Source organism: Armigeres subalbatus, chromosome 2, assembly GCF_024139115.2.
Source record: "Armigeres subalbatus isolate Guangzhou_Male chromosome 2, GZ_Asu_2, whole genome shotgun sequence".
Taxonomy (NCBI): Eukaryota; Metazoa; Arthropoda; class Insecta; order Diptera; family Culicidae; genus Armigeres; species Armigeres subalbatus.
The window spans coordinates 154578339-154650427 of NC_085140.1; the positions used below are offsets into that span (position 1 = coordinate 154578339).

Sequence of the window (72089 nt, forward strand, 5' to 3'; positions counted from 1 at the left end):
AAAAGGCTTGGAGGGCCGCATGCGGCCCGCGGGCCGCACTTTGGGGATCACTGCTCTAAACGAAAGTTTTTGGTGATCTCTAGAAGTCTTGTGAGCATTTCAATTCTTCTCGATGAGGTTCGGATCTTGTTGTAATGATTTTCATGCTTTCTAAAAATACTATTTCAAAGTCGTTGTTCTACAAAATTCTTTATTTTCTTATATGATCGTAAATTTATTGCATTAGTACTCCCTGTTCTTCCCTGGCCGATTTAGTGATATAATTGCTTAAGGCGAAACTGTCCAGAATCCAAATGATGTTCACCTCGCATTTTCAGAGGCACCAGCTTCAACGAAAAAGCAACGCGTTGTGGCGTTATGGGCCAAACACAATTGATACGTTTGCGTGCGTTTTGACAGTTTTCCCATGAGAAAACTGTCAAAACGCACGCAAACGTATCAATTGTGTTTGGCCCATTACTCTCATACCTTCATTTTAGTTTTGCTGCGTCGCAGCAAGCGTAGAATAAAAATATTATAACTGCTCATTGCTTCAATATTGAAAGTGGTCACCTCGAAAACGCGAGGTCGACCAACATTGGATTCCGAAAAGTTCGTCCTTAAGGCCACTCCTGACGGAATCCAAGATTAAAAGTGCTCGCGTTTTCGGGGGCACACCACTCGATTCAGAGGCGGCGCACAACTGTCATTTTTGTTGATTTGGCTTTGCTGCGTCGCAGCATGCGTGGAATAATAAAAATGACGGTTGTGCGTTGCTTCCGTATTGAGTGGTGTGCCCCCAAAACGCGAGCACTTTTAATCTGGGATTCCAGGAAATGTTTCTCATCTGAATCACAGTTAAATCACAGACAAACAGATGTCACAGCTTGGACATTTTTCTGAGAAATCCATCGCTCAACTCCTCTACCACCATCTTGCGAGCATGTTACACGAAACAATGTTTCGTATGACATTGTCATCAGAAGGCGCTAAAGTGAAATGTCAAACTTAAAGTTGATCGTTGAAGTTATGATCGATGGTAATTTCTCTAGTTTTACACCTGTTTGTCTGTGATTAAATATATATAAAAAAAGAAAAGCTGAATGATTGTTGCAAATATGCACGTCATGTTCGAACAAAGTAGCTTTTGTTGTTGGACAACGGTGAAGGTACTGGGTATCAAATCAAAATCTAAAATTGGAGACCGTCACGAAATCATGTTGAATTTTGAATGTTTACACCACCTTCACCTTTCGGCGGATTTTGGAGGTTTATATATCAATCGACTCGAAAATTTTCGAGCAATTGTTCAATTTCATTGAAACTCAAAATTATTTACGATAAACTATTGACTACTAAATATTTCAGAACCAACCAATTCCGTTTATGCATTCCCAACACGGACTTCGGATCGATGTAAGTTATGTGCCTTTTGGTTCACCGCAAGGTTTGTGTATAAAAAATGCTGTGCCTGCCGCGCCAGAGTCATTCACTACACGCGCGATGAACCGAACGGACTGCACCGGTCCGAACCTAAACGAAACGAGGCATGCACTCTAACTTTCACCTACTCAGTGACTGAGTAAAATTGTATTACCCTCTCTTTTCTTCCCACGGGAATTTTATTCAATTTCCGTCAAAAGCAGGACTACTCATAGTTTTGAGTTGTCCCGCTTTAAACGTAAATTGAGTAAAATTTTCGTGAGAAGAAAAGAAAGGGCAATACAATTTTACTCAGTCACTGAGTAGTGAAGGTTAGCGTGTGGCACCAAAGCAAGCAACGAAAAAAAACAAGAACGTGGAGGCAAGGCCAGAAGAACATTGTTAAGTTCGACAATGGCCGAAGCGGAAAGCTTCCCGGCTGACGCTCTACTACAACAGAATCTTAACGACCACTAGCCGTAGCAGGCTTGTAAAATGTCATCTGCATGTCATTCGACTAATTTGTTCATAACTTTCTTCAGAAGCTAAATTTACTTCAAAATTTTAGATGTACGCACTACGCTTGAGTAATGCTATATTTTGTCCAAGGGTACATTGCTCTAAATATAGCATCTGAGGCTAGAGAATGAAATCTCTCCAAAATGTCACGTGTCATTTGACATAATGTCATTTGAATGACATTTTGCCTCCCACACCCCAAATGACATTTTACAACACTGGCCGTAAGATTCAGACCGGCGTTTGCCTTCTGTTGCAGAGCTGGTCAAGCACGCCGTCCGAATGAATCGAAGTCGTCACCAAGTACACCTGCTCCAACTGAACGCGAACGACGACGAAAGTTACACCAAAAACGGCTCTTCTCAGCACTCTAACTTTCACCTACTTATAGTTTTGATTAGTCCCGCTTTTGACGAAAAAGGAGTAAAATTGCCTTGGGAAAAAAGATACGGCAACACAATTTTACTCAGTTACAGATGAAACTTAACGTGAGGATCACAGATCCGCAGAAGAGAGGGTTTTCGTGCACGTATTACAAGCCAGAGATGATAGACAGACATTTTACTAATTTGGGTGATAATGATTTGTCACAACAAGTTCGGCGGAGGGGTGAAGTGAAGTGTCGTTCAAATTAAATTCCTACATATATTATTTATTGAGACTAAGGCCGAAGTGGCCTGTGCGGTATATAAGAGTCTTCTCTATTCGACTCGGTCCATGGCTACACTTCGCCAACCACGCAGTCTACGGAGGGTCCGCTAGTCATCTTCCACCTGATCGATCCACCTTGCCCGCTGCGCACCTCGCCTTCTTGTGCCCGTCGGATCGTTGTCGAGAACCATTTTCACCGGGTTACTGTCCGACATTCTGGCTACGTGCCCGGCCCATCGCAGTCGTCCGATTTTCGCGGTGTGAACGATGGATGGTTCTCGCAACAGCTGATGCAATTCGTGGTTCATTCGCCTCCTCCACGTACCGTCCGCCATCTGCACCCCACCATAGATGGTACGCAGCACTTTCCTTTCGAAAACTCCAAGTGCGCGTTGGTCCTCCACGAGCATCGTCCAGGTCTCGTGTCCGTAGAGGACCACCGGTCTAATTAGCGTTTTGTAGATTGTCAGTTTGGTACGGCGGCGAACTCTATTCGATCGGAGCGTCTTGCGGAGTCCAAAGTACGTACGATTTCCAGCCACTATGCGTCTCCGAATTTCTCTGCTGGTGTCATTTTCGGCATTTTCACCAGTGAGCCCAAGTACACAAATTCTTCTACCACCTCGATTTCGTCACCACCGATGCAAACTCGTGGTGGGTGGCTCACATTGTCTTCTCTTGAACCTCTTCCTATCATGTACTTTGTCTTCGACGTATTGATGACTAGTCCGATCCGCTTAGCTTCCCTCTTCAGTCTGATGTAGGCTTCCTCCATCTTCTCAAAGTTACGTGCCATAATATCTATGTCGTCGGCGAAACCAAATAGCTGGACGGACTTATTGAAAATTGTACCACTCGTGTTAATCCCTGCCCTTCGTATTACCCCTTCCAAAGCGATGTTGAATAGCAAACACGAAAGACCATCACCTTGCCGTAACCCTCTGCGGGTTTCGAAGGGACTCGAGAATGCCCCTGAAACTCGAACTACGAACATCACCCGATCCATCGTCGCTTTGATCAACCGTGTCAGTTTATCCGGAAAACCTTGTTCGTGCATTAGCTGCCATAGCTGGTCCCGATCGATTGTATCATATGCGGCTTTGAAGTCGATGAATAGATGATGTGTGGGCATGTTGTATTGGCGGCATTTCTGTAATATTTACCTGGCGTACGGCGAACACCTGGTCCGTGATAGAGCGTACGCCCATAATACCCGCCTGGTACTGCCCCACGAACTCCCTTGCAGTTGGTGCTAGTCGACGGCATAAAATTTAGGAGAGTACCTTTGTAGGCGGCGTTCAGCAATGTGATTGCGCTGTAGTTGTTACTTTGCTACAATCCAGCTTATTGCCCTTTTTGTAGATGGGACACACGACACCTTCCATCCAATCCTGCGGCAAAACTTCCTCTTCAAATCTTGGCAATAACCCAGTGCAGTGCTCTTACCAGTGCCTCACCACCGTGTTTAAATAGCTCTCCTGGTAGTTGGTCAACCCCAGGGGCTTTGTTGTTCTTCAGCCGGCCAATCTCCTCCTAGATTTCCTGGAGATCCGGAGCCGGTAGAATTATGTCCTGCGCGCGTTCTCTCAGGTCCAACACCATACCGCCATCTTCGTCTGCCACATCGCCATTCAGGTGTTCTTCGTAGTGCTGCCGCCACCTTTGGATCACCTCACGCTCGTTCGTAAGAAGGTTCCCGTTTATGTCCTTACACATATCAGGCTGTGGCACGTGGCCCTTACGTGAACGGTTTAACTTCTCATAGAACTTTCGTGTGTTATTAGCGCGGTACAGTTGCTCCGTTTCTTCACGGTCTCGATCTTCCTGCTGGCGCTTTTTCCTCCGGAAATCGAGTTTTGTCTGTTCCGCGCCTGTTTATATCGTGCCTCGTTCGCCCTCGTGCGGTGTTGCAGCAATCTCGCCCATGCTGCATTCTTCTCTTCCACTGACTGATCACATTCGCCGTCATACCAGTCGTATATACCAGCTACATATATAACAACCGCTATTGATTCTGCTTTTGGTTTTGTTATTATTAGTGCTTAGGAAGAAACATCATTGAATAAAAATCGGTTCATTTCAGAACCACCATTTTATATAGGGAGTGAGTGCTATTAATGGACCCCTTAACGACTAAAATTTTACTTCAGTCGGTCCGCTACAGAGAGCCTCTTGTCAAATTCAAATTGTAGTTCTGCTGCACCAGCTGACAAGCATCACAGCAGCATCGCAGCAGCATCGTGTTTCGCAGCATCGTGTTTCGTACAAAAGCATCGTGTTTCGTACAAAAAACTAGCCAAAACATTCATTGTTTCTACTAAACCAAGCATTTTAAAATGATGCCACCCCCGGGTCCATCATACACAACGTCGAGTTTGTTTATAAATGTAATATGGTCCCCCATTTGATTTACATGTTCCATTCCCCCATGTTCCTTAGACCTATTATGGACCCCATCTTGTGTGCTAGTAATGGACCCTTTAGCATACTTAAATATACAAATTAGTTAATATAACTAAATTTAATGCTTTCCTGTCCATAACAAATGTATCGAACTGCTGTACTGTTACATGAAGCAAGTTCACCCGAAGGAAGCTCGCAGAAAATAGTCGATTCCAGCGTTTAATTTGCCTTTTGTTCAAGGGGTCCATTATACGCACTGGATCCACTACTAGCACTCCCTAAGAGACGTTGAGCAAAAAAAAAATTGTTCAAAATGCAAATCACAATCGCTTGACGACGGCTGAAATTTATCGGCGTGAGGCCCCATCTCAGCATCGACATCGGTTTTAATGCTGTTTGTGATTGAAGAGGTGCATTATTGAAAATAAATCGGTTCTTCTCAAGACCATCTTTCGAAAGAAAGCAGAAAGATCAATCGCAACGGTTGCCTTACGTTGTCCAACAACTGTCTTTGCGGTCATGTCTTGTACACAACCTTTCTGAATTTTTGCTTCGGATAAGGTACCCCGGGGCAAGTGGGACCTAAAAAAACGCTAGTTAAGCAAAATCGTTAACACATACTTAGAGAACAGGGTATTTCAGGACATTAACCATAGATACATCATTATATGCTTCCATTGTTGAAGTGTAGTCGTGTTGTAAGCCGTTTATTCAGTTACAAAAACATTGGTAGTGACTTAAATAAATTTACCTGTGGGACCCACTTACCCCTTCAAATGGGGCAAGTGGGACCTATTCTGCTCTATACTATCGAACGAAACTAATTTGAAGAATGTAGATATAATGTTCATGTAATTTCTGAGTCGTAGTATTTCAGATCATGGATGGAGGTTTATTGCTTGTCAGACTCTTGTTTTTTGCAAAAAAAGGGATTACAATGTTGGCAGATATAAAAACAAGACAACAGCCGGTTTACCATTTAATTGTCTGTTGTCTGGCTTTACATTAGCTTACTTTCTTACCAAATGTGTTAGATGGAAGAGATAAGCAAAGCTTTGTTCACTTTTCGAATGAATGTTTCTCTGTTTAACACAAATTATTATATAAATTAAAACTTCAAAAGGAACGTTTTTATTTAGGCGGTGTTGTAAATTTGTAATAGAACGAAATGGCCAATTTATGTCTAAAGCACTTTATTTATCTGAAAATCTGTTAATCTGATGCGAAGTTTAAAAATAACAAAACACAAGACAAAACCTGTTGATCTATTGTAGAATAGGTAGATTGTTAGCACTGTAAACGAAAATTTTTGCATAGTTATAACAATTGCTCTTTTACATGGGGGAGATAATTTTTAGAAAGTAAAATACACAATCTGTACACTACTGATTCAGATCCATATGATATATGAGTGTCGAAGTTATTTTTCACTAGACAATAATCTAAAAACAGGTAAAATGGGTACACTCAAAGTTAATTGCCTATATGTCGGGTATTAAGCCACCCGGAGTGGAAATTAATTACTATGTCTGAAACTTGATTATGCATATGTACAACATGTGATAGATTTAGTTCGGAAAAGGTATTAGAGGGTAACCGCCCCTTTGGTGGGGTTTGATCCCACAACCCCAGTTCGCATGACAGGTGCTTTCCCTACTAAGCTACGAAGGACCTCCGTCGTCCACCGCAGCTTAGCGGGTACTGATGAAACCAAATTTCCCAGCACCAGGTACCAGCCGATCTCTCGCTGGTAAATGTTGTAAAATGGCTCTATCCAAAATGTTGTTCAAATATCTAGACTAACATTTGAAAAGGGCGTAATAGCCTTTATTCTGATTCTTCGTCTACATATATAGCTATATGTAGACGAAGAATCAGAAGGAATAAATTTTGGCTGTTACGCCCTTTTCAAATGTTGGTCTAGATATGTCCCACTTGCCCCATGTATGTTAAAAATCAAGGGAAAGTGAAAATTACACATTTTGGCTTTAATCAAAACTTTTAAATCGTTTTTGAAGTCACACAATTATTTAATTGCTCAAAATATTCACTTTCCACATCAATGATGAATTTAGAAACGACTATTTTGTTGGAAATCCATTGAATTAAAATAAAAGTAATAGATTTTGCCCATAGTTTAAAGTCATGATTAAACAATACCATTAGTATGGTGCCACAAATGGTTTTGATTCCAATTTTTTTGTGTCAGGCGAATTCGTTGATAATTCTGCTTCATCTTTCTAGAACATTGTTACCATTAAAAACGTTCAACGATTAATCGGCAGCCATAGTACCCACTTACCCCGTATTATCATTTGCCCCGGGGTACCTTAATCGAGATTTGAATGTTTGACGTCTATTTCTATCACGCTTCGTTCGCCCTCGTGCGGTGTTGTAGCAATACCGCCCTTGCTGCAATCTCTTTCACTAACTGCGCATATTCTCCGTCATACCATTTGTTATTATTCATCCGGATGGTGGATCGAATATCTCTCCAGTCATCTTCGAGAAATACTGGACCAAGCTGCTCTTTGGTGAGAAGCTCCACTTATAGCTGCCGCGTTTTGGGCTTGTCTACAGTATTATTGCCGCCCAATGTTCAGATACGGAGTCCGATTTCGACGTGTGTTGTACACCATACTGCAACGAGGGAGTGGTCATATTCTATTATTCTAACTGCGAAAAATGCGGATGTTCGTGATGTCGAAAAAATTACCGTTGATTACAACGTGATCGATATGATTTTTTGTTTCTTCTCTAAACGAGGCTGTAATTCGTAGGTATCATAGGCCGTTATTATTATATTGGGTATGCAGACTATACGGTCCGATCACTGGTCTTTACATTTCCACCCATCATACCTAAGCGTTCATGTCTCCGATAACGATTTTGACGTCCTACAGACCTTATGTCTGCTCTAGCTATTGATTCCGTTGATTGGTTGCCACCCAATCACGCGTTGGTGCATCTTGCCTAGTACTATGAAGCCGATTCCAACCTCGTCTATGCCTCAGCTTGGGTAGAAGGTAGCCGCTCGATGTCCGCTTTTACACACTTTCTATCCTGTCCAGCAAAAATCCTGCACATTACGTTTTAATAACTGTTTTTCCACAAAAAAACTAACACTATTTCAGAGATGACGAATAACGATTGCAGTCAATATTTCTAAAGACATTATTGGCTCTCCAAACCAATCTGGAGTTCAGAACCTTGGTCTACCAGGTCAATTACGCTTGGTATAGCAACCCATGGTGTCCATTTATGCCCTTTGAGACCATGCGCACGATTGAGGATTTAGTTTTGTTCAATCCGGATGTTCTAAGTTCTCCAAATCGTTCCAATTGGTCTACCAAGTCACCCAAGCAGCACGCGCAAAATCTTTCAATAGCTGTTTGTTCCTAATAAATTGCATTGAGGACACTGGCAATAACTACATCGAGTCACTTCCACTTTCCAGTTTCAGAAACACACAATGTTTCATTTCCGTTTAAGTGGCGTCACAATATGCCACGCATCTGACTTCTTCAGAGTTCCAAATACAATGCGTTGTGCATAACTCAGACCTTTAGTAAGTCACACCACCCCACACCACAACTGCAGTAGTTGTTGTTTACTTGTTGCTTGGGCATAGTTCTAACTCCAGAATGGTTTGGAGAGCCTAGAATATTTGTAGAAATATTGACTGCATTTGTTATTCGTCATCCATAAAATTGCATTGGGCACATTTTTGAGGAAATCAATAACAATCACGTTAAGTGCAATTTTCGACCATACAAAAATCAGACGATTACAGAATGTAGGTGTGGCTGGTCAACAGTCTGAGGGCAGTTTTGGAATTGTATGAGCTAATGATTGTTTTGGGAATATAAACATATAAATTTGAGTCAATGTTACCCGAACCCCTTTAATTCGCTTTTTTAAAGAACTTCGTACAAAGCACCTGAACAAGTTGGGAAGGTTAAGCACGCTCTTTAGATTAGAAGCGTTTTGGAATAGTCCTCAAAAAATTATAGAACGTAAAAAGATTGTCTGTCTATATTAGAACTATAACATTAATATCCTACTGGTTTACGCTCGCATGGGCTTTGGAACATATGAAGTGGAATAAATTTGAAACATATCATCCCCCGTGTAAAACCATGGCGTGAGGGCTTGGAAACTATTAGATTCATAAGGTTAGTTGAATCTTGTAAAGCAAAACTTTTTCTCTTTGTTCTTATGCCATTTCATGCAAAACAATATATACATCCAATGAAGTCACGTGATCCTATGGTGTTGTTATTTTGTTTTATATATTTAGTGTTTGGAGACAATCGCACTTTGTGATATTCAAGTACTTATCATAGGTAATGGCCATAATAAGTAGGTTTAAATGAATTTACCTAACAAAGCACGTCGAACTTCATCTGCTTTCAAGCTAGTCAGTCAGTAACATCTTCTTCATTTTATTTAATGGCACTACATTCCAACTGGTCTGTTTATCAACTTAGTGCTTTTTTTTAGCATTTCCACAGTTATTAATTGCAAACTTTTCTATGTCTGCCAATTATATGAATATGCATCGTGTTTGCCAAGTATGTACAACGGAATACGAGAATGTTTCCCACTCGGAAACATCATTGATCGGACCGAGAATCGAACTAGCCAACTCAGACAGTAAAATTGGCTTGGAAAATTTGTTTGCACTTCGTTAGTAGGTCATCGAAAAGTAGTGTATGAAAGTATAAAGTGTAAGAAAGTATAAAGTTGAAATTCAGTTTTGTATTTTCGAAGAAGCGGAATATGTGCTAACCATTTATTTTCGTGTTCTGAATTTCTTCCTTCCTGTTACTTCCGATTTACTTCCAGCACTTGGGAACCTCTGCACGCACAAAAACCCAATATTCATTATAGTTTGTGCAACCTTGAATCAATTCAATGCAATCCGCCGTAGAACAACCCATCTATATACATGCTTCTAATCCGTTTCACATTTTTTTTTAGTTCGCGATCGTGATCACGTTCTTCTACCTCGTTCAGCTGGTGCGCTTTTTGACGGTTCCGCTGCGTACACGGTTGGAAGAAACTGAGGAAGTGCGACGCGCCAAACGGCTCTTCATGATGGTGGTTAAGGCGTTCATGGCCGCTGGTTAGCACATGTTGCGACGCGACGACTCACCCGCAGGCGTTGTGACGCTTTCGTGAGCGGTCGAAAAATATCGGCCCCAGCATAATACTGACGAGCGTTCTGCGGTTAGTGCCGCACCGAAACTGACCCACTGCATGGCGAGCCATTACTCAGCAGTTTCACTCAACTATTTGAAAAGAGAGAGAAGGAGATAGTTTTTTAAAAATTGGAAGCAAAAACCTGTAAACCGATAAACCGCGGCAACTATTTTGCCTTGATTTAGCGCCACAACTAAAGGCTGTTGCAAGCTGTGATGAAACCACGAACGTATCAGTAAGCGCATGAGTATGGAACCGAAGGTGGTAATTGCGATGGAACATTCCGATCAACATTTCATTGCTCGTGTTGGCGAGTAGTTGAAAAATAGTTACTGTTAGCATTAGTCAATTCTAAGGATAAGATCGTTTAGATTCCCATTAAAACCATTGCAATGGCCAGTTAAATCCCATCACATTACGCTTAGAAAATTCATCTGCATCTCGCATGCTTAGATTGAGCGAATCTGAGCAAATACAGTAATGAAAATACAGTAGAAAATCGGTTCACATTATACTTATTTTTAGTCGTCTTTTATGCCGTAATTAAAATAACTTTTAATAATGTCAAGATAGTTCTAATGCTAATTCTACCATACCATAGGCCGTTATTTTATTCTGTAAATATTATCCCACGTTAACCGTGCGCACAAATCTGATGATTGTAACGTTTAACAGCGCATCGCAATGTTATCCGCTGATTCCAATTCAGATTATTTATCACGTCTGTTCCATTTATTCTGTATGGTAGTTTTTTATTCGGATTAAAAAAGAGAAAGAGCGAGCTTAGCTCACACCAAAGTATGTGCGTTAAACGTGTAGGTAATCGATGCAGGTGTGTAAACGTTTAGCTGAATTAATGCTGCAATATGTTCGACAATGCGAGTATGAAGGTTGCGAGCGACTGAGCGAATAAAATCGTTAATAAATCCGAATTGTGATATAGTGTAATAAATTCAGTAGGACAACCGACCCAGCACAGTTACGTGCTGATTTTACGAAATTAATACAAAATGCAATTAAAATACGCATTACCAAACATTTACCAGTGCTATTATTACATATCCTAGTGATGAATATCTTTATATGACCATTCAAATCGACTTCAATAATGTATTCAAAATGGAAGCAACGTACAATTCAAGCTCTATCTGGAATAAGGGCGAATGTCGCAAGAGGGGATTCTCTTCGTCGACATCTTCTCTTTTATATAAAAGTGACAAGCAGCAGATTTTCTTGTGGTTTATCACAATCAGAACGATAAAAAACAATGCGAACTTGCATTCTGAAGTGATAAACTGCAAAGAAATCCCCTGCTTTCCACTTTTATTTAAAAGAGGGGAAGTCTACGAAGAGAATTCTCTCTTGTGACATTTGCCCTTTTACCAGATAGAGCTTGAATTGCCATTTTTATTATTTCACGCCATTTCACGACGCAGCAAAGCTGGAAAAATAAAAATGACAGTTGTGCTTCGCTTTCGTATTGAATAGTGTGCCCTTGAAAACACGAGTGAGTCCTTGAATATCAGACCAACATTCGTTGATGAGTCGGGCATATACAGCAGTTAGGTAAGATTAGACATAAGGGAGGTTTTTAATTTTGCTTCCTTATGCTATGTTACATTTTTATTTATTATCAATACATTCCAATTGCCTCTGGCAGTTAGGATTTTTCCTCTGGTTTTCAATTCAACATGTAGGTATTACAATGTTTTCAACTTAAACTAAATTTAACCTCATTTATACTAAGGGTACAAGGAGCTAATAGTAGATTGCAACGATTTTTGTCTAAAATTGGAAATTATTTTATTAGACATTTGTTTCAATGTCTCAATATTAGAAATTCTATGAAGTTCATTGGTACTATAATAAAAATAAAATAAAATAAAAATATAAAACTGGATTCGATTTATGGATCTTGTGATTGATAGTCCTTCACTCTACCACAGCATCATTCAACACTTCGAAGGGACTGCATGTTGACTCACCATAAAAACCCTACGATTATGAAGTTTTGTATTCGGGTTTTCTGTTACTTGGTTGCACCATCACAGGAAAAAATTGTGAGTTGTCAAAACGTTGAACGATGCTAAATTAAACATGAAGACACACTCAACTTATCTGCAACTTAATTTAAACAAACAATTAAATTTTGAAAGACGCATTGAAGTTATATGGTAAAAAATATGCAACTTAATGATTTTGTTTCGTGTTTGCAACATGCAGTGCAGTATTCTTTGGTTGTTTCTTTCCAAGTGTTAAACGCGTACTGCATTGCAATGTTAATGAAACATTGAACACAATTCGAACGCTTTTGACATCTTGATGCAACTTTTGAAGCTGAATAGAAACAAGGTGCTTTTAGGAAGATGTTGCGTGTGCTACTTGGGATGGCTGGTCTAAAAATTTGTTTGTTTTCAAAAATTTGTTGTTAAGATAAAGTTTTGATTTTCTGTTTGTAAGTGGGTATAAAGACACTTAGCATATTTGTTACATTTAGCTTGAATGCCTTTAATGTGATTTTTAAAAGTTAATTTTTGATCTAACAGAAGTCCCAAATATTTAGCTTCGCTAGACCAATTAATTGGAACCCCATTCATAGTGACAATATGCCTACAAGAAGATTTCAAATAAGAAGCTTTCGACTTATGTGGGAAAATTTTAAGCTGAGTTCCGGAAGTATTCGGGGAAATTTTCCATTTTGCAAGTAAGTGGAAAAAATATCCAAAAATATTCTGCATTCAAATCAAATAATCAAATCTTCATGCCAAACACTGTCAAATGCTTTCTCTATATCAAGAAGAGATACTCCAGTCGAATATCCTTCAGATTTGTTGAGTTGAATTAAATTTGTAACTCATAATAAAATGATGAGCGAAAACATATTTTAAGCTCTTTTTAGTGGAATGCATTCAACCGTCTAAGACGAGTTTAGTACTTAGTAGTGGCGTTTTTCCATTTATCATTGAAGTATGCCAATTGAAAACATTGACATTGAAGTCACCAATTATGAAACATTTTGATTTGTTGCAAGTTAGAATTTGAAGATCAGCTCTCAACAAAATTTCTTTGCTGACCATTGCACTGGATAGGCAAGTAGGCAGCAATAAAAGAAAATTGTCCAAAATTTGTTTCTACATAAACTCCCAAGGTTTCAAAAACTTTTATGAAATAAAGAACATAATTTGTGTTTCATACGTCTAATAATGACAATGGCGGGCGACCCCACCACAGGCACTGTCAAGGCAATCCTTTCTGTAAATAAAATAATTTGGATCTCGCTTGTCCAGGTTTTAAATAAGTTTCAGTTATAATGGCAATGTGCCTATTATGAACTGTTAGGAGGTTAAATAATTCATCTTCCTTACCCTTTGATAAGCGGAAATTCCAATTTAAAATTAAAAAAAAAATAGGGGCGATTCAAATATGACGTGCACTATTTTTCGAGATTTCTAGACCCCCCCTTCCCCTTCTGTCACGCTTTTTTGTTTATTGTTTATTATTTTTTTTGTCTTTAGTATCGAGACTTTCAGCCCAAGGCTGGCTCGTTTCGTAAGTTATTGTTTATTGTTTATTGTTTATTGTTTATTGTTTATTGTTTATTGTTTATTGTTTATTGTTTATTGTTTATTGTTTATTGTTTATTGTTTATTGTTTATTGTTTATTGTTTATTGTTTATTGTTTATTGTTTATTGTTTATTGTTTATTGTTTATTGTTTATTGTTTATTGTTTATTGTTTATTGTTTATTGTTTATTCTTTATTGTTTATTGTTTATTGTTTATTGTTTATTGTTTATTGTTTATTGTTTATCATGTTTATTGTTTATCAGCTCCATCACCATTGTTTATTGTTCCCATTGTTTCATCGTTTATCGTTTATTCACCGTTCCATCATCTCATTGTCATGTCCATCATTCATCCCATTATGCTATCGTCCATCAGCTCATCGGTCTCCATTCGCCCATCGTCACTGCTTCATCATTCATCCCATCAGTCTATCGCTGCCCCATCATTCATCGTCCATCGTTCCATCGCCCATCGTCCATCATTCACCCATCACGTCCATCGTCCACCGTCCATCTCATTCCGCCCATCACCCACCATCGCCCATCAGCTCCATCATTCCATCGTCCACCGGCCCATCACCCATCGTCTACCGTCTCCATCCACCCCACCGTCCATCGTCCATCAGCCGTCCACCCATCGTCCATCCGTCTCATCGTCCATCAGCTCCATCGCCCATCATTCGCCCGTTCATCATTCATCGTCCATCCGTCTACATTCCATCGGGGCTCCATCGCCCATCGTCCATCTGCCCATCATTCATCGCCCATCATTCCATCAGCCCATCGCCCATCACTGGTTCATCGCCCATCATTCTTCCGTCTATCACCGCCCATCGCCCACGCCCATCGCTCCATCCGTCCAATCGGCCCATCGTCCATCGTCCATCGGCCCGTTCATCGCTTTTCCATCAGTCTCCATCACCTGTCTCCACCATCAGTCCATCCATCCATCGCCCACCGGCTCATCGTCTATCAGCCATCCATCGTTCATCACTCCATCGCTCCATCGCCCATCCATTGCCGTCTATCATTCATCGTCTACCGCCCATCATTCATCGCTCCATCGTCTACCGTCCCATCGCCCATCAGCTCATCAGCCCATTGCCTATTGTTTATTGTTTATTGTTTATTGTTTATTGTTTATTGTTTATTGTTTATTGTTTATTGTTTATTGTTTATTGTTTATTGTTTATTGTTTATTGTTTATTGTTTATTGTTTATTGTTTATTGTTTATTGTTTATTGTTTATTGTTTATTGTTTATTGTTTATTGTTTATTGTTTATTGTTTATTGTTTATTGTTTTATTGTTTTATTGCTTATTGTTTATTGTTTATTGTTTATTGTTTATTGTTTATTGTTTATTGTTTATTATTTATTGTTTATTGTTTATTGTTTATTTTTTATTATTTATTGTTTTATTGTTTATTGTTTATTTATTGTTTATTGTTTATTGTTTATTGTTTATTGTTTATTGTTTATTGTTTATTGTTTATTGCTTATTGTTTATTGTTTATTGTTTATTGTTTATTGTTTATTGTTTATTGTTTATTGTTTATTGTTTATTGTTTATTGTTTATTGTTTATTGTTTATTGTTTATTGTATGAATATTAACTCTAAAAACCTAAATTCTAAGCTCACTTTGTCAGTCGAAGTCAAAATTCGAATACGTCTCGTTGAATACGATCATCATTGATCGAAATGGTTCATTCAGGTTGTTGTCATGGTGTCGTCGAGGCAAACGGAAGAAGGCACTAGAGCGGAACGTATACGCAGGCACATTGATATCCATAAGCGCCAAAATATTAGGGGCATCCGCTTCTCCAACCAGAACTTTGGTAACAAAATTCGCTTTCGCGTTTCTGCTACGCTGTCTCACAGTTTCGATGCCAATCAGTTGACATCTGGCTGCATACGGTGGGCGAATCTTATGAATTTTCGTTGCACCGATTCAAATCTTTCGACCTTTTGTCCCTAACCCCCAACCCCATACCAACGAAGCTGTTTCCAGGATAGGACGGACCAACGCAACGCATAATGAGTTGAACGTATATGGGTCACGAAATTCTTCAGTGATTTTAGACACAAACCCAAGTTGACGACGAGCTCACTTGATTACTTCTTCTTGGTGCTCTTTGAACGTCAGCTCGGCATCCAGAACAACTCCAAGATCTCAAACATAAAAAGCACGGTTTAGCGGTTCGCTACCGATTACGTAGTTGTGTATGATCGGGCACGTCTTGCGATGGAAACTTATGATGGAACACTTTGGCACGCTCAAAGTCATGTGATTGGCTCGACACCAGACGAGATTCCTAGTATACCTAGAACATGTACTGTCACAAAATCTTAGACCCCCTCCCCCTCCCCTAAAAGATGTGACATCATTTTTGAATGACCCCATATTCGAACGTTATTTTCCATTGAAGACCTACCTGATGCCTGGATACCTGGTTGGCTACAGCGTCAATACACTTATGCCTGGCGTATTGTAGAGGTCCATAATCATCGGTCTTGGGCGATGTTCCTCCAGTCAGTCTCCCCGAACGTTTAGGGTCCCCAGGTCCGATTCTACCGCGTGCAGCCAGTTTGGTCGCCGGCCTCTATCTGGTTCTCTGTTGAATATTGTTTTCCCTATTCTTTCTTCCGACATTCCCACTAAGTGACCAGCTCACTGAAGTCTGCCGTATTTTATACGATTCACAAAATTTTCTTCTTTGTATACTTGATACAGCTCATGATTCATGCGTCTGCGCCACACATTATTTTCTAGTTTCCCTCCGAGTATTGTACGTAGCACTTTTCGCTCGAAATCCCGAAAGCTCTTTGCTCCGCCTTTTTTAACGTCCATGCTTCATGTCCATAAAGGGCCATTGGTGCAATCAGAGTTTTGTAAATAGCAAATTTCGATTCCGTCTGCATGTTGCGGGTTACGTAATACGTGAAAGGCCCTATTCGCAGCAGCAATACGTCTTTTCAGTTCATGGGAAACGTCATTTTCACATGTCACAAGCGTTCCAAGGTAAACAAATTCTTCAACAACTTCAAACACATCCCCATCAAGCACTACCTCTGCAGTCTGCACCAACACTTCTAGGTCTTCCCCTATCTCTACCTGCCACCATGTACTTTGTCTGGAAAGAGTTAATGGTTAAGCCTATCCTCGCCGTCTCCCTCTTCAGTGGGACAAAAGCCTCCACTACTACTCTGCTATCGATTCCAATAAGGCCGTTCCTCTGCACGCCAGATCTCCTAATAGCGCCTTCGAGTGCAATGTTGAACAATAAATTCGAAAGTGTATCATCCTGGTTCAATCCGTCTAATGTCACAAACGAGGTTGACACTTCGTCTGCAATCCGAATTCTTGTTTTCGAGCCATCCAGCGTTGCACGTATCAGTCTAATCAGTTTCGCCGAAAAAACACGTTCGGGCATTATCTGCCACAGTTCATTTCTCTTCACTGAATCGTACGCTACTTTGAAATTAATGAACAGATGGTGAGTCTGCAAGTTTTATTCCCGAAATTTATCAAGCATCATCCGTAGGCTATAAATCTGATCCGTCGTTGATCGGCCCTCACGAAAACCTGTCTGATTATCACCGATGAAGGACTCCTCAAACGGTCTCAGCCCGTTAAACATGATACGCGACAGGATTTTGTACGCCGAGTTCAGAAGGGTGATCCATCTGCAATTGGCACACTCTAGTCAGTGCCCTTTCTTATAGATTGGGCATATGAGGCCATCCATCCAGCCGGCAGGCAGTTCTTCATCCTACCATATTTTCTGGATAATGTGGTGAATTGATTGATGCAGCTGCTCACTTCCGTGTTTGAGAAGGTCGACCGGGATCTCGTCCTTCCCAGCAGCTTTACTGTTTTCAGCTCGTTTAGAACCTTCTTTACCTCGTTCAGCGTTAGTGGTTCCACACCTTGACCGTCGCAGACTATGTCCATCCTGCTCCTTAATACACCTTCATTTTCACCGTTCAACAAATCTTCGAAGTGCTCCTTCCACCTGGCTGCCACCATAGTCTTGTCTGTCAGCATATTCCCTTCTCGGTCATTGCACATGGCGGGCACTGGCGCAGTCTTATTTCGCGCGCCATTAACAGTTGCGTAAAACCTGCACATATCATTTATATCCATGTTCTCCTGCGCTTTAGCTATCACACTATCTTCGCGTTGGCGTTTTTCTGCGGTGGATTTGTTTCTCTTCTGCCCCTGCTACAATGTACCGCTCTCTGTTGGAACGGGTACGAGCCACTAGCATTCGACTCCCAGCAACATTTTTCTCGTTCGTCACTCGCTGGCACTCCTCATCAAACCAACCATTTCGTTGGCGTCGCTGTGCAGTGCCTAACACTTCCTGCGCTGTTGTAGTCAAAGCTTCGTTACTATTTTCCGGTGGACCCTCATATCCGCTCATCCATCTTCTGGTGGTACTGTTCAGCAACTCCGTCAACTGACAAGCGTTGGATGTTGAAACGCATCTGTTGTTTCATAAATTCGTGACGCTGTTAAGTCGGGCCCGAATTTTTGCAACTACAAGGTAGTGATGCGAGTCAATGTTCGGACCTCTGAAGGGCCTTACTCCTTGTATAACATCCGAGAAATGTCGTCCGTCGATCCTCACGTGGTCTATTTGTGAGCAAGTGTCTCCACTCGGATGTTGTCAGATATGTTTGCGGATATTCTTACGTGCGATGTAGGTACTGCATATTGTCATCCCTCTAGCAGCAGCAAAGGTTACAAGTCGCAGACCATTATCGTTTGTAGTGGAATGAAGGCGAAAAAATGACAGGGCGAAAAAAACTTTCTCTTCCGATCTGCGCATTTGCATCCCCGATGACATGATCTTTACATCGTGTGTTGGGCACTCTCCGTAGGCCTTATCAAGGCTCTCATAGAACTCATCCTTCTTGTCATCAGGCTGATCGTTCATTGGAGTATAGATGCTGATCAGGCTATAGTTGAAGAATTTGCCCTTCATTCTCAACACGCATATGCGGTCGCTTATCGGCTTCCACCGGTTAACAAGCTCCATATGCTTCCCGATCACCATGAAGCCAACTCCTCGTTTTGTTCTGTCACCGCCGCTATAGAAGATGTCGTACTTGAATGAAGTGTTCCAAGATCCGACTTCTCAATCGTTGTTCTTTATTCGTTGCCGTTCCGTTTGCTCTACTTTTGCCTTTTATGGTAACTGTAGAATTTTCGGTAGGCTACCTTACCATGGTTGCGCAACCTACATCGCGTTGAAGGGGCTGGCTTCTCGATGCTGACACGATGCAGCATGATGTGCACAGTTTGGCTTAGAGTCCCTCACTGGCACTCGGACGAAGATCAGCCGCCTCTAATATGGGAAATATGCGCTGTTGTGAGGCGCTCCTAATATGGAGAACGGAAGCTCGATCAGATTTGCACCTCCGGAGAGGAGCAAATCCCCCTTCCCTGTCAACATACGACCATAGTTCCCACCGGGGTTGGTTACCCGATCTTCCCTAAGGTTGCTCGTATCCCTATCAACGCCACGAGGAGGTAGGGATAGGAGTAGCTGGGTAAGATGCTAAGGGCCGCGAAATGGAGTCTATTTTATTCCTTCAGGTACGCATTACACCCAGCATGTGTCATGTCCTGATAATAATCAATCACAGTCCACGTGCTGATTATGATCACTACTTGGTCACTTCTAATAAAATTTGATGGTCACTTTTGTTACGACCGGTGCGGTGGTTGTCCCTAAAAACCTTCCGGAAGACAAACAAAGGATCACTGACGGATTAATATCTCGTGCTGTGGTTGGTTCTTTTGTCAATCTGTCAGACAAACGGATATTAATCCAAACTGACATAGCCACCAAAGAAGTAGGGTTGTATGAGGTTGTGCCAGTTGATCGTCAGATACCGACCCGACCACACAAGCGAAGAGAGATCGCAACTCGAGTTCAGTACATTCAAAGTTAATTGCGCCGTTGCTGATCAAGCAAGTGTGTAGGAGCCGGACAATACTAAATACTCATCCTACTTGGTTGGCATGTGTACAAAAATACATATGAGAAAGTTAGTTCTGGAAATGTATTGCGAGAGTTCGGCTGGTACCTGGTACTGGGAATTTTTTTTCATCAGTACCCGCTAAGCTGCGGAGGGCGACGGAGGTCCTTCGTAGCTTAGTAGGGAAAGCACCTGTCTAGCGTACTGGGGTCGTGGGATCAAAGCCCACCGAAGGGACGGCTACCCTCCTATACCTTTTTCGAACTAAATCTATCACAAGTTGTACATCTGCATAATCGAGTTTCAGACAAAGTAATTAATTTGCACTCCGTGTGCCATATAGGCAATTAACTTTGAATGGCATATGGTGCTTGTGTGAAGTTATTAGCTCCATATCACTATCTATAGTAATGGAAGGAAGCGATGCTAATCTAATATAATCCAAATTTGCACCACCTACGAATTTGTGTGAATAATACCCAAACTCTTTCAGGTCTTACACTGCATCCAGTTGCATGATAATGAGTTGTCAAAGGAATTAGTCTTATCATAACGCAAGCTGATTCTTCATGAGCTCTGTGTGACCTTTGAAAGTTTTCCCCAGATTGATTATACACGAATGAAGAATTATCATCATCGAAAAGGCCTACCAAACCATTTTTAACAAATCTCACAATCTCGCCAGATTAGGTGCGCTCACGATTCCAAGATAACGAAAAATCATATTCACTCGCTTACAAGCTATGCCTTCCGGCTTTTGACGGCTTCGATCTCGTCACTTTGGCTTAGCGGGCCAATTGTTCAAATGGCCGATGCCGCACACTACGGTTCACACGCCAGTGGAATGACGAATTACGTTCTTACTCATTATCTTAATTACTGCCTGATGATGATAAGAGATATATGTTTCAAGAAAAAGTTGAAGCTCATGGTTGTTTGGAACAAAAGTACCTAAAACAAAATCACGGCGGACAGGAACGCTATCATCTATCTTTGCTGATAACAGAATCACCTGTTTGAGTGAATGGCAATCGATTCGGTTCGAAGCCGTTCGGTTGTTTAGTTAGCCGCGACGAGTTGAGAAGACATGTATCTTCCAAGTTCTTTCGGATGGAAGTTCAAACGCCATTGACAGGGCTCTGTCTAGTGTTGATACTTATCGGAAGTGCGACGACGCAAAACGTGTGCGACGATGAAGCCGGAGATTCGGTTGTCGGCGTGTGTGATGATACTGTTCAGATGATAGGCAATGGATACATCAATTTCCTGCCGAAAGAACCGGGTGACAATTACAACATCCGGTTGAACAATTTCCGATACACAACGGCAGCGCCCGAGCAATGTATGCTGGGCGTCGCCTACAACTATATGCCGTGGATGTTCCCGAACGGAACGCTCACGATCAGGAACCAATCAACGGCCCTTGATTTGTCCAACCTCAACCTGTCCTACGATGGCATGTGGTCCCTTGTGAGCGGTTTGAGTTCGGTGTCAATATTGAGTGTTAGTATTCAGGTGACGAATCTACAGTTATTTTAAGTGGTGTATGTTTGGGCCAATGACAGGAGTTGATAAGAAATCAGTTGTAGATAAGATGATTGAATTTAGCAGCAACAATATACCTTAGTAAACAATGCGAATACAGTTGGTGGAGGGCCTGGTGGGCAGTGGTGTGGGCTCAGTATCCGGAGATCGAGTGTTCAATGAGAACAATTTTGTCAACCTTTTAAATATACATTTTGATGTTTGCATCACAATTAGCATATGTATTCAATGATAGGCATTTGACTAGAAGTTGTGTGTAATAACCACAAAATATTATAATCAATTACACCAAAGGCATGTTATGTTCCAGTGGGAGCGTAATGTTACAAAAGGGAAATATGAATTTGAGTGAAATGGTGATCAACATTCGAAGCTCATACAAATTTCGTGAGTCAAGAATATAGGTATTTGATATTAATCTACAAATATTGACGAAGATAATTCCACAGTCAGCCAAGTAATACAACTGGGTAGATTGTATTGTTGCTTAATTTATTTATAGGAAACATTGCATTTGCTACGGAACCATATCTTGGTCAGAAGCTATTTGTCATTGTGATGTCGATTGATTGTGCTTTCGATTTGATGACATAAGAATGATTAATAAGACTGCCAAATTCCATTTTCCGCGTGATACACAATTGATACGTGTTCGTAAACAGTTACTGTGTATGACAAAATCTGAATGAGGACAATCAATTTGTTCAGTATGGGGTTCCCGAGTTTCTTTCATTGAGTATTTACTGATTACTGTTTACGAATATGTTTTCCAATATTTGAATTTAGAAATTAGTTATCCTTGAACTAAAAGTCTTAATGAGATAAAAAAAATGAATTTAGTAATGGTAATAAATTAGTTTTTAGCATTAATTATTTCAAATTATATAGAACTACTGCTCCTGGACTTCATCTCATGGATAGTATGTAAAATTGTCCATCGTATTAAAAACAAAACAATGAAAAGGTTACTTATTTTTGTGATTTTTCAGCATTGGCATTCATGTTAGCAAAAAACGAGATTAGTGCTGTATTTATTATATCCGCAGTGAGATGGAAACAGAAACAGTTCCCCAATATGGGTGCATTTAAAAACATAATCAACGAAATTTTTCGTTCGCTTTCAATTATACTGCCCATGATCGCATAAATGTAACATTTGCATTTTGATTGATTTTGTAAATCGTTTGTCAATTCTCCCCACAAACTCAATCATTTCCAGCTTACCACAGATAAGCAAGCCAGTAAAGCCTATTTTTTTGTTGTTGGATTAGATGCAGTAAATTGAGCTTCCTGAACGATTCACAGGCTCTATACAAAATGGACAAAAATGGGAGTGTTGCAAATATGCGATCATGGGCAGTATAGAAGCTGATGCTTTTATCAATAATATGATGCAGGATTAATTGATGAATCCCTTACCTTGTCTTGAACAATAAATTAATCAATCAATCGAAAACGTGTGTTTCTTATCGAGCGTTTTTTGACTTTTATAGGGGCAACATAAAACGTTCGCTGGTATAACAGAGTGGGGCCTGGTGTGACAAATATAAAGCTTGATCCACTTAGAATTAAGCTGCACGAAATTAGACATTTCTTTGCCGAAAAAGTTCATAAAAAAGTGGGTCAGGTTTAATTATACAGGGAATTTAATAAACTTTGAAGAAAAAATATCGAAAAATGTTTCATTGACATTTCGGATGAGCTCTCGGCCTTTTCTCTCAACACCACTCGTTATTTTTTGCACAGTAGAACGGTCAACTTAATCTGTATTTTTTTCACACCACTTCTCCATATAAGATGGTTTTTTGATTGTTTTGCACCATTTCTCAAGTTACCCTATGATAATTGCCTAATATTTTTCGTTGGGACGAAAATTTGGGCATTTTGGTGGTTGATAGTTTTTTCAATAACGTCATTATCATTCGGTTCATACCATTCCATTACATCCCGTCTGTAATGGCAGCTTGTTAAGTCAGGCCAAAGCAACACCGGACAGTCGTGTAATTGAATGGATGGCAAAAATTGCTTCTGAAGACACTCCTCCTTGTATATTTGCACATTTATGGTCGCTCCAGTGATGAAAACTTTAGTTTTCTTTCCACAACTGCAGATGCTTGACATACCTGGGGCATTTCCCTTCCGTTTGGCAAGGTAAAACTTGTGTCCCGGGAATTGAAAGTCAATTTTAATATTAATTTCATTGCTCATCAAAATACATCAATTGTATTTCGTCAGAACTTGCTCGCCCAGCATTCTTGCGCGATGTTTGGCAACCAGGTTCTGTTTCAGGGTCCTGTTGGGACGCTTACTGACATCATACGACTTGAAACCTTCACGCTGACAGATTATTTGAGCTGTGCTGTACGGCGCAGTGAACCTGTTCGCTAAATCACGCAAGGAAATCCCAAAATGGTTCCGAACTGCTCTGCAGACTTTCACTTGTTGTTTCTGGTCGTATGTTCCACTTCTACGATTGTTTTGTTCTACGCGATCCAGCAATAGTGTTTCCCGATAACGTTTGACAGTTTTTACAGTCAATTTCGCTAATTTTAGATACTTTGAAATCATTCCTCCTGACCATGTTGGATTTCCAACGTGAGTGTGCAACATTCGTTCCCATCTCTCGCGTTCCCATCTCTCGCGTTCCGTTTTCGATAACTTTTGAACGTGAGCATCAATACTGATGAAACTTTCACCATAAATTAAACAAACCTTCCGCAACGATGTGATGTATTTTACTTCTCGGTACGGCCACCAGAGGCGCCGCAGTAATTGAAAAGAAACGGCCAAATACTAAGTGGATCGAGCTTTAGTGAATAATTTAAGAATCATTTGTATGATGTATTTGTTATCTTTTATAGTATTAGATTCATAGAAAGAATATTCAAAAATGACACAACTCATAAACAAGGTTTGAATTCTTGTTCAAAGTAACATTGAATTCTTTGTGTAAGACAAGCAATCGGGGAAGGTCCTTTTGGCTGGACAAACCATTAAACCGAAATCCAATTTGGCAGAAAGGGTTATTTGGTCAAACTAAGCATATGCGGTATTTCGAAAAATTTCGTTTTAGGGTATTCGAAACGAAATTCCGCGGAATTCCGCGGAATTTGAGTATGGCGAAATCTGATATTCTGATTTCGGTTCGTATCGTAAAATTTGGAAAATTTCGACAGAAAAATCATACTTTAAATGAAATTAAACGAAATTTCGCGGAATTTCGAAATGAATTTTTAATAATTCACTTAATAATTTTTAAACATAAAAAAATTCGGCTGCGCCGCTGAATAAATCATTCAAACTCTATTCAAAATTTTATACATAGAAATTTCTGCACTAAATCTCATTACGTAATACAATTCTGTATCTTCAATAGAAACGCATTCAGGTTTCCACTTGAAAATTTCTTCAATGTTTTGTTGAAAGTGCTCAAGTATAAATCGTTATGCATATCTGTAAATAATATTGTTCAGTGATGTAAAAATAATTTGTACAACTCATCGTTTTGCTATGCTCTATTTTTAATTAAGTTGACTGAGTTGTGTAAATAAAATGTAATTTTTTTCGTTTATTTTGGAGGCTCAAATACCGAGCGTTACGTCATGGAGCCGAGATCAAGTTAAATATTACATTTCTTGATTCTTATACATAGTGCTAGTTTTGGGGAAATGTAATATATTATGAGGCGATTGTTCGATCTGTGCTTTAGTTGTGGAAACTTTTCGGTAAGCGAAATATTACTCACTGATCTACTGAGTATTGTTTGTTTTCCGTTGTCTTTTGAACGTATTCAGTTTGAACAACTATTGTTTGAAAACAGTGAGATGGAGATGGTGATAGTTCCGAAGTTTTCCTGATTTAGATTTTTTTAGATCTTTGCAGATTTAAGAATGGTCCAGATTTGGGGCATTCTCTGATATCTTATTTATTTTAGATTCTGGAACCGATTCAGATCCTTCCGATTGAGATCATTAGCATGACTTAAACTTTTACCTCCAGATATTTTTGATTCCGTATATCATGCACGCAAAAAAAGCGATCATGTACTCGTGAACTAACGAGTTCACGGTGTATTTTAAGTCACGGATTCTGGAAAATCAGTCACTTTTTCTGGAACGTTCTGGAAAACGTGACTGAAGCCCCTGAATACATGACTTATCGTTATCACTTATCGCGATGCATTTTTGCTGGTTCACGAATTCGGGAACCTTTTTTTTGCGTGTGGAAATCTAGAATTTTCTCACATTTTCCAGATCCTGCAGATCCAGATTATTCAAATGCTTCAAAGTTGCATCGATTTTCTGTTACAATCGTGCCGGTGCGGCGCGTTTTCCGTAGGGCAGTTTGTTGTTAGTTTGGACGTGCTGCTGGTTTTAAAAGTTAATATTTAGCAATAAACGTAAATGTCTGCGTTTGAGTTTGTTGGCATAAAAGGCCTTTACATTATTCTCAAGGTCTGCAAAGATTTAATTTTAAGTATTATATTCATTTTTTGTCTTTTTTTTGTCTATTTTTTTAAGTGAAATCTTTAAGTGAATCTTTCGCTTCTCTACTAAATAATGGATAGAAAGGAAGATAAACATAGAGTTTTGAAACACATTTTTTGGAAGATTATGTGCCAAATTAATTTGGTTACACTGGCCACCACCTCGTCAGAGCTACCGATTGAATAGTAGCATTGCCGTCTCGATTCAATTGTCACATCATGTACTATCTTTCAGCAAACACGTACAGTTTTGACTCAAATTCCGAAAACTCTTGAATTCTTTTGCAATCTTGATCCGCAGTACAAAAAAAACGATGAAAACTTAAGTTTTAGGGCGCTGAAACGCCAGGGTTCGGGATTTGAGTTGTTTAGATACTCAAAATTACCTTAATCCTATAACTTCAGTAGACCCTCAAGACCCTCAACTTCAGTAGGCTCAAGTTTTCTATTTTCTCTTAATTATTCAAATCTGTTACAGATTTATTTACATTCCATCTCAAATGGCAATGCAACGCAAGCAGGCTGAACCCGGGACTGTCCCGCATGATCCGGGACTGGCCACTGTAACCTAATGCCTACATGCAGATAACATGATGGTGTTGCTAGAGTAAGCGGCTATTATTTTTAAGGCTCGACTCCCACCACAGCGTATCATAGAATTTTTCTAATTGTTCTCAGTTCTCACACGAAGTGAGTGAGAGGTGAAGTGATGAAAAAAGGTTTTCATCTAGCAGTAACGATTTTCGTTTATCTTCCAAGGCATAAAGAAAAGTGATGGATGAAAATGTCCTCGCCATAACCAAAAAAATGCTCGACATATATTCCCAACGGAGCTCAGTAAACATTTAGAAAAGTCGAGTTTTCACTGCAACCAACAGCTTTCATACTGCTTAGATCTGTTAAAAGGCCATTTTGGAAAGTTTTACAGATTCAATAATTCTTCATGAACTTGATTGAAAATTTTCCTGGAGACTGTATTCAAGATGTTAATTGAAATTGAGAAGTGGCACTTTGAATCTGTAATATTTTTCAAAATGGTAAACAGATCCAATCAATATGAAATCTGTTGTTTGCAGTTACAAAATTAATTAAATTTCGTTTCGTTTCGTAAAACTTCGAATCAAATGGACCTCGATTTCGTTTCTTTTCGAAGTCTCGGAAGTATATATGAATTTCGTTTCGTTTCGAATCAATAGTTGCATTTCTTATTTCTTTTCGTTTCGTTTCGTCAGGAAAAATTGTGTTATCGCATACCCTTAGATCAAACCACGCGGTCGGACAAGTTATAAGAGCGAATATATCGTTTGGTCAAAAAAACTTTTGACCGAATGCGTCATTTGGCCGAAAGGGCCAAAAATATCATTTTGTCGTTTTCTCACTTTACTTGAGTAGTGAGAAGTGCGAAGTAAGAAATAAGAAATTAGAAGCCAGGAAAAAGAATTTAAAATGAAACGACTTACGTCTAACCCTATCACTTCTCATTTCTCACTTCTTACTTCTCACTGTGAAAAGTGGCCAAATGACCCTTTCTGCCAAACGACAATTCGACCAAAATTAATTTTCGGCCAAATGATCTGCTTAGTCATCATATATATATATATATATATATATATATATATATATATATATATATATATATATATATATATATAAACTGTTCAGCCAAATGACATTCTTGACGTTTTCGACCAAATAACCTATTCGGCCAAATGACCAGTACGTCTATATGACTCTTTCAGCCTTAAGTCGCTTTCGGCCAAACAGTCTTCGTCCTTATAACCGTTTCAGTCAAACGTTATTGTAACCGTTTCGGCCAGGTCGTTGTGTCTTGCAAGCGTGTATCGACGGCGATAGCGGATAGATGATCGAGAATGATGGTGAACAGCTCTAGGGTGTGATCCAGCTAGCGCAAGCTGCTGGCAAGTGTGGTGGTTTTAATACTTCGGTAGTCCAGGAAGTCCAGTCTCGGTTTCGTCGTTTAACACTAACTGTAACCCCCGAAAGCTGGAGAGTACTCATAGGCTGCGCATTAGACTGGCCCAGGAAACAAAAAGTTGTCTAATTCCACGGGGCACCCCCCAGGATTGTGTCTTTGGGTGAGAAAATCAATCTCTGAAAATTTCAGCTCAATCGCTTGTTGCGTAAGCTGGCGCATTTGATTTGAAGTTTGTATGGGGATTTCAGCCAAAATGTATAGGAAAAACACCTCCGTTACTCATTCGATCTGGAAATTGGTTCTGATTGCTCGATTGTCCTCAGAATTACAAAAACGGTAGTTGGTATGCTACAGAACAATTTCACAGAACATTGTATGATGATTAAATGAACTTTTATATAGGTTTCGGCTGATGCGATTCGATCAAAAAACCCAAAAATACACAAATCAGCTCCTAATAAATCAGCCGAAAATTATATGAAAGTTCATTTAATCATCATGCAATGTTCTGTGAAATTGTTCTGTAGCATACCAACTGCCGTTTTTGCAATTCTGAGGTCAATCGAGCAATCATAGCCAATTTCCAGATCGAATGAGTGACGGAGGTGTATTTCCCTATACATTTTGGCTGAAATCCCCATACAAACTTCAAATCAAACGCGCCAGCTTACGCAACAAGCGATTGAGCTGAAATTTTCAGAGATTGATTCTCTCACCCAAAGACACAATCCTGGGGGGTGCCCCTTGGAATTCGCCAACATTTTTTTCTCCCCATAGTAATCTGGGCCAGTCTACTGCGCATACAGCACCGTATCTCGCGAGGCAGCATGCGTTCTTGCCGGCATGGTACCAATCAAACTGATGGTCAAGGAAGAAGAGGAGTACTACGCCATCAACGGCATCGGTAAAGCCCGAAAGTAGCCAAATTTGCAGAGGCAGTGGGACAACTCGACAAAGTGTGGGTCCCAAGTGTGTCGACCTGGAAAGGCAGGTCTCATAGAGAGCATAATTGGGGCATGAGTTCCGTCTTAAGAAGTCACAACAGGCTCAGACATGCGGCTTCTCCAGCCTGTCTGTGGTGTGCAGACATGACAGAAACACGCTGTAAAAAAATGGATTATTATCAAAGTTTCATGTATCTCTGATTTTTGTTCACAGAAAGTTAGGCCAGGCCATTAGAAATGAGGCACGGGGTGTTTTAAAATATTTCATAGGCGATTTTTTGACAAAAGGTAATTTTTATTGTTTTCTTTTCCTTCTTCTTCTTCTTCTTCTTCTTATTGGCATTACACACTGGGACAGAGCCGCCTCACAGCTTAGTGTTCGTTAAGCACTTCCACAGTTATTAACTGCGAGGTTTCTAAGCCAAGTTACAATTTTTGCATTCGTATATCACGAGGCTGATACTTTTATGCCCAGGGAAGTCGAGACAATTTCCAATCCGGAAATTGCCTAAACCGGGACCAGGATTCGAACCCAGCCACCCTCAGCATGGTCTTGCTTTGTAGTCGCGCGTCTTACCGCACTGCTAAGGAGGGCCCCTTTTCTTCTCCAATATTTGTAATAGAAAGCCAATTAGTCCTAGAACTATTACGTAAGCGGAAGGTAATCTTATTTACAATAGTGTAAAGCATTTCACAGAAAACGTCGTAATGGGCCTCTCCAAGTATTTGGAAGGTGAACATTTGTGCTTATTCTGCGTCTCGTATGAGGGTGGCGTTTCGAATGAAGTGACAATTGTCGATACCTCCCATTTAAATTACATGGTCGTCTCACGTGAGACGTGTCGAATTCGACTATTCTCGAGTTATTCGAGACGCAGAATAAGCACAAGCAATATCTCAGCACAAACAACACAAAACTTATCTCTGTCTCTACACGTAGCCATTTACATTGTTGTCGTGGCCGAGCGCTACCACCACAATTATCTTAGTAGAGCTAACGCATATGCTCCAGAGTTTTGCAGACCAAATCGAGCTCATTGAAAACGATCGTAGAGGAATGTATTAATATCCTATAAAATATGGCAGACTGACAAGGGGAAGGTTCATTTGGCCGAATGCCATTTAGCCGAATGCCACTAGGCCGAACACTAGGCCATCTGGCCGTAAGTCATTTAGCCGAAAGGGTCATTTGGCCGAAAGGGTCATTTGGACGAAAGGGTCGTTTGGCCGAATGGGTCATTTGGCTGGAAAGGTCATTGAGCCGAAAGGGTCATTTGGCCGAAAGGGCCATTAGGCCGAAAGGGCCATTAGGCCGAAAGGGTGATTTGGACGACAGGGTCGTTTGGTCGAAAGGGTCGCTTGGTCGGAAGGGTCGTTTGGCCGAATGAATAATTTGGCCGGAAGGATCATTTAAACGAGAGGGTCATTTGAAATGATCCTTTCGGCCAAATGACCTATTCGGCCAAATGTTCTATTCGGTTAAATGACCATTTCGGCCAAACAACCCTTACGGCCAAATGACCCTTTTGGCCAAATGGCATTCGGTCAAATAGCATTCGGTCAAATAGCAATCGGCCAAATGGCTTTCGGCCGAATTCGGCCGGTTTCCAAATGATCCTTCCCCGACTGACAATGGGCTGGCTATCTAGTACGAATGTTTGAAGAAAAAGATAGCAAATACAACAGTTGAGCAGAGAGCTGGATAAATTCTGGCAATATATGGTATAATAAAGAATAAAACAATAAAATATACTTTAAAAAAAAAACGTCGATGAAATATTTTTAAGCATCCCGTGACTCATTTCTAATGACCTTGCCTAACTTTCTGTGCTAAAAGTCCTTTTTTTTACACCGTGTTGTGTTTTGGTTTGACATTATTTCAGAATTTCATTAAGATTTTCAATTAATATAATTTGGAATTCTTCTTCTTCTTCTTCTTATTGGCATAACATCCCCACACTGGGACAGAGCCGCCTCTCAGCTTAGTGTTCATTAAGCACTTCCACAGTTATTAACTGCGAGGTTTCTAAGTCAAGTTACCATTTTTTGCATTCGTATACAGTCAAACCTCCATAAGTCGATATTGAAGGGACCATCGACTCATGGAAGAATCGAGATGCGGAATATAAAATCCTTGGAGAACTGTTTGAAGGGACCATCATAGTAGCCCAGAAAATATTTGTTAATATGGAATTATTTGCTTCCATGAGTCGATATCGAGTAATAGAACATCGACTCATGGAGGTTTGACTGTATCATGAGGCTAACACGATGATACTTTTATGGCCAGGGAAGTCGAGACAATTTCCAATCCGAAAATTGCCTAGACCGGCACCGGAATCGAACCCAGCCACCCTCAGCATGGTCTTGCTTTGTAGCCGCGCGCCTTACCGCCATTAGGCCGAAAGGGTGCGGTAAGAAAGGGGCCCCTTTGGAATTAAATAAGATTAATTAACATAAGATTTTATTTTATTTCTCAACTCCATTTAAAAATACTCCAGCTTCTTTCCTTTCTTTTGAAATTTCTTCAGAAGTTATACTAACAATTCCTTATAGAATATCTTCTGGGAATCCATCGGGAAATCCATCTGAAATTATTTCCGGAATTCATCCAAAAACTTCTAAAGTGATTCAAACAAGGATTTTTTTCACGATTTTCTCCAGACCAACTCTTTAAGATTTTTTTTGTATTCCTCCAGGAAATCCATTGGGAAATGAATCAGAAATTTCATTAAAAATTCCCACATGAATTTAACCTAAAATTTCTATAGGTATTTCAACCAGAAATTCCTTCGCAAATTTCTTCAGGATCTTCTTCAAGAAATCCTTCAGGACTTGTTTCATGGTACCTTTTAAGAACTCCTTCGAATATTCCCACGATAATTTCATCGTGAATTCCGTCCGAAGGAATATACCGAAGCAGTTCCTGGAAGACTTTTTTTTGCAATATTCCTGGGGGAACTTCAAAATAAATTTCAGAACCAATTTTCCGAGAAATTTCTTGGGATTCTTGAAGTAATTGCCGCGGAAACTGCTGGAGAAGCTCGAAGAAGATACGCCAGGAGAATTAGTGGAAGATTTTTTAGTAGCAAAATTTGGGTGGGAAAAAATAGGAGACTTTTGGAAGGAATTTCTGTAAAGGTTTCTGTATGAATTGCCGGGAGAATTTTAAAGATATATAATTTCCAAAGAGTTTTCGTTCGCATCCCATTTCTAGAGGAATTTGTTCAGAAATGATCAGCAAAATTTCTGAAGGAATTGCTGAAGAATTCCAAAATGATTTATAGGGGGCTTTTGGGAGGAATGTTTTGGGGAATATCTGGAGAGTTTTTAATTTCTGGAGGAATTTGTGGATTATAAATATTTTCTAGAGGAATTCGCTCCTGAATTTCCATAAGTATTCCTAGCAAAGCTCCTGGAGATATTTCTAGAACAATTCCTGGGAGTGGGTGGATTTGATTTAGAAATTCTACGCGAAATTCGAAAGGAGTTCAGTGGAATGTTCTGGATAGTTCTCAAAGTAATTTATGAGGGAGAATTCAAGAGAAATTCTTAGAGAAAAAAGTGGCGGATATTCTACGGGATTATTCGTAATAAAATCTAAATAATCCCAGGTACGTTTCTGAAGGAAATCTAGGAAGAAATTTCATAATAGCTTGTTTGGAATTTCTGGACTCCAATGATTTTGGAACTTCCAGAGGAGTGGCTGGAGGAGCTTTCCGAGGAATTCCTGGAGGAACTTCCGGAGAAATTCCTGGAAGAACTTCCGGAGAAATTCCTGGAGGAACTTCCGGAGAAATACCTGGAGAAACTTCCGGTGAAATTCCTGGAGGAACTTCCGGAAAAATTCCTGGAGGAACTTCCGGAGGAATTCCGGGAGGAACTTCCGGAGAAAATCCTAAAGGAACTTCTGGAGAAATTCCTGGAGGAACTTCCGGTGAAATTCCTGAAGGAACTTCCAGTGGCATTCCTGAAGGAACTTCGAGAGGAATTCCCGAAGAAACTTCCTGAGGAATTCCTGATGGAACTTCCTGGGGAATTCCTGAAGGAACTCCCAGAGGAATTCCTGAAGAAATTTCCAGAGGAATTCCTGGATGAACTTCAGGAGGAACTTCCGGAGGAATTCCTGAAGGAACTTCCGGAAGAATTCCTGAAGGAACTTCCGGAGGAATTCCTAAAGGAACTCCCAAAGGAATTCCTGGAGGAACTTCCAGAGGAACCTCCGGAGGAATTTCTGGAGGAACTTCCGGAGGAATTTCTGGAGGAACTTCCGGAGGAATTTCTGGAGGAACTTCCGGAGGAATTTCTGGAGGAGAGTAAATTTCAAAAAAATACTTGGAGGAATGTTCAAAGAAATTCTCGAACAAATTTAATATCGGAAATGGCTTCAGGAGTTCCACTGTCATTTCCGTGACCAATTCGTTCGGAAACTCCTAAGAAAATTCCTAAAACTTTGTCGTAGATTTATGGAAAGTATGTTTGCTGGAAATTTCAGAGAAATTTCCTAGCGGATAGAATTTCCGATGGTATCCGAAGGAATACCTGAAATAATTTTGAATTGAAAGGTTTTGTAAAAACATTCCAAAGAATTTCTTTTCAATTCATTAAACGATTGTATTTTATAGACGCTAAAAGCCAATAAAAATTTCGTAATACTTCAATTTGCCTGACATTTTTTCAATTGATTTAGCCCTTGGGTGATTAACGCCTCCAATTGTAGTTCATACTACAGACGTCAAAATATAAATGAACGTCAAAAATGCTAATGCCCCATCATTATCAGAGCTCAGGGGCCACCCGTTAAGGCGAGTCGTCGGTTCCGGGGAGCTTCTAATATTGGAGTAGGAGTAGTAGAAGGAGTAGGATTGATTCACCGCCGGGGACTATCCAACTGGTTTTGATCAGGGTAGGATCTGAATGGCTCAACGAGGAAGAAGAACCCAAAAGGGAACGGAAAGAGATGGACTCATGGAGTGGCCTACACAATGGAGTGGAAAGGCTCAAAACGAGGCGGCATCTGCCAGAATGGATGAGGCGCAAAGTACGCCAACTTGGAAATGGTGCAAAATGCTTGAAGTCCCTACCTACCGAAGTAGTATCGAAAGGTAAAGATAGTTTCGATAGGACCTTAGTTGTAAAACTGTATATGTAGATGTAGATGAGTCCTGGACTCCAGCGCACTAAAGTGTGGGAGAGGTGGAAAACGCCTGAACACCTGCAATAACACCTGTAATAATAACTATTATTTTTATTTCCGTTTCATTTACGTCAATTATTTCATTCTAAGAGCTTTTACGTACTAATAGTCTTTTATAACCTAGCATCCAGAAATGTAATGTTTCCTTTCCTGTTATTGCAGAATATATCTTTTCTCTCAATGGCGAACAATCGAATGCGTTTGCTTCCCCGAAACAGCTTATTGGAATTTTCCAACGTGCAATATTTATCTCTGATGAACAACCCTTTCCGAGATTTTTCTCCCGATTTAGGTAAGCTCCATTACTTTAAGCAATCATTCCATGCTAACCAAATAATTCTTTCTAGAGATCCGTCCAAAGATGCCGCCCCTGAAGTCGCTAATAGCCCTCGATATGCGGTACTGTCGGTTGCAATCATTTCCACCTGACTTCTTCCACGAGCTATCTTCGCTCCAGTATCTGTTTCTGGCTCACAACTACATTAGTAAATTGCCGGCTCCCTTATTCTACTCGCTTGGAAAACTGGTTCACCTGGATATGTCCTACATGGACAGTAATTCGCATCGCGACGAAGAAGAGCGAGTGGACAACCCTTTCATGCGACTTATTGAGGGCATGGACTTGGATCCGAACATTTTTGAACCACTGAAAAATTTGAAGTTCTTGGATTTATCACATACCAAAATGGACCTTAGAGCGTTTATGTCAATGAGTTCATTGGGAAAAAATCTGGAGTATGTGAGTTATTGCTACACCGAGCTTCCAGCGCTAATGGACTATCTATTTCTGATGGAGAGCATTAAGATGATGGATTTGTCCGGTAACGTAGGATGTGCGAGACTTCTGAATCCTAGCAGTTTTCAACTGCTAAGAAATACTCTGGAAGTTTTGTTCTTTCGGAACGCGAGCATTCAACAGTTGGACTGGATAACCGGACTGAACAAGCTACGAGTGTTAAACCTGCAAGGAAATTTCATTACGTCTTTGGAAGGGGCGCGGTTTCGAGATTTAGTTAGTTTAGAAGCGTTCGACGTTAGTAACAATTTCGTTCAACATTGGGTAAATCGAGTGTTTCAGCATAATAACAATTTAGAAGTGCTTAACGTAAGGAACAATAACTTGTTGCTCATTTCCAGCAATATGCTAAGGGATTTCGAAAAAATACATTTTTTGGCAGTGGGTGCCAACCAGTTACAGTGTTCGTGCAATTTTGTGTTCTTGTTGCATATGGTTTTTGGAAATGTGTCTAATGAAAAAGAAAACTGTAGCAAACCATTCCATAAGGGCAATAAGAGACCAAATTATGCCGTTGGACATGTGCATTTGTACGACTACAATGAAGAAGACTACCTTTGCATGAACTACACCAATAAGAAGAAGGTGAACACGATAAACCTTACAGTATGTGCACATGAAGATGAAGGAATTTATTCAAATGTGGTACTTCCGGAGACGATAGAAGAGTTAATTGAAGATTATATCGCAATATACATAATATCGTGTGTGGTTGCTGTTATAATACTGGGATTAGCTTTACTGATATATTGGTACTGGTTCTACGTCAAATACTTTTTTGTTTTGGTGAAAAATTCGGCGATTTTGAGTTTCTTCGATGATGAAAAAGTGTATCTTGATAAAAGTTTTTTGGATGAAGAGTCAGCCTATCAGTATGACGTATTTGTAAGCTACAGCGATAACGACAGAGCTTGGGTACTGGACGAAATGTTGCCAACCTTGGAGCGAGAGGATCAAATCGCTGTGTGCCTTCATGAAAGAGATTTCGAGGTTTGGCTGAATTCTGTTTTGCATACCACCTGATTGTGATAGGATCATGATTTTTGTTACAGGTTGGTTATGGTATATTGGAGAACATAATCTCCTGCATGGATCGCTCCCGCTGTTTGATGCTCATTGTATCGGAGTCGTTCCTTCTCAGCCGATGGTGTCAATTCGAAATGCACCTGGCTCAGCATAGGTAAGTTGCCCATTTTTCTGGTATATTAGATCCATGAGTTCTCATACAGAATAGCTTCCAACTTAGTCACATTTTGGTAATCATTGAACCATTCACTCATGAAGATCTAACCAGGTCTCACGAAACTGATATCAATGCACTATGGTCCAGGATACAGATTTACGCGCTACGATGCATTTTACGTCAAAACTATATTTTTTAGAAAGAAGTGTTGTTCTACAAAATTGTTCAGAAAAGTAAGGTCAACATTATGGTGCTATCAAAAATAGGGTAGCCCATCATATAAAAAAAACTACCGTACTGTCAACTGGGGGGAAGATGATCATTTTTAAGACAAAACATGCAATAACACTGTGTGTTTACATTTTAAATCGAAACAAATATTGTTGCAATAATCAACAACTTTAGTCTTCTGAAATGCGTTCGCATTTATTAAAATAAATTAAATTATCACACATTTTTTGAGTAATCTGGTTTGGGGTGAAGTTGATCAAGACAGCTCTACTAAAACTATTATGACCTAGTAGTCAAAATACACTAGGTTATTTGTATGAATGTTGAATTTACTACTTAAAGAAGTCTACGAAGTCAATATTTGAAACGAAAATAGCATCATTTATGACTATCTCTCTCTTTCTTCCACAAAATACATTTTCATGATTGTAATCGAAGAACTCGGATTTTTACCTAGCGGTAACATTACTTGAACGAAGAATATTGTTGACTACCGTTTCATAAAAAAAAATTTGACACTTTTGACCAGTGTTGTAAAATGTCATTTGCATTCGTTTGTATAATTTTCCCAGAACTTTTTCCAGACGGTAACTATTAATTCATGATGTATGACGAACTTATAGCGCTTAAATGTGCCTACAACTTTGTCTAACAAGGCATTGCTGTAAATATGTAATCTGGGGCGTGGGAGGCAAAATGTCATTCAAATGACATTATGTCAAATGACACGTGACATTTTGGAGAGTTTTCACTCTCCAGCCTCAGATGTTATATTTAGAGCAATGTACCCTTGGACAAAAATGTAGCCCTACTCAAGAGTTATGAGTACATCTAAAATTATGGAATAAATTTGGCTTCTAAAGAAAGTTATGAACAAATTGGTCAAATGACATGCAGATGACATTTTACAAGCCTGCTTTTGACTGACACATCAAATGATTATCTTCACCTCAATGATCATCTTCCCCCCAGTTGACGGTACTTGCTTGTAATGTTCTATAAAGTTGTAACGCAGCTTATTCCAATAAATTTTGCTAAAAAATTTTTTCTGTTGCTCTTAAGATGGCTGATTTTGAGCAATTTTACCAACTTGGATTAGGGTGTCCCTCGCAAACAGTGTTTTTGATCAACTTTTGTTTTATCTTCGTCATCTTCGGATGACTTTTAGTGCTGAAAAAATGCAACTTTTGATGGGTACATATGCTCAATATCTTCTATCTTCTTCAAAAGTTATGTTCGTTTTTCTGTCAAAATTACATTTGTGTGTGTGTATCTTCAATCTAACCCCCACTGTCCGGCAGTGGTATTATGGAAGAAAGCTGTCTTTAATAAAGTCAGCTTTAGCCCGGGAGTTAGAAGGTGCTAGCTCTACTGCAGCCCCAGTGACCCATTTCAGACTGCCTGGTAACTCACGTCCAGTCCGAGGTCACTTTCACTAGCAATAAACCCCGCCTGTTTATGCTACCATTATCAATTGGATAAATGGATCCATAAACAAACTTCCGGATTTTTTAATCCAGCGCGCATTTAATTTTGGAATCATATAAAAACATATTGAAACAATCTCACCAAATTGATCCAATCACTTCCACGAACAATTTACTTCACACATCCCCGTATACACAAACGACTTCGCGCACTCAATTAAGAAATACACTTTATTAAAGGTAAATTCTAAACTTCAAAACACTTTTCTAGTACATGCAAAATATAAACATCAGCCGAATCTGTTTCTTGCGCGAACGAACAAAAACGTGACAGCAAATTCAAAACCAACCATCCCATGGCTTGCTGCGATTTTTTTTCTGTCAAAATTACATTTGTTGCAAAAGTTGATGTCTCCGATAAGGGGAGACCGAATGAAAATGAAAGAGCAATTCATATTGTTTATTGTGCCAAAAAATTAGAGATATATTTTTTTTATCTCAAGTTTTACTAATTTTGCTAAGGTCATATTTTTTAAGTAAATTGATGTAATTCGACAACAGAAGAAGATACAGAAGATGTTGTAGCAAAACACGCGTTTCATAAAATAAAATGCGTCTTTCCGCGTAAATCCTGGACCATAGTGCAATGATCGAATTCATCAATCAATATTATTATCACATCTCAAGAATGTACGTGAAATATTATTAGTCCATTGCGTTTTGCCTGATGAAATGATGATCCCTACGTACGTACGTCACGCTCTTATGGAGGAGGAGGGGTTCCGAGAAGCGTGACGATTCATACAAAAAAATTAGAGTTTTAATACAAAAAGTGTGACGAAGGGGGGAGGGGGGGTAGAAAATCGCCAATTTTTGCGTAACGTACTTTATGGATCTTCCCTAAATGATAACCGACTTTTGAATACTCTGTTACATGATTACTGGGCCAATATACGCTAATCTGAAATCAGTAAAGATAAATTCACAAAAGGCAATCAACGAAACCGTCAAGGTACCTGTATTTTTTTCCGAGATTATTATTTAGTTATAACAATCAGGATTTCTTTTATTTTTCTACTGTAATTTTTTCGATACTCTCAACTGGTATTTATTCTATACTTGTTATATGTGTATGTACCCGGCTTTGTTCTCAAAGTAAATTCATAATATTAAAATGTTCAAAGTGACGCTCCCGTTCCCAATACAATCATCAGTGTAGAGAATGCGTATTCCAAATTTGGTTGAAACCGTTCCTGGGAGGTGAAAGTTTCACTGAATTGCTCATTTTCGAAATAGTATCACTAATCCCTTTTCTAATGACTCTCCCATGATCTTCCTCGTAGGATAGAGAAATTGTGTACCAAATATGGTTGAAATCGGTCCAGGTGCTCAGAATTTATGCTGAATTGATCATTTTCAAAAATATACCCCCCCGCCCCATTTCGTTTTCTCAGTGAACCTCTTTCCTACTTTGAAATCGACACCTTAGAATAGAGAATGTTTGCACCTAATTGGGTTGAAATCGGTCCTGGGGGTAAGAAGTTACACTGAATTGCTTGTTTTCTAAGAGAACCCCTCACCCTTCTCCCGATAACCCTCCCACTCCCTCTGTTATCTTCTCCTTAGGATAGATAATGTGTGTATCAAATTTGGTTGAAAATACATACATACATACATACATACATACATACATACATACATACATACATACATACATACATACATACATACATACATACATACATACATACATACATACATACATACATACATACATACATACATACATACATACATACATACACTGCCGCTAACCGCAAGTCAGACTTATCTGGATATGGCGTCCATATACAGATAAGTCTGACTTGCGGTTAGCGGCAGTACAGCTCTGGTGAAGCTAGATGAACGTTTGTGCAATGAATGCACCGTTAGCACATTTCGGAGAGACGGGAGGGAGTCTATTGGGAGTATCGGGCAACGAAACCCTGCGACAACACGGAGAAGAGTGGCCGTTGAGCAGAAGTGAAAGACGAGAGCCTTTAACAAGGACCTCTTTGTTGAGGCACTTCGTCCGGACAATAGTATCGAGCATATCGATGCGGCCGAACTGATAAGGAGAATGGTAACGGCTTGTGACGCCGCAATGCCGCGAAAACTGGATCCTAGAAGCAATCGCCGTCCAGCTTACTGACGGAACGAGAGGCTCAGTGCGCTGCGTGCTGCTTGTCTCAGATCCATGAGGTGGGTACAGAGAGCGAGGACGGAACCAGAAAGAGTGGAATGCAAGGCGGCGTTTCGGGAAGCTAGAACCACATTGAAACGGGCAATCAGGATTAGCAAATCAGACTGCTACAAGGAGCTATGCCGAGAAGCAGACACTAATCCCTGGGGTGATGCGTACAGAATGATCAAGGGCCCGTCGACGCCAGTTGAAATGTGTCCAGAAATGCTGAAGGAAATCGTGAAAGGTCTCTTCTCGAAACACGACCCGACTACGTGGCCACCGACAGCATACGGCGAAGATGCGGAAGCAATTGCCGAGGATCGACAAGTGTCCAATGACGAGCTGACACAATCAGCGAGGCACCTGAAAACGAAGAAAGCTCCCGGTCCAGATGGAATACCGAACGTGGCTCTGAAAGCTGCGATCTTGGCATATCCGGATATGTTCAGAACGCTACTCCAGCAGTGTGACGCAGTGCCTGGACGAGGGTAACTTTCCTTAAATGTCCCAGAGGTTGGTATTACTGCCAAAACCTGGAAAGCCGCCGGGGAATCCGACTTCGTATAGACCGATATGCCTGATAGATACAGTTGGGAAGTTCCTGGAGAGGATCATCCTCAACAGGTTGACGAAGTGTATGGAGGGTGAGGGTGGACTGTCAATGACGCAGTTCGGATTTCGAAAAGGAGTATCGACTGTGGATGCAATCCGGACAGTACTCGAAAGTGCTGAGGAAGCGTCCAAACAGAAGCGAAAAGGAGATCGGTACTGCGCAGTGGCTACGATAGACATGAAGAACGCGTTCAACAGTGCCAGTTTGGAAGCTCTTGCCGCAGCGCTGCACAGAATGCGGGTTCCCGGCTATCTGTGTCACATTCTGAAGAGCTACTTTCAGAGTAGAGTTTTGCCGGACAAAGTAGATGCGTGTTATGGCGGTGTTCCTCAGGGTTCCATACTCGGCCCAACCCTCTGGAACGGGATGTATGATGGAGTCCTAACACTGCAGCTGCCCAGGAAAGTGAAAATCGTGAGTTTTGCGGACGACGTGTCATTGACGGTAATGGGCGAGACACTCGAAGAAGTAAAGGCGTCTGTGACGGAGGCGATAACCATAATCGAGAGTTGGATGAATGGAGTTAAGCTACAGATAGCTCACCAAAAAACGGAAGTGCTATTAGTCAGCAACTGCAAAACAATCCAAAGAATGGATATCGTAGTCGGTAGGCATGAAATTACATCGAAGCGGTCACTGAAGCACCTGGGAGTGATGATTGATGACCGGTTGAACTTCAACAGCCATGTCGACTACGCCTGTGAAAAGTCGGCGAAGGCAATGAACGCGATAACGAGGATCATGCCAAACGTTGGCAGTCCAAGAAACAGCACGAGGCGTCTGCTAGCTAGTGTCTCGTCATCGATACTGCGGAATGGAGTTCCTGCTTGGGGAAACACTGCAAACCAAGCGGAACCGTGAACAACTAAAAAGTGTGATCCGGCTGATGGCCATACGGGTTGCAAGCGCGTATAGAACGATATCGTCGGAGGCAGTATGCGTTATTGCCGGGATGCTACCCATCTGCATCGCGCTGGAGGAAGATATCGAGTGTTATCAGCGGAGAAACACCAGAAACATAAGGAAGGTGGTGAGAATCCGTTCGATGGCGAGATGGCAACAGGAGTAGAACAGTATCCCCAAACCAGCGGATGGCAGATTTTAATACAGTTCTGCATAAGAACCTTACAGAAACTGTATAATAATTGGGCATATACAATTTTTGTATGATTTTAATACAATCGTTGTATTGAAATTATACACATTTGTATTATTTGAATACAGATTTGTATATGCCACGTTTTTATACAATAATTGTAAGATCTGTTTTTTGGGTGTACGAAAAAAGGAAGGACCCATCTTCTTATTTCGAACAGGAGTGGATGGAAGGTGTCGTGTGCCCCATCTACAAAAAGGGCGATAAGCTGGATTGTAGCAATTACCGCGCAATCACATTGCTGAACGCCGCCTACAAGGTACTCTCCCAAATTTTATGCCTTAGACTAGCACCAACTGCAAGGGAGTTCGTGGGGCAGTACCAGGCGGGTTTTATGGGCGAACGCTCCACAACGGAGCAGGCGTTTGCCATTCGCCAAATACTGCAGAAATGCCGCGAATACAACGTGCCCACACATCATCTATTCATCGACTTCAAAGCCGCATATGATACAATCGATCGGGACCAGCTATGGCAGCTAATGCACGGGCACGGATTTCCGGATAAACTGACACGGTTGATCAAAGCGACGATGGATCGGGTGATGTGCGTAGATCGAGTTTCAGGGCCATTCTCGAGTCCCTTCTAAACCCGCAGAGGGTTACGGCAAGGTGATGGTCTTTTGTGTCTGCTATTCAACATCGCTTTAGAAGGAGTAATACGAAGAGCAAGGATTAACACGAGTGGTACAATTTTCAATAAGTCCGTCCAGCTATTTGGCTTCGTTGACGACATAGATATTATGGCACGTAACTTTGAGAAGATGGAGGAAGCCTACATCAGACTGAAGAGGGAAGCTAAGCGGATCGGACTAGTCATCAACATCTTGAAGACGAAGTACATGATAGAAAGAGGTTTAAGAGAAGACGCGAGTTTGCATCGGTGGTGACGAAATCGAGGTGGTAGGAGAATTTGTGTACTTGATACCAGTAAATGATACCAGCAGAGAAATTCGGAGACGCATAGTGGCTGGAAATCGTACGTACTTTGGACTCTGCAAGACGCTCCGATCGAATAGAGTTCGCCGCCGTACCAAACTGACATTTTACAAAACGCTCATTAGACCGGTAGTCCTCTACGGACACGAGACCTGGACGATGCTCGTGGAGGACCAACGCGCACTTGGAGTTTTCGAAAGGAAAGTGCTGCGTACCATCTATGGTGGGGTGCAGATGGCGGACGGTACATGGAGGAGGCGAATGAACCACGAGTTGCATGAGCTGCTGGGAGAACCATCCATCGTTCACACCGCGAAAATCGGACGACTGCGGTGGGCCGGGCACGTAGCCAGAATGTCGGACAGTAACCCGGTGAAAATGGTTCTCGACAACGATCCGACGGGAACAAGAAGGCGAGGTGAGTAGCGGGCAAGGTGGATCGATCAGGTGAAAGATGACTTGCGGACCCTCCGTAGACTGCGTGTTTGGCGACGTGTAGTCATGGACCGAGCCAAATGGAGAAGACTCTTATATTCCGCATTGGCCACTTCGGCCTTAGTCTGAATAAATAAAAATAATACTTTGAGAAACTCTCCAGTAATTCGTTCATGATTTTTTTAAGAATATTCTTCCAGCTGCAGCAGTCATCGGCAATTCCTTTTGCAATTTTTTCCAGAAATTCATTTGAGATTGCTCTTACAATTTTCTTTGAGAGCTCCTACTTTATGTTTTCTGTGTACTCAGCATGTTCTATGAAACAAATGTTAATAAACAATCCCTCAAATGTTTCGTTATAGTCAACGGAGAGGAAAAAATAGATAAACCAATATTCTACTAGATATCGATTAGAACAATGTTACACTTACCGAACGGAGTTGCCCATCTTCTCTAAGTGGTGGGGCCCGGGTAATACGTCTTCAGCCATTTTACAGCATCAGCTACCACCTCTTTCCTAATATTAATTCTTGTTTGGAATGATATTTGAGCGCTATCGATGAAAATGGACCAATGAGCAATGGTTATAGGGTTGCTAGGAGCGATTGCTCATTGGTTCATTTTCATCGATAGCGCTCAAATGTCGCATAACTTGGAGATTTAAAAGTATTTCGCAGATAGAATACCGTGCAAACTCAAACTTCGGACGCTTAAGCACTTTCTGATATAAAATCATCCTGTTTACTCACATATCAAATCAAAACGTTCAAATCACCATTGCAATCACTAAGTATAGTATTCATCTTTGAACTATGTATTTAATATGAGCAATATATTGCGAATAATGTTTGCAATTTATGAAAATGTCGGGCTTGTGTTCGATTCAAATTTCGGACACCGGTGGGGTTGGATTCATATTTCGGACACAAAGATTCAAACTTCGGACACCTGATTACTCAGTACTGGGAAGAATAATTGAAAACAATTCTCGCTGACAGCTCAGACTGTCTTTTGATCATTTCATCGCATTGTTTTAACAAGTCTTATTATAATGTTACTATACTAAAATAAGCTAAAACTATTAGTCCTTCTGATCAAGCTTGACGAAACATTTCGATGAAATATTTCAGAAAATTTCCCATACGAATTGAAGCGTCCGAAGTTTGAGTGTGTCCGAAATTTGATTATCCACGGTATATTATGTGAAGTATTAATGAGTGCACTTGGCTGGAAATACTGAGGAGGAAAGTAACGTTATTGGATAAAAAGGCACGGGAGATGTAGCTTTTTCTAAATCTTATGCAAAATGGGTCATTCATCCTTTTCATTTTTAATTTATAGTAAACCTTCGCGAAATATTTTTCTAGTTAATCTGATTGTCGAATCCATACAAATGAACAACAATAAATCCACAGCTATTTGAAAATAGACAGGATAATATATTTAAATGCGTGTTTGTACTTTTTATTCTAGAAAAATCTGAAATAAACGGACTAACGAGAAGCTTTCTTTGAGGTAAAAGTAAACTTTCCCCTCGGGAAAACATTTCGCCGGATTTTGGTCCCTGCGTCTCGTGTGATTTAAATGGGGCCGGGATTATGATTTTCCGTGCCCAATTTCGAATAATTCGTGCCCAACATCGCATAATATGTAAAAACACGCGGGAAAAAAAAAATCGCGGACCAAATTCCCGAGGTGTGAGGCTATCTTAACATAAAATTTTGGGTTGTAGATTTTCTCGACATCTTCGTACCGAGGGTAAATTTATGAATATGCACAGACGATTTTCTGCAGTTAATTAACCCGTTTGACTTTATCATTACGCGCAGTGAAAGTAAACTGTAGCGGTTATTTATTTCATCAAAATGGCACAACGATTTAAATACTCTTCAAAACTATCCTTCGTTAAGTAATTACCACGAAGAAATCATATTTTACTCTGATCCAAATGTAAAAAGAAACTACCTAGTCGTGATGATAGTATTAAATCAACCGCAAGTTCAATTTACGAAGCTGCATGACAAAGAATAATCATTTATACCGCTATTGAATTTAACTTCTTAGATTCAACTATTGAATCTGCATAGATCAGTGGGAACTTGTTGTATGAATTTTCTATTAAATGGGCGATATATAAAACAAATTTTCGTTTTCCAAAGCAAAACTTTCAACACTCAAAGAATTGGAAGTTTTGTTCAGAATCTTTTCATTAATTGTATTACCAATGCACCCTATCCATATGACGCTCCTGTCCGTTGTTTGGTGACAACAAATGACGAAACAAAAAACATGGTTTCTACGGAGGAAAGGTGTGGCAGCGGTGTAGGATTGTTTATGCTTCGAAGCGCCATCTGCGATGCGATGCGAAACTAAGGCCAAATGTCAAGTTGTAGAGGGCGGGGGGGGGGGTGTTGAGGATAATAGACTTACTCCCCCTGGCGTCTCCGCTTGTCTTTTATTTAAGTATTTCTACAACCATCTATTTTTGATGAGCTCGGTGGTCTAGTGGCTACCGCTTCTGCCTTATAAGCAGGAGGTCGTGGATTCAATTCCAGACTCGTCCTTTTCCTACTTTGTATTTCTATCTTAGTTCTTTCTGTGTTTAACGTTCTACCAAAACGATTCCTAATGTTATAACCTTCCACACAATCCCGAAACCTCCCGTGGCACCTATGAGAGATCGTAGAGTTCTCTCCATCTTTCTTAAGTAGGTGTCCAACTAACCATCCTTCCCCTTCCTCAGCATTCGCAAGGACATAGCCAGGACAGATCTCGACTATTGGAGGGTGCATTGCTTCCATCTAAGAGATAGTGATTAGTCCCAAATCAATATCTGTGGTAACGGATGAAAGTTATGCTACTCTCATACAATAGTCTTGGTTTGTACCATCCACGAATTTGTGCGAATTGCTCAAAGCTAATGCTAATGCTAATTTCTACAACCATTCATTTTTAAAATCAACCTTTTTGCAGATTACTGGAGACGCGTCGCGACGAGCTGATTTTGGTTCTGCTCGAGGACATCCCCAGGCGCAAGTGCCCGAAAACGCTCCGGTATCTGATGAAGACGAAAACCTACATCAAGTGGCCGCGGCAGCAAACGAACGATCGAGAGCTCTTCTGGAAGCGTTTGCGCGGTGCGCTCATGTCGACTAAACGGTGACCGACAAGCGACGACCGGTTGCTAATCGTAAGCTTTCTGTTCATCGAATGACGTTCAGAGAGATGGCTCGAAGGTAGTCTAACCTAAGGAGCAGAGTATTTCGTTTAAGTTTAGTGATATAAATTGTGTGAAGTATAAATAAAAGCATTGTGATTCGTTATCTTGTAAGTAACACATCGAGCATTTAATATCCTATAGTCTTTGAAATTGATGAACTAAGATAATTGATCCGATTTGAACGATCCATTTTTTCAAACGGTGTAGTAATAAGGGCTGTAACCACTGTACCCTCCATACCCGCTATAAGCGTTACTTGGAGCGGCATAAGGGTATCTGTAGTTTTGAGTGTAACCTCCGTTATATCCGTTGTAGCCGTTATTGTATCCAGTATAAGCACCATTATAAATTCCGGAGTATCCACCAGAGTATCCGCCGGTGGGAATAACATCCGAGTATCCTGTGGCCGTTCCATCGAAATACCCTCCAGGAATAGTTGTGTATCCGGTTGCCAATCCACCGTTGTAGCCAGTGGAGTATCCTCTGTTGTATCCATTGTTCAATGCAACGGGATATCCCACAGTTTGACCTCCGTAGCCAGAGTAACCGTTGTATCCATTATATCCATCATATGACAGGTACCGTCCGTATCGATTTGAGGGGGAGCCAGCAATTGTGTAGGATGTTGCAGCGTTGTCCAAATCATCAGACGAGGCTCGTTTTTGTGCTGTCTCTGTAATAGGCTGCTTCGTTGGAATGGCTAATGTAACGGCCGCCATGGTCGCAAAGATGGTAATTCGCTGTGAAAAGAAGTGAATCCGTTGATAGTTTTCAGACAATTCTAATGCTGACTACTGTCTAAATGGCGACAGCGACAATTTAGTCATATGAGGTGTAAATTATAATCAGTTCTTGGTACTTTGAGCGCATTGCTGGAACACGTTGTTTTCACATTGAATAATTATAGGTGGCATCGTTGATAAATATTGGCAATTAGCGCTGATTATGATTATCTTTCAGTAGTAGTAAGTAACAGTAGTAAGTACTCACCTTAAACATTGTATCCGGAATTAATTGTTTCTGTACGGAGTACTGTATTTACGACTGGACTACACAGATGCTGCAGAAAAACTGATGATAACACCACTGAAACTTTTTGTATTTAAACACTCACTTTTTGTCCATTTACTAGCGCTGGACGTCGTAACATGTGGCCAAAAATTCCGTTGGAAATTAGTTACGTGCTCAAGCCTATCCGCATTGGAACGTCAAATTCACAGACAATTACTTGCTTTCATTGAACTTTGGTTGCGTTGCTTCGTGTATGTCCTTTGACTCATAGTTAGCGAAACTGTAGCGATAATTTACTGTTCCCATTTTGGCAACCAATGACAAGTGTTAATTTTTGTGAGATTTTCTTGAGAACATGTAGCTGGGGTTATTGGATTATGTATTACATTACAACATTTCATATTTACCGCGTTTATCTTTACATTTTCAAGGCTACAGTCATTTTGAGCAAGCTTGTAATACTTATCAAAAAATGAATATCTACACATACGGAATTGAATCATATAGTATGATTGTTAACATTTGAAGTGTAGAAAGTTCTTCGATTTAATTGTAGATAAATATGAATTTGTTTAATTTAGAGAACCTGCAATATCTTAATGTTTACTTACCTTTGTGATGCGGTGAAATTTAACAAAACTTCAAACAACTCACATAGTACTAATTGTTGTCCAGAATGCAATAAATCAAGACAAAATATTGAAAAGTTTTTAAAAAAGCCTGATTCATCCACCTAACGGTGTTTGTGCCTTTCTCGTACAGTATATATAGTTAAATGATTTGAGTGAGATTTTCTGAGAGTGTTTTTGTATAGAAATCGTATGTTGGTCATAACTTTTAATCCCGTAGTCCGATCTAGCCAATTTTCAATAAGAAACAATGGGACAGGATTTCCCGTCGAATGCAACATGTTGCAAACAAATATGGATCAAAATAAGTGCCTGCCTAAAAGATGATTGAGTTTTATTTTGCGCACATACATACACACACGCACATACATACAGCCGGACATCATCTCAATTCGTCGAGCTGAGTCAATTGGTAAATAATACTATGGGTCTCAGGGCCATTTGTCACAAAATCGTCTTGGAAGTGAATATAAAGCCTTTTCGTCACACCTTGGTGTACGAAAAGGCAAAAAAACTGGAATATTTATCAAAAAACGACAGCAATTCATACAATCAATTAGCTTCAGTGACTTTGCCTTCCTGTTTTATATAACTCAGATTAGCGTTCTTACTTACTTGATACTTGATGGGCTACAGCTCTTCGATGAACCTACGCCGAATGGAGTATCCTTCTCCACTGGACTCGATCCTGGGCAAATCGCTTCCAGTCGCCCTGAACATTGAGCGCCCTCAGGTCCTCTTCAACTGCAAAAAGCCATCGTGTACGCGGCCTTCCACGAACCCTGCGGCCTCTTCCGGGTTCTCTACTAAATATTATTTTCGTTTGACGTTCTTCCGGCATACGAACAACGTGACCAGCTCACCGTAGTCTGCCGTGTTGAATAAGCTCAATAATATCCAGACCTTTATACACCTGGTACAATTCGTGATTCATGCAGCGCCGCCAGATACCGTTCTCCTGTTTACCGCCGAGTATTGTCCGCAGCACCTTACGCTCAAACACTCTGAAAGCTCTCCGATCAGCCTCCTTTAACGTCCATGTTTCATGGCCGTATAAAGCCACCGGAAGAATCAGAGTAGTATACAGCGCGAGTTTTGTTTTCGTTTGCAGACTACGGAACTTAAGCTGGTTACGAAGTCCGTAATAAGCCCTATTTGCAGCTGCAATACGCCTTTTCACCTCGCGGGTAACATCATTATCGCACGTCACAAATGTTCCAAGATACACAAATTCTTCTACCACTTCAAACTTTTAACCTTCTAGCACCATTTTACTACCACCACCACTACTGAACCCACGTTGATTGCCAGCGACCTTGTACTTCGTTTTGCAGGCATTGATCGTGAGTCCAATCCTCACTGTCTCCCTCTTAAAAGACGCAAAAACCTCTTTCACGGCATGGCGATCAATCCCGATAATATCGATATCGTCCGCAAATCCCAGGAGCATATGCGACCTTGTGATAATGGTACCGTTTTTTTGTACACCAGCTCTCCTAATCGCTCTCTCGAGCGCTATATTGAACAGTACATTCGAGAGTGCATCACCCTGCTTTAATCCATCTAAGGTAACAAATGACGTCGATATTTCATCTGTAACCCTTACACTTAATTTCGATCCGTCCAACGTTAAACGAATCAGCCGTATCAGTTTCGCCGGAAAACCATGTTCAATCATAATTTGCCTTAATTCATCCCGTTTCACTAAATCGTGAGCCGCCTTGAAAACAATAAACAGATGAAGTGTCTGCAAGTTGTATTCCCGGAATTTATCAAGGATTTGTCTCAGGGTAAACATTTGATCCGCAGTTGATCAGCCCTCACGAAAACCTGCCTGATGTTCTCAACGAAGGGACCAGGGAATTATTATTCGCGCAACGCCTAACAATATACTCTTTGTCATCCACAGAGTTTGTTACTGACAAACGCACTTCGCAACAAGCCTTTGTCAGAACCCGAACACAATATGACAAGAATCATTTCCAATGCATGCTCTAATATTTCCGAAAATACGATGCTATTTTCGTAATCAGAGTTAGATTCTTGAATATTTCCATAATAGCAGAAACTACGATAGCATAAAACCGAAATTTGCAAAAATGCAAAATAACGGTATGAAAAGTTAGCAACAAAATTGCCTTCTTTTTTGTTTCTGCGCATCAAAGAAAAATTGATTCCCTGCGAAGGACTCTTCAAGCGGTCTTAATCTGTTGAACAGAATATGGAGAATCTCACTTTTTTTTAAAGCGATAAGCATTTGCAAGACTCCAGGCAATATTTATTCCTATTAAGTCATCCTTCTAGCCAATTTCTTGGGAATGCACCTAGCTTATTATCAACTTGTTCTTAATTCTCCTTTTGTCCTTTCGAATTTTTGTCCCTAACGACCTTTTGTCCATTTCGACCTTTTGTCCTTTCGATAATCTGTCCCTTTCGACATTTGGCCTTTTCGACCTTTTGTCTTTTCGACCTTTTGTCATAGATTCCTACAGCCTTTACGTATACAAGAAATTTGAAATTTATTCTCAAGAGATATTGATTTTGTTACTGTTGGTGAAAATAAATCGGTTCTTTTCAGGAGCACCATTTTTATACAAGAGAAGGTTGATCCGTGATGAATTTTCTTCAAAGCCCAAAACATCATCGCTTGGCGATGGCAGAAAGTTGCCGTCGTTAGCAGAATCACAATCACAAGCGCTCGTCTCAGGGAGGCGCTGCAAAAATGTATTCGCGTTGATGGCGTTTGCAGAGTTTCAGCGGTAGTTGACGTGAGAAGTAAAATTTTCTCACAGGATTCTGTGAGTGTTTGAAAATAGATTGATTCTTTTTCGGACCACCATTATATACAAGGAAAATGTAGAAGGAATTTTCTTTAAATTACAAAACGCAACCGCAGAGGATTCATGACGTATAGTGAAAACAGACATTTAAATTCTCTAATAATAATTCATGCAGAAATTCTGCATGGTACACCTGATCTGCCGTAATATGGGAAAGTGACGTAACCGCCATTTTACAATTTGCATATTTTACATTTTTCTGTTAAAGAGCTCGATGAGTAGTATTGGTTTTGGAAAATGGCGTAAACGTCACTTTTTTCAGATTACGGCAGATTACGGCAATTCAATCGCAACGATGTGTTCGATAGCGGTCACAGCAGCCTTAGATCAGCGCCAGTAAACATTTTCAGAATTCTCTACTTTTTTTATTTTTCCAAAGCGGACACCGCTGAGTTACACGAACATTTTAATCGAAGTCTCGAGGAACTTCTTAGTTGCTCTGCCTATTTCATTAGGTTATGAGCCTAGAACGCTGAAAAAGAAAGAAACTTCGAGGCGCTATTGTCCTTGAAAACCTTTGCTCGTTTAACCTTTTGTCTGTGCTCTGGGGTCAATATGACCCCAGGCCACTTTGAGTGGCTGCCATTTTTTAGTTTTCAACCGATTCTCCTAATTTTTGGTAGTTTGGTAAAACTCGCCGAGATCTATCTCCTAGGTGCAAATTCGCTTGAAAAATCTTGAAAATATGCGCTACAGTGTACTTTTTTCTAAAAACTTACGTTGTCTGTGCTCTGGGGTCAAATTGACCCCAAATTGAAATTGCTATAACTATTTTAATGCAAGGATGTTAACGATCATTCAGTAATTTACGTTCGATCATTTAGTAGTTTGTCAATAACACATTCCAGAAGCTGAATTTCAAAATATTTTGTGTGGTGGATTTCTAGTGCGAAGGTTTTTCTACAACTTTGCCTAATGGTTCGTTATTAGCATTCAACTAATAACGGAGTTAGAGCGCTAGTTGCAGTAACTTAAACTAAATGATTGCAATTTTGTTATCATTTAGTTTAAGTTACTGAAACTATAGCTATAACTCCGTTACTAGTGGAATTACAACAACGAACCATTAGGCAGAGTTGTAGAAAAACCTTCGCACTAGAAGTCCACCATACAACATATTTTGAAATTCAGCTTCTGGAATGTTTTATTGACAAACTACTAAATGATCGAACGCAAATTACTGAATGATCGTTAACATCCTTGTTTTAATGTTTGGCCAATTTTGGATTTTTGGGGCTGTTTCGTAAGATAATTTAATCATCTTTCAGGTCGTTACCAAAGATTGACTATAGGTGGGCGGGTACATTGCGGGGAGGGGTTTTCGTAAAAAAGGGTACAAAAACAGTGATTTTTCATGCTTATTTTATTATATCTGAAAATCCTACCCATTTTGAGCTGCACCTTTTCAAAAAGGTTATGCAGGAAGGCGTCTGCTTTAACATGAGGCATTGATTAGTTTATCGCTTGGTCGCTAGGTGGCGGTATATTTGAATTCATTATTTTACACTACTCAAGTAACTCCGATATATGGAATTTTCCTCATTGTAAATATTCTTATCGCACAATTTTGAAATTTGTAAAGATGACGTCTGTAACAAAGTTCGTCTGGTGGGAATAGACTGTCATGTGACGGAGTAAATAATAAGATTTTTTCTTTTTTTGGAAAAGATGTTTAATTTTGATACACATAGTTAAGTTTGCCATCTTAGGGTGTTTTTAAGAGATATTGCGAAAAAAGATTCGGCTGCCGGTGGGACTTGAACCCACACTATTCCATTTAGTACACGGACGTATTACCAATTATACAACAGCTGCCCTTGCGAGAAGTTGTTCCATAACCAGCTAATAACGATGGGATATCAGTCAATTCCCCGTACCTATCGAATCTGCTTTGGCAACATTTCACACCCTGTTCTCTCTACCAAACTATGTGTATCAGAATCGAACAACAATCGGTTGCGTTTGAATCACAAACATGTGCTTCTATTTGTCCTATTGAGGCGGGTTTGCTTCTGCAACGACAATGAGAGGCTCGCTTGCCACCACCAGCGTCCGAGCAGCTGCGGTGCATGATACTGCAGGGTATCATCGTTTCTCTTTTTCTTGATTGATGACTTGTGAAAGTCAGATTTTTCTTTTTGGAAAAAGATGTTTAATTTTGATACACATAGTCAAGTTTGCCATCTTAGGGTGTTTTTAAGAGATATTGCGAAAAAGATTCGGCTGCCGGTGGGACTTGAACCCACACTATTCCATTTAGTACACGGACGTATTACCAATTATACAACAGCTGCCCTTGCGAGAAGTTGTTCCATAACCAGCTAATAACGATGGGATATCAATCAATTCCCCGTATCCACCGAATCTTCTTTGGCAACATTTCACAACTTTTCCCTCTACCCAACTGTGTGTATCAGAATTGAACAACAGTCAGTTGCGTTTGAGTCACAAACATGTGCTTCTACTTGGTCGTATTGAGGCGGGTTTGCTTCTTCAACGACAATAGAGGCTCAACACCGAGGCACTCTATTGTCGTTGCAGTAAACTAAAATACATAGTTAGATACTGGTATTCAACAAAAACCTGAGTCAGTGAAAATTAGAACGATATCAATACGACGTGTCTGCAAGTAAACATCTTTCAAAAAAAAATCAACTTCCCTCACAAGTCATCAATCAAGAAAAGAGAAACGATGATACCCTGCAGTATCACACACCGCTGCTGGTCGGACGCTCGGTGGCAAGCGAGCCTCTATTGTCGTTGCAGAAGCAAACCCGCCTCAATACGACAAATAGAAGCACATGTTTGTGATTCAAACGCAACCGACTGTTGTTCAATTCTGATACACATAGTTGGGTAGAGAGAACAGGGTGTGAAATGTTGCCAAAGCAGATTCGATAGATACGGGAATTGACTGATATCCCATCGTTATTAGCTGGTTATGGAACAACTTCTCGCAAGGGCAGCTGTTGTATAATTGGTAATACGTTCGTGTACTAAATGGAATAGTGTGGGTTCAAGTCCCACCGGCAGCCGAATCTTTTTTCGCAATATCTCTTAAAAACACCCTAAGATGGCAAACTTAACTATGTGTATCAAAATTGAACATCTTTTCCAAAACAGAAAAAAATCGGACTTCCCTCACAAGTCATCAATCAAGAAAAGAGAAACGATGATACCCTGCAGTATCACACACCGCAGCTGGTCGGACGCTCGGTGGCAAGCGAGCCTCTATTGTCGTTGCAGAAGCAAACCCGCCTCAATACGACAAATAGAAGCACAAGTTTGTGATTCAAACACAACCGACTGTTGTTCAATTCTGATACACATAGTTGGGTAGAGAACAGAGTGTGAAATGTTGCCAAAGCAGATTCGATAGATACGGGGAATTGACTGATATCCCATCGTTATTAGCTAATTATGGAACAACTTCTCGCAAGGGCAGCTGTTGTATAATTGGTAATACGTCCGTGTACTAAATGGAATAGTGTGGGTTCAAGTCCCACCGGCAGCCGAATCTTTTTTTCGCAATATCTCTTAAAAACACCCTAAGGTGGCAAACTTAACTATGTGTATCAAAATTAAACATCTTTTCCAAAAAAAGAAAAAATCTGACTTCCCTCACAAGTCATCAATCAAGAAAAAAAAAACGATGATACCTTGCAGTATCACACACCGCTGCTGGTCGGACGCTCGGTGGCAAGCGAGCCTCTATTGTCGTTGCAGAAGCAAACCCGCCTCAATACGACAAATAGAAGCACATGTTTGTGATTCAAACGCAACCGACTGTTGTTCAATTCTGATACACATAGTTGGGTAGAGAGAACAGGGTGTGAAATGTTGCCAAAGCAGATTCGATAGATACGGGGAATTGACTGATATCCCATCGTTATTAGCTGGTTATGGAACAACTTCTCGCAAGGGCAGCTGTTGTATAATTGGTAATACGTCCGTGTACTAAATGGAATAGTGTGGGTTCAAGTCCCACCGGCAGCCGAATCTTTTTTCGCAATATCTCTTAAAACACCCTAAGATGGCAAACTTAACTATGTGTATCGAAATTAAACATCTTTTCCAAAAAAAAGAAAAAATCTGACTTCCCTCACAAGTCATCAATCAAGAAAAAGAGAAACGATGATACCCTGCAGTATCACACACCGCTGCTGGTCGGACGCTCGGTGGCAAGCGAGCCTCTATTGTCGTTGCAGAAGCAAACCCGCCTCAATACGACAAATAGAAGCACATGTTTGTGATTCAAACGCAACCGACTGTTGTTCAATTCTGATACACATAGTTGGGTAGAGAGAACAGGGTGTGAAATGTTGCCAAAGCAGATTCGATAGATACAGGGAATTGACTGATATCCCATCGTTATTAGCTGGTTATGGAACAACTTCTCGCAAGGGCAGCTGTTGTATAATTGGTAATACGTCCGTGTACTAAATGGAATAGTGTGGGTTCAAGTCCCACCGGCAGCCGAATCTTTTTTCGCAATATCTCTTAAAAACACCCTAAGATGGCAAACTTAACTATGTGTATCAAAATTAAACATCTTTTCCAAAAAAAGAAAAAATCTGACTTCCCTCACAAGTCATCAATCAAGGAAAATAATAAGGAAATTTACAAATAGGCGGCGCTAGTGTACTTGCAATATTCTTGCATATATGAAATATTGCTTTAGCTTGAGATCCCTCATACCTACACCCAAGTTGTATTCGGCAACATTGTTCGGGATGTCTAGCACTACAAAGCGGTGCTCAATATAATGAGCACTTCTTCCCATTTTTTAATTTGTGCGATAAGAATATTTACACTGAGGAGAATTCTATATATCGGAATATCTTGAGTAGTCTAAAATAATGAATTGAAATATACCACCACCTGGCGGCCGAGTTCTAAACTTATCAACGCCACATGCCAAAGCACATGCCTTCCTGCATAGCCTTTTTAAAAAAGTTGCAGTTCAAAATAGGTAGGATTTTCGGATATAAGTAAAATAATCATGAAAAATCACTGTTTTTGTACCCTCGTTCACTAAAACCCTCCCGCGATGTACCCGCCCACCTATAGTCAATCGTTGGTAACGACCTGAAAAGATGATTAAATTATCTTTCAAAACAGCCCAAAATCAAAATTGGCCAAACATTAAACAAGTTATAGCAATTTCAATTTGGGGTCAATTTGACCCCAGAGCACAGACAACGTAAGTTTTTTTGAGCACAGACAGAAGGTTAACTGTGCGAAGAAAAGTTGTGGTTATTTAATGGGACCAATTTCGGCAACTGGAGGTTCCGAGTTGAGGTCTTGATGGAGGATAAAAATTTGCTGGACTGTCTGGAGAATGCCATCGAGAATGAGGAGTAAGCAAGGGACCTTCCGGAAGACACAGCGGCGGTCAAAGCGGAGAAGAAGAAGAAACTTAAAGAGCACACGGCAAGAGATCGCCGCTACCGAAGTCCTACGATGCGTTAATCACAGCTTTAGAAACGATCCAGCTCGATCAGTTAACTCTGGAGTTCGTCAAGAAAAGGTTGATGGATGAGTCTGCGAAACGGGTGAGTCGATCAAGCAATGAAGATGATCATAGCGGTGGGTCGGCTTTCGCGTGGAATAAACGTGGGGGTTGTCCAGAGTATCGACCTACAAGCGGAAGAGATCGAGAGGAAAATGGCAGGAATAGACGTAGGATTGCCAATCTGGAGATGGCGAGTTCGATTCTCGGTCCGGTCTAGGATGTTTTCGGTTCGGAAACATTTTCGATTGCCTAGGCATAGTGTATCCATTGTACTTGCCACACAAGATCCATACTCATGCAATGGCGGGCGTAGAAAATCTTTCAATTAATAACTGTAGAGCCATTGAAAAAAAATTGGATTCTATTGTTTCATAAAAATTCTATAGCCTAATCGAAATAAAAAAGCAACTCATCATACTTGTCATAAGACGAGTTTGTATAATCCCATTGAATTCCACCACTTAATTGTATCTTGGCAGATACGTATTTCGACCTCAACAGTAAGGCCGTCTTCAGTGTCTCGTACTTGACTCGACTTGTCGAGCACTGAAGACGGCCTTACTGTTGAGGTCGAAATACGTATCTGTAAAGATACATTTAAGTGGTGGAATTCAATGGGATTGCACAAACTCGTCTTATGACAAGTGAAGACATTCCACTAAAAAGCTCAAAATAATTTTCTTAACTAATCATATTTGAACGGGGTTCACCAATCGATTAGACTTTACTACGCAAAATAGTTCGTACTCCTCCCGATACAACGTGACTAATTAGTAATTACAACGCTCCTCAGAAGATTATCTCGGTAGTGCTTGTAAATCAGATAGAGCAGTCATTTGACACCAGGTGACGATATAAAGCAATAATGAAAGAAATTAACCCGTTAAACTGGTTGAACTAGAGAACCGGGGATTACAGTTTATTTATTTTTTTCAATTGGAGAACTATAAAAATGAAGATGATTACACCGTTTAACATTAGTTTTCACTCGAAGTTATTTTCATTGGTTTGCCTCAGGAAGTGTTCCGATCGTTGCGTTTCTACAATGAAGGTTACATTGAATACTGCTTCAATCACACACGTTACTAATTGCTAACTAATGTAGGTTGCAGTGCTGTTCATTATCAGTGCACTGTGCTGCGTGGCGTTGGCACAAGAACTATCGGAGAGTGGCGATCCCTCTGGAGTGGTAGATCTCCCATCAGAACCAGCATTTGGACCCAGGTCATCAAGTGTGGACGAATCGCCGTCATCCGAGGAGAGCGATATGGATGGAGCCGAGAGCCGCTATAAAAGACCATGGCGGCGTTACAAAGGTGGCAAATGGCATGGATAAGAGTTATTTATTAGTGAAATTGTGACCAAATGAAACTTCGGCTTGGAAAAATATAATAACAAACTTTGGAGAACTTATAAATTGTAGATTTTGTTTTCATAACGGAAAAGTCCAACTAGGATTCAAATAGTGTTGTGAGTGAAGTTGAAATGTATTAAATCGGTATTTAGTGTTGTTTAAATTTTCTGTTTGTTTCGTAGTGCTCTGGTTATGGTAATATCATGTAGATGGTAAACATATTGGACCGAAATTAATTGAGATGATGTATGTTATCTATATTTGGATTATTGACGAATTTTCAACCCCATCTCGTATAAATTGAATCTATTTTCTCGGTAATGCTGTTTTCATGTTTAACAATTATTGGCTAACTTGTGCGCAAATGAATACCTCGTTGCCTGTAAAAGCTACTCCTGTATACCTGCCATCAGTTTTTTGGAATTTCCTAGGGAAATTTTCCTGAATTTCCAATGAATCGTTAATTCCACCGGAAATTATTCGTATGTGCCACGGAATTTGAATAAAGAAATATTAACTTATAAAGTTTTGTATAACGACTTCAATGCTAAAATCGAATGCGATAACGCAATGAGCTCAGAAAAATGAGCGGATCAAATATCGGAAGCTTAAAATAGGATTATCGAAGGGAACACGGTCATATTTACGCGGCATGTGACTAAATGATCAAGACAAGACAAATTTGGGCAAAGCAGTTGCCTTCTTTTTCGGGAGAATTCGAAGAATGGTCAATATTTTGTGCACAGCTTTGAAACGGTTAACATTGCGTATGGATTCTTGGCCGTGGAAAAAGTTATTCGTTTGCGTGAGATCCAGCAAGAGAGGCTATCGTCACGTAGTTAATGTTTCCTCAGAACGTGAAGATCATCATGGAGACATTGCGTCGATTATACGTCAGACTAGAACTTCTTATGAAGAAGCTTTTGGAAAAGATCTAGCAGGTGGTACCACCGAAACCGGAAAGATTAGATTCCTCAAAACAATTTGGTTTCACGTTAGCACTTCGGAACGTTCATGGAGAAACTTTTCGAGGATGCTAGCGAAGTTACATCCCATGTCCATCAGAAGAGGGCGTGTGTATGGTCACGAAGAAGCGATGAATGGCAGAATCGCAGCGAAGAAAGACAGCCCTGTCCATTATTCGAGCGATGTCGCACGAGAATCCGATGCAATATTAGAAACTACTGACAACGTCATCATCAACAACTCGGGTTTGTAGGTGTGTCAGAGACATTGGAGTTGCGAAGGACTACCAACATGCAAACAAACGAAAGTCGTTTCAAACGAGTAGAATTTGAAATTTCCGGCGAAGAACTATGCATTGAAGTACGCACATACCATTGGGAAATTAAATCTTCTCAAGTATAGTTTGGCGGTTGGTAACCTCTCGGAGCGAGGCAGATGGAGAAACTTCATGATTTTCCTATTTCATTGTACTCCGATGCCGTACCGAAAATTAACCTTGGGTTGGAAAATATAAGCTTGTTTTTTGCCCTTTTTGTAGATGGGACACACGACACCTTCCATCCACTCCTGCGACAGAACCCCATGCCTCACCACCGTGTTTAAACAGCTTTCCTGGAAGTCAACTCCAGGGGCTTTGTTGTTTTTCAGCCAGCCGATCTCCTTCTGGATTTCTTGGAGATTCGGAGCAGGAAGTCGCATGTCCTGCGCGCGTGTTCCTAGGTTCATTACCATACCGCCACCGGTGGCTGCCACATCGCCATTCAGGTGCTCCTCGTAGTGCTGCCGCCACCTTTGGATCACCTCACGCTCGTTTGTATGAAGGCTCCCGTTCATGTCCTTACACATACCGGGCTGTGGAACGTGGCCCTTAAGTGAAAGGTTCAACTTCTCATAGAAATTTCGTGCGTTGTTAGCGCGGTACAGTTGCTCCGTCTCTTCACGGTCTCGATCTTTCTGCTGGCGCTTTTTTCTACGAAAAATTGAGTTTTGTCTGTTTCGCACCTGTTTGTATCGTGCCTCGTTCGGCCTCGTGTGGCGTTGCAGCAATCCCGCCCATGCTGCATTCTTCTCCTCAACTAACTGCTCATATTCGCCGTCATACCAGTCGTTCCTCTGAACCGTGCCTAGTGCATCGGTTGCGGTGCTACCAATGGCGGATCGAATATCTCTCCAGCCATCTACAAGAGACGCTGCGCCTAGCTGCTCTTCAGTTGGGAGTGCCACTTCCACCTGCTGCGCGTAGTCTTGGGCTAGTCTACCGTCTTCCCGAGCAAAGACGGATAACAAAATGATATCACATTGATAACACAATGAGTTACCATTGTTATCAATTTGTTATTTTGTTATCACTGATAAACATAATTGATAACTATATGATAACATTTTTTATTATCCTATCTTCTTTTATTGCATGGTACCAGTGATTGATTCAAGTTTTTTGATAGCAAGTTTTGTATAAATATTACATCCTTGTCAGAATAAATCAAATGTTTGTAAGGCTATGCTCCTTGAATTTATAACAAGTACCCATATCAATAACAATCGAAAATAAAAAGCTGGACCGCAGATTGTATTGTTGCTCATATTTGTGATTTTTGTCTGTTTTACGAATGTTATTGATTGGGAGCATGTTATTTACAATGAATTTGAATTTTGTGACAATGATTCTTTACTGTAAACAAAGTATTTTGATCTGCATATTGATGTGACCAGCAGATAGAACTGATTCCAATAGAATCAACTGAAAGAAATAGAATTAAAATAGCTTTTTCAACTTTCAAGCTTCAATTTAGTCACGTCTATTCGAAAATTAAAATTAAGTTGATTTTCATCTACAAAACGGAGCTGACAACTCTAGTAGATTGGTCTTCATTATCGAATATTTCGTGCTATATTTTTGTACGCACGTCATTTTCATATTACATTCGTTTGTAACTTTTATATACTTATTAGTGTTAGTTTTACTTTCTGCATTGAACAGAGAAAAATTTTATGCGCCGAAATGTATGGATCCCACAAAAAGGAAAACTACATAACATTCTGTTATTTGACTACCTTATATTTGGAGTTTACTTTAATTAGCGAGCCACGTCAAGTGCAAACCAAGTGAAGAAATCCCAATTAGCAAATTTCTACTGTACGGTAATGTTGGTAATCAAATTTCAGATATGGATTGGTGATCATTGAAACGTATTTGCAATTAAAGAAACAATGCTGCTGAATTCATTAGCTTTCCATATTTTAATATGTTGTATTTTAAAATTCTGAGAACATTATTTCCATGGATTATGGCAAACACTAGAATTTCAATTCATCACACCCAACCGACGACGTGTGTCAAATTTTTATAGAATTCTGTATGAGTACCAACCAAATCAGATTATAAACTGGGCATATACGTGTTTGCTATATTTTTATACAGCTATTTAATATGACCTTTTAATTTTGAAAGGTTTTTTAAACACTACATGTATAGAACGCTTGCAGTTTTGTAAAAAAAATATACAAATTTTGTATGTTCTTTATTTTTTATATAGAGTTTAGTCGGACCTTATAAAGAATTGTAGGAAAATCTAACATCTGCTGGTTGGTATTTAAACTCCCTATTTATTTAGCCAGGCAAGTTAGGATGCTGATTGAAACTGAATGATTTAACTTAAACAATTTTATCCACAATTTCAATATGATCTATTTTGCTCAAAAGAAAAAAAAAATAGAAAAGAATGTAATACTCCATCGCACATACAAAAGTATCCCACATAATCACATACCTATGCTCTGAATTTTATCAACTTATTTTAGAGCACAACGCAAATTGTTTCACTGGCTCAATATGCTCTTATAATTGCACATTCCGTGCATTTTATATGCGGTATTTTAATCTGTGTAGCAATTGGCGTTCTGTTATAAATTATTTTAATTATTTTAAAAATGCTAGATACTAAACATATGTTAAGAAAGTAAAGGTAAATGTTCCAGATACGTATAAATCTTTAAAGATACATAATTATTTTCATTCTAAAAGTTTGTTTTCAAATAATTTATAATAATGAATTTCAAAATTTCGAAACTCAATCCAAAAGCAATAAAACACATCACATTAAACTATCTGGGCTATACAATTTAGGTGCGCTAAGGCGGTGCACTAATGTTAGAGATTTTTCAGACTTATTATTTCAACCCTTTTCTTCTCATCTCCACATGTAAGATTTGTTTGATACAAAGTCACATGATCGCCTATTCATAAAAATATTTCAATTTTCGCAAAAACCCCGATAGGACAGCTTAAATTTCGAGTTATGGTTAGTATTCGTCTAATAGTTAGTATTCGTGTAGATATAATATATCTAGACCAACATTTGAAAAGGGCGTAACAGCCAAAATTTATTCCTTCTGATTCTTCGTCTACATATATAGCTATATATGTGGACAAAGAATCAGAAGGAATAAATTTTGGCTGTTACGCCCTTTTCAAATGTTGGTCTAGATATAAATTTAGAGTTGGGGCGTAACTAGCACCATTATTCTCATCCATTCCTTTTTTTAAATATTAAATACTATTTATTGGTACTTACAGAGCCTACATATTTTTGCCTTGGTATTGGCATGTCGATTTACCGTTCTTATTATGGCAGCTCGTCGGCAACTTTATTTTGTTTAAAATATCAGACGGAAATCGACATTCTTGTCTTTCATTCAGCTGCTCAACGGTCACACATCTTCATTTCAGCTCTAAAACAACATTGCTGCTTACTAGGCTGCTAAGCAGTGGTACACGGTGTAAAAAAATGGATTATTATCGAAGTTTCATGTACCTCTGATTTTTTTCCACAGAAGGTTAGACCAGGTCATTAGAAAAGAGATGCAGGGTGTTTTAAAATATTTCATCGGCGATATTTTGAAAAAAGTGATTTTTATTGTTATCTTCTCTAATATACCGTACAAAAAGTCAACAAAGGATCAATCATTGTTATTTAGTCCTCAAAATTGAAAATGTACACATGTGTAGACTTTTTGAGTAGAAAACCTATCTTGAAATAGATCTAAATATTTGTAAAATATCAATTTCTATAATTCAAGCCTTCCTAAACTATGCTTTGTTTTTTTTGACGTTATTTTCATTTTTTTTTAGCAATTATCATCTTTTTGCAGCCCACATATGGTTCTCTATTGAATTTTGTATTCACATTTCTTTCTTCTGACATTCGCATTATGAGACCAGCCCATTGTCAGTCTGCTATATTTTAAAGGGTTCATATTTTCCTCTAGATACAGTGTCTCATCATTTGTGGGGTACATATCATGTACAATAACCTAACCGAATATTGTTTGCAGCACATTTTGCTTGAAAACCTCCAAACCTTACTGGCCAGCTTCTTATAATTGCCACGATTCATGTCCGAAATAGGCTATTGGATGGAGTTATACACAGCAAATTACATTTCCGGTTGCATGTTACGGAAGCTATATTGTTGCTACAAGCACAACTGTCTCACATTTGATTTATTTCATATTTGTGTGGGTCATTCATACTTTTATGAGCAGTAATCTGGTAAGCTGTAAAAAACCGTTTTTGCACCCAAGTAATAATTATGATTTAATAATGTTTTTGAATATAGTGATTCAGGTTTGAAACTATGAAACCATTATACCATTATGAAACCATTATCCCATTTCACAAGCATTCCAATGTGTACAATTTCTTCAACGCCTCCAATCATCTCCTGTACATCCTCTTATTTCTATTTCTATCTCTATCCGTAACAATGTACTTCATACTGGTAGTGTGAATGGATATATGCGTTCTCACCATCTCAATCTTCAGTTAGATAAAAGTCTCCACCACTACTCTGCGATTGTTTCCTAAGGCGCTTAATTTCATCTGCAAAACCTAGGAGCATATGCATAAGCTCTGCCAAGATGAAGTACATAATTACATGCAGAGACAGAGATAAGCTTAATGTTGTTTGTGCTAAGAAAGTAAAAGGGATACAGTAATATCCCGATTTTATCACCCCCTTGCTGAATTTTGGGGTGATAAAATAGGGTATATGACAAAATCGGAAATTTTTATTTTCAATTTTATAATTCATTTCATAAATTTGAATCAGTTTATGCCTTGGAAAGGTAAAATGCATGAACAGTACCTGTTATTTCTTGTCGCAAATGCTTACCGAATTCTTCACAGGTATCCTGAAGTCATTTATTATAATCTACAGGAGATGAAAGTTATTTCATGAAAATCAATGTTGTTTGCGGTATTATTTGCGGAAATAAAAAAAAACGACTAAAATTTTCAATTTTTTTGGGGTGACAAAATCGGGTCGAAAACGCGATAAAATCGGGTCGAAAAGGTGATAAAATCGGGGGTAGACAAAATCGGGGAGTTACAAAATCAGGTTGACACTGTATGTGTGAAGATGTATAAACAAAATTTACCTTTGAAATGCTGACAAACACTAACAGTGCTGTAAACACTGGCAATGACAATGGTTTCCTATGAAGATATTCTGCTTTAAATAGGGTTACCTCTGGCGTACATAACCAATTTTAGGTCTAAGTTTGGCCTTGTACAATACAGGTGAAGAAATAAAACTCAGAATGAAACGAAATTCGCCTTTTATAATTTCTCAATTCTTCGGATGGACAACTACGGACATGAAACGTTAAACGCAGCCTAGGATACTTTCAAATTTTTCTAGCGGAAGAAGCTGCGTACAATACTCGGCTAGAGGCCAAAACAATACATGTGGCTCATACGCATGAATTACAAGCAAAATCCACCATCAAAGGAGAAAACATTCTGAATCTCATAAAATACAGCGCATTTCAGTGGGCAGGTCATCTAGTAAAAATGTTAGAAGATAGAAATGCAAAAACAATATTCATCATAGAACATTATAGATGCCAGAGATAGATTATTGTTTTAACAAAGATTTCAAAACGTAAAAAATAACACTAAAATTACTTTAGGAACGCTTGAACTTTAAAAATATTTTTCAAAATTTTATTCCCGTGTCAAGATAGCAAATCTATATAGATACGAGTAAGGCAAAAAGACCACAAATGTGTATATAATCAATTTTGAGGGGTAAATAACAATGATTGACTTTTTGTACGGTATATTAGAGAAGAAAACAATAAAAATCATTTTTTCAAAAAATCGTCGATGAAATATCTTAAAACACACCGTACCTTATTTCTAATGACCTTGCCTAACTTTCTGTGAAAAAAAATCAGAGGTACATGAAACTTCGATAATACAGTCAAACCTCCATGAGTCGATATTGAAGGGACCATCGACTCATGGAAATATCGAGATGTGGAAGAGAATTTCTTTGGAAAGCTGTTTCAAGGGACCATCACAGTAACCCGGAAAATATTTTTTAATATGGCATAATTTGCTTCCATGAGTCGATATCGAGTCATAGAACATCGACTCATGGAGGTTTGACTGTAATCCATTTTTTCACACCGTGCCCCGTCGCAACCACAAGGCGGATCGGCAGAACCGATCTAGGATGGCGCACCTCGCAGTTCAACCCAGAACTCTTGGAGGAATCACTACGATGGGAGAGACAAACAACGGGATTAAGTGGCGATGAGTTAATCGATGTACTAAATCGTGCATGCGATGTGTCGATGCCTGGGAGGACCAAACCTTCCGGAAATCGACAACCTGCATACTGTTGGACAGACACAATTGAAGACCTTCGTAGAACCGGGTATACCCCGTTAGGCACAAGTACGTTAGGCATAAAAACGTTAGGCATAAGTACGTTATAATGGACGTTAGACATAACGGACGATAGGCATAATGTACGTTAGGCATAATGAACGTTAGGCATAAAATGTCCCCCACTGCCTATGACATAAAGAAGGCAGAATTATGCCAAACGTCTATTATGCCTAACGTACTTATGCCTAACGTCCTTATGCCTAACGTCCTTATGCCTAACGTCGCGGACCCCGTAGAACCTGTCTTCGAGTTAGGAGAACGTTGCGACGTGCCAGAACAGACGCTGAAAAGGTTGAGAGACGCCGGGTATTCCAGACGGCGAGCAGAGCTCTGAACTATGAGAGCCTGCTTTGAGCAGCTGTGCAGGATGGCGGACGACAACCCATGGGAAGATGCGTAAAGGATGGTAGGGGCATCTGTTGTGCAGTGTACACTTCGCTCACCTGAGTCCCGACAACGAACATGTTGCGGGTGGGCTGCGGGGAGCTCCGTATGTAGACATAAAGATCATTCCGGTTCATGCGCGGTGGTTGTTGTCGGGGTGCTCGTCTCCAACGTGAGATTATGATACGTACCGCTAGGTTACTATCATAGCTTGCGATCGACGGATGGTGAGTTTACCACACCTGCAGTCGATGTTGTGTGAATTAACGTCGAGTGCGTTAGCATAAGCGTTAGCGTTCTCAATAGTCCCCCCCCTGATGTATTGTTTAATTGCCGGGGGTATAGACTGGCGAAAGGGTTTTGGTTTTAGTGGGTTTAGGTAAGAGTTACATGACATACCCATCCCCACACTACCTGAGTTAACCTCCTCAGGTGTCTGGTTGCAGATTTTCGTTTACCCTTGTTCAAGGAAAGAAAAAGAACCGATGCATAAAGGCGGAAACCCGGACAAAACCTCAAAAAAATTCATTCGTTCCGCGAAACTCGTATTTTTTTAATTTCACACATATATTAAATGAACCAAAATTCCAAAATTTGATGATTTTAGCTTGTAAATTAAATTTTGTTCTGCTGTCCGAAACATGTTGGTTACCGAACTGGCAAATCGTATGTATTTTTCTTTCATTGACATTTAGCACCATATCCTCGCCAGGAAGAGATGTTCCGGACAGCGACGACAGCAGCAATCTTTATCTTGTAACTAAATTATCTTTTGTTTCGGTACATAAGATTTGGGGGGGGTCCGAGGCCACGCCCCCGGACCCTCATACATCCGGCCCTGGACCTAGCGAATAAGAGGCCCCAACCAGTATCTCGCATCTATGTCGGTTCGTTGCAAGATGAATATAGTAGTAGGTGCTCCAACCTGCCAAGTTTGTGGAAGAGAAGACGGCGGGGGTGAAAAGTTCATTTTCAGTGCAAAATGAAAACAAACCGGCTGGCTCTCCCATACTAAAATCCAAGATGGCTGAATCGTGAATTTGGCAGATTGGAACACCTAGTGGTGTATTCATCTTGGTTCGTTGCATGGTGTGCGGAAAATATGCGTTACATGCTGCTTTTTGTTAATCACACCTTCATTGAAATTTGGTTGAACTTCTCTTACCTAGACAGCAGGGCCAGTAAACGTATCCATAGTAACCCGCTTTTCAATTATGCAAAGCGAATCCTCCACGCAAAGTGAAGCCGCGTGCAAACAACAGCAAGCAGCAGGTGGCTTTGATGATGGAACAAAAAGTGCAATGAGCCTTACGTTCATACAGCAATTAGTTTTATCGAAATATAATCTTCCACGAGCGTCGGATCTTTTTGCGGTCTTCCAATGAAAGTTTGCTGATAAAATTTCTTATGATGTTGTTGGATTGATTTATCGTTAGAGAATAATGGAACATCTTGGGGATCCTTTCTTTGTAACGGTAAATAGCAGCCGGATGACACACAGCTATGCTTCTGGCTCCAGCATAAAACTCACGTCATTATTTTGCTGTGGGCGTTATTTTTTTAAACAATATTGTTACCAAATATTCAAATTTGTTTTGCACCGTACTAACCGTGTTGTGTGAATGACGGTCTTATTACAATTAAATTGAAAATCGAACACATTTTTTCACAGCACGGAATACGTGGTACATAACGATAATAGTAATAAATTCATTCAAATCGCTTAACAACAATTACTCCATCACAGAAAATTAGTCCTGAAATGATGTTTTTGTTTACTAATTTTGAATTGTCAGTGGGGCCCACCGCGCGCTAACCCCAGAGATGTTAGCCACCATTTTTTCCCATTGGAGGGATAGGCGATGACAGAAGGGTGGTAAATAGTAAATCATAAGGGAAATTAAAGCTGCCGGCGCTAAAATATAGTTTCACCGATTGATCGGTAATTTCGCATAGGCATTATAGGACCCAAGCGGCTTGCAAAAACCATGCTACAGGTAAATTTTGTCCCGCTCTAAAATAGTGGAACTGCTCCTGGAATTCATCCCATGGATCTGATATTCATTCCATCAAAAGCACACCAATGGTAAGCAATTTGATTTTTTTCTTATTTTTGTGATTTTTTTCAGCAGTGCGCACGTATGTTTACAAAAAGAAGCGACAAAATTGGTGCAGTATTTCTTTGTATCGCGATGAGATGAATATATGTTCAGTGAGATGAAGATATGTATGAGCCTCATACTCAAATAAAAAAACACGGCAGAAATTTGACATAGCGACGAATTAGGGTGTTCGGATTTTTAGTCTTCATTGCATATTTAATTTTTCATGTTTTATTCGCTTTTCATACAAGTTCTCCCGAAAACAAAAAAAAATGTTTCTCGAGGTTTGAGTTTTCTTTTTCCCTGCGCATTCTCTAATCAGTAATCAGTTCGTAATCATTGAAACATAAAAATGTTGTACCACATCAATTTATCCATGGAAGTGTCCACGGTGTCCGCCGAATCCTCCGTAGCCACCATATCCGCCATATCCTCCATATCCTCCTAAAGACGGTTAAAATAAGATGCTTTAGTAAAAAAAAACTTGAACATGATAGCCCATAGTTCATTTACCTCTTCCGTATCCACCACCGTATCCTCCGTAGCCACCTCCAAATCCGCCACCATATCCTCCAAATCCGCCACCATATCCACCGAAGCCTCGTCCGCGGTGGGCGGTCTCAGCTCCTTCCAGATCTTCATTTTCTTGCTGCACCAGTACGACGGCTGGGCTATCCGGTTCATATTGTTCGACGGCGGCCGGAACACCGAAATCGGAAGCAGGCATGGCCGTGGCTACGGCTATCACACACCCGAGGAGAACAATTTCCTGTTGGTTTAAAAAGTTGATATAATTAACGGCTTAGCACAGACAAACAAGCGTATCACATTAAACATTTGTCACTAGTGAGTATTGAGAATCGACTGCTTACAATTAAAAATTCAAATTGATCATTAAATAATTATATGTACGTTGAAAAACTCCCATCTTTTCATCATTATTGATTTATTGACATTTATCGGTGAGTACAACATCTAAAGTCCAACGTATAAAGGGAGCACAGCAATGAAAAACAGATTGAATAGACGGAAATTGAAATTTTTGGCAGATGTCCAATTGTAAGGACAAGAACAGCTTTGCTGAAATCGCTTTTTGCCCAACATCCACTCAGGAATGGCCCGCTTGGGTAATAGCATGGTGGGAACTCGCACCAAGACAGATAAAATAACAGCGATTTCAATCTGCTATGCGTTTGAGAACAGTTCTAGGGAACGGTGACTTGTTCAAACAAAAGTCACGCTACTTTTCTCACGCCTCATCCCGCAGCTCTTACTTTGCCCAATAATGTAGTACATGGCAGCAGCAATATTTTGTATATTTAACTGATTCTTAACCCAGACTGTTTGCCTCTAATAAGTTCCTGATATTTATTACTTAAAATAAAAAGATACAAATTAAAAACTGATTTTATAAGTGAATAAATTGCACAAATCAAAATAAAACGATTCGATGAAACTCTGAATCACGAAAACTTGAATATCACACGAAAACTGCAGCCTTATTTTTATATTCAAATTTTCAGCATTTCAACGTAATAACTTTCAAATTTCTCATGCAGGATTTAAACGAAACTTTACACTTGTTTTTATCAGTTGCAACATATCTGTATTGTTGTGGATGTTTGCTGAATTCGAATAAATCACCCCTGATAAATCAGAATCTGGAATCCCAGATCAGAATTGTTGTGAGTGAGTAAGTCAAATATTACATTAATCTGTATATACTTTAATCACACAAATGTTTCCGTTTTGATTTCACTATCACTTAACACTTTCCTTCGACCATATTCGTTGGTTTGCTATTGCTCATTAAATATTCGTATTTTGCGATATGCTAACAGTTTTTAAAATTTGCAACGCACCTTTATCATTTTTTATTGATATTACGCACTTCACTGCTTCCAAATTAAATCTTGTAACAAAATGCCCCAATTGATCCAATCACAAACAACTATCTGAATTCGAACTTGAAATGATACTGTTGCTAAATTCTCCAGACCGGGCTCGTTTTATAGAGGCCAATTCCCTCAGGTTCTTGTTGATGACTAAATGCCGCCGTTGCGCCGCACAGTGGGAGGAATTCTGGAAATCACGCGTCAATAAACAAGGGACTTCCTTAGTTCAGCGGTGAGAGGCACACCTGCAGCAAAGTAAACTATGCTGGCAGTGGCTGGATTTGAATTCCATTGCTCATCATGATTGTATTTAATTGTAATAATAATGATATTTGAAAAATAGTTCTCCCACTTCGGTTTTTTTCAAAACCAACTACTTGAGGAAGCAATAAATGAATTTTAGAAAAGAATACCACAAAATTATTTATCAAATTAGGTGATTTTTTTTTATTTTTCATTTTACCAATTTTATATTACAAGAAAATTTAAAGGTTGCGGTTGAAGTAATTGCTAAATACTTCATTAGCATACTAAATGAAAACGAATAAGAAATGAAATCAATAATGTTAAAATTTTCTATAATGCGGAAATGCGCATTTATTCTAAAATGGAAAAAATACTGTTTATATGAAAATTTGTGTTTTTGTTAGTGATGAAGCGTGATGTAATTTAAAAAAATAAAATCAATAAATATCTATTATTTATTGCCAAAATTGATATGCATTTGGCAATATTATATTTTTTCATTGATTTTAATTTATTCTTAACATTAAAAAAAAAACATTTTGTCAAAAAAGTTTTTGATTTGATTAACCACAATTATCATTATATGACTCCCTTCATAAGGGCAGATTTCATTGTGCTTCGGTCGCTTCTAGGTCGCGCACCGCGATCGGTGGTTTGTTGTCAAGAATCGAACCAAACCAGCCGCCCATCTCGCAGAAAAAGGTATGGAAAAATTGAGCCCCGGCTTATTTACAGTGAAACAAATTTTAGTCGCACTGGACGCAAAGCGGAAGCAAAAGTGAAACATTTTGTTTTGATTTGGTAGGTCACGAGATTTGCTGTGACTGTTGTAATGCTGACATACGATTGATTTATGAGCGAGCAGTTTGGATTGTGATGTCTATTTAATTACAGCATTTTCTACGAATTCAAACAATTAGACATCACTGTTTAAAAAAAGGTAATTTATAGTGCAAAAACAATTAATAGGGATCTCTAATTGGTCTTGCGGGTCTAGGCGTCAGATTGCCAATTCGATTCCCGGTCCGACCTAGGTTGTTTTCGAGTGTTAAATATTCTCTGCTCCCTGGGCATAGTGTATCCATTATACTTGTCACTCAAGATACATATTCATGCAATTGACAGGCATAGAAAAACTTTCGATTAATAACTGTGGAAAGGCTGACAGAACACTAAAATGAAAATCAGGCCTAGTTCATGTTGGAATGAAGAGCAGTTGAAGATGAATGAGAAGAAAAAAGGTCAGTCAGGGGTATTCACACATATCATATGAATATCTTATCAAGAGAAAGCAAAAGAACGGATCTCCTATACACCCATTATTGAGAAGACTAACTTCGAAGTGGTAATAAGATCACAGTGAGAATAAACAATTTACTGTAATGGTCGTGCCATGTTAATCTGACTAAATTATGGCTTTGCCTCCAAAACACGAAAATCTTATATGTATCAGATTGGATATCTCATGATCACTGCTTCTCAGAGTCATTCACTCTAAGATTAATGTCTTTTTAATTGTTTCAAATTTGGGGAGCATATTTCCAGCTTGTGAAAAGTCCCCTAAGTGGGTAACAATAGAGAACTAGGTGTTTATTGAGGTTACCTCTCGGATTTTAATTACACTGGATTTTGTTTTTACACGATTTACATTTTCCCATTTTTTCTCTCATCCTAAATGTTTAACGCATATTAATTATCACGTGATTTTTCTTCGATTTATTCTAAATTTTTTTAAACATGTTGCGAAGAGTTTGGTGGTAAATTGAAGTCACACGATCAAAAATACGACCCAAAAAAATCGTGTAAAAACAGAATCCTGTGTATATCGCATTTGTATCGTGTTGGCTGCTTCGCGAAGTGTCACTGAACCCGTCCATTACGAGGTATTTATAGGGTCGCTACAAATACATACTCATAAAAAAGCAAAAACATATTAAAATGAACAAAATCGAAGCTAACTATTTAGTAACAGCAAATTTACCTTTTGAATAAATGTCACATTTAAATTAATCCAATTTCAACTAATATTGCACAGACTATAATACATATAAAACCACGTAATCCTAGCTCGTTCAAAAAACTCACGATAATATATTCTTGAAGGCCACGTTTTGTTCTCTCTTTCATTACGCTCTCTTTTGCGAATATCTAGGCTAGTTTTGAATTTGTTGCAATATTTTCACCTCAGCTTGCTAGACAAATCTATTTTATTGATATCTGTGAAAAATTCGATGTAAATGTTTATATGGGTTTGTAATAATAGAAAGAGTTGCTGTTTTCTAACCCTAGTTTTTGCGATACCATTTGTTGCGTTTGTTCCGGTAGCGGGGTAGAGCCAAAGTG

The 72089-nt window shown here is 39.7% G+C and overlaps 3 protein-coding genes across 4 annotated transcripts; 1 reads left to right on the forward strand and 2 right to left on the reverse strand.

The window, feature by feature from the left end:
* The first annotated feature begins 20810 nt into the window (after nucleotides 1-20810).
* LOC134215328 (toll-like receptor 13) lies at nucleotides 20811-46182 on the forward strand. Of its 2 annotated transcripts, XM_062694544.1 has the most exons (6): nucleotides 21663-21683; nucleotides 33556-33750; nucleotides 34005-34134; nucleotides 34190-35628; nucleotides 35691-35818; nucleotides 45819-46182. In XM_062694544.1, the coding sequence occupies exons 3-6, from the start codon at nucleotides 34023-34025 to the stop codon at nucleotides 46006-46008; spliced, it is 1869 nt and encodes a 622-aa protein (XP_062550528.1). In that variant the 5' UTR covers nucleotides 21663-21683; nucleotides 33556-33750; nucleotides 34005-34022; the 3' UTR covers nucleotides 46009-46182. The 2 variants fall into 2 exon arrangements, with proteins under 2 accessions (XP_062550527.1, XP_062550528.1); XM_062694543.1 differs by lacking the exons at nucleotides 21663-21683; nucleotides 33556-33750 and adding an exon at nucleotides 20811-21249.
* On the reverse strand, nucleotides 46162-47129 carry LOC134215329 (prisilkin-39-like). The gene is made up of 2 exons (XM_062694545.1): nucleotides 47056-47129; nucleotides 46162-46805 (listed from the first exon to the last, which is right to left on the reverse strand). The coding sequence occupies exons 1-2, from the start codon at nucleotides 47062-47064 to the stop codon at nucleotides 46260-46262; spliced, it is 555 nt and encodes a 184-aa protein (XP_062550529.1). The 5' UTR covers nucleotides 47065-47129; the 3' UTR covers nucleotides 46162-46259.
* Nucleotides 47130-67820: 20691 nt separating this feature from the next.
* LOC134215330 (uncharacterized) lies at nucleotides 67821-69626 on the reverse strand. The gene is made up of 3 exons (XM_062694546.1): nucleotides 69468-69626; nucleotides 68119-68374; nucleotides 67821-68049 (listed from the first exon to the last, which is right to left on the reverse strand). Exons 1-3 carry the CDS (start codon nucleotides 69474-69476, stop codon nucleotides 67976-67978), a joined length of 339 nt encoding a protein of 112 aa, XP_062550530.1. The 5' UTR covers nucleotides 69477-69626; the 3' UTR covers nucleotides 67821-67975.
* Between the last annotated feature and the right edge of the window lie 2463 nt (nucleotides 69627-72089).

Bases quoted from the DNA above. Each gene is read 5' to 3' on its own strand.
- LOC134215328 (XM_062694543.1), top strand. From the start codon at position 20,845: ATGGAAGTTCAAACGCCATTGACAGGGCTCTGTCTAGTGTTGATACTT. The intron at 21,250-34,004 runs GTGACGAATCTA...CTGTTATTGCAG, and splicing joins TATTGAGTGTTAGTATTCAG to AATATATCTTTTCTCTCAAT. The intron at 35,819-45,818 runs GTAAGTTGCCCA...ACCTTTTTGCAG, and splicing joins ATGCACCTGGCTCAGCATAG to ATTACTGGAGACGCGTCGCG.
- LOC134215330 (XM_062694546.1), bottom strand. The intron at 68,050-68,118 runs GTAAATGAACTA...AACCGTCTTTAG, and splicing joins CGGTGGTGGATACGGAAGAG to GAGGATATGGAGGATATGGC.